At 44.0% G+C, this 72,089-nt stretch overlaps 2 protein-coding genes across 2 annotated transcripts in view; one reads left to right on the top strand and one right to left on the bottom strand.

Moving 5' to 3' along the window:
• The window catches only part of si:ch211-186j3.6 (neural-cadherin), a 272,276-nt gene extending 268,116 nt beyond the window's left edge, over positions 1–4,160 (top strand). The window contains exons 36-37 of the mRNA XM_034527653.1: positions 1,427–1,581; positions 3,546–4,160. Coding sequence (XP_034383544.1) covers positions 1,427–1,581; positions 3,546–4,160 — 770 coding nt within the window. The remainder of the gene's footprint in view (positions 1–1,426; positions 1,582–3,545) is intronic.
• Positions 4,161–21,344: 17,184 nt separating this feature from the next.
• On the bottom strand, positions 21,345–63,399 carry dpy19l3 (dpy-19 like C-mannosyltransferase 3). The gene is made up of 19 exons (XM_034562798.1): positions 63,224–63,399; positions 62,423–62,549; positions 61,865–61,992; positions 52,638–52,728; positions 49,961–50,082; positions 49,231–49,376; positions 48,496–48,619; positions 47,519–47,653; positions 47,087–47,218; positions 46,247–46,348; positions 45,998–46,071; positions 41,843–42,001; positions 41,011–41,139; positions 38,375–38,486; positions 37,254–37,310; positions 37,013–37,095; positions 27,339–27,471; positions 23,294–23,452; positions 21,345–22,487 (listed from the first exon to the last, which is right to left on the bottom strand). Exons 2-19 carry the CDS (start codon positions 62,538–62,540, stop codon positions 22,269–22,271), a joined length of 2,223 nt encoding a protein of 740 aa, XP_034418689.1. The 5' UTR covers positions 62,541–62,549; positions 63,224–63,399; the 3' UTR covers positions 21,345–22,268.
• Between the last annotated feature and the right edge of the window lie 8,690 nt (positions 63,400–72,089).

The raw sequence follows: 72,089 nt of genomic DNA, 5'->3' as shown, positions 1-72,089 counted from the left end.
ACATGCAGATTGGTCGAACTGTGCGTGTGTGTGCTTTTTACTTAAGTTACATCTCAATTATTTAATTTTTTTCCTGAAGTGTAATTTAAATCAATCCCTTTTTCTCTGAGCTCTGCCACTTCTTTTCTCTCGTATTAACAACCCCTGCAAGTGAAATGTGAATAATTCACATTTTAAAGCTGTCAATTACAGGAACGTAAGTAGCTGTAATAAAACGCCGGGTCTCTGATTGTCTTTGTTTCCATTGGCCAGGGCATCGTTAGCGTTCCATGAATCTATCTTTGTAACGTACGCCATTATCAGCAGTGGCTGTTATCTAAAGGATGTTCCATGCCTGCAAGGCCTGTCATGCCATCTCACAGTTCTAATTAACCTTAACGGCAGAGATATTGGTGAATGGGAAGGAATGAGGATGTCTATTTAATTTGAAATTTAAGTAGCCTCGTGTGAGCATTGGCAATTGTAATGACAAATCTGACACTGGCCAGTTAAGTTGTGTTTAGCTTTGATGAGTTATGTAATATATATATTTAGTGACTGATCAACATGGAAGAGGCCTTTAAACGATGTGATCTGAACTCCACATTGTGACCCAATCCATCTCTCCTGTTATTCTAGGAGACACTGGAGAGTTACACTGTGACCAGAATGATTTCAATGGTGTTTAACAGGAATGTGGTCTGGAAGGAAAAGACAAACTAAGTGTTTACATGAAGAAACAAATAACAAAATCTATATTTTTCCACAATTATATCATTTTGAAAGACTTGAGATGCACTTTTTTTTACTTCACACTAACAAAACAAAATTCTGTTGGTGCTTTCCATCTGTCAGTTCTCGATAAATGCCCAGACAGAATTAAAAAGATGACATCAAACTGTAATAATAATATATTATGCCGCATTTTTACAACAAGATTGTAAGCGAAGCCCTGTGGTGGAAAGCAATTAATCAAATACAACTACACTTTATAACTATAAATGAAAAAATAACTCATAATAAAAAGAAGTGCAGCAGCCAGAAACAAGACTCCAAATGGATACTAATGTTGCTCCGTGTCTGCTGGAGTTGACAGTGCGTGTGTGTGTGTGTGTGTGTGTGTGTGTGTGTGTGTGTGTGTGTGTGTGTGTGTGCGGTACTACTGGCCCCGAACAGATCACCTGAGTAAAAAGAAAACTCCTCGAAGTCCTTGAAATGCATTTCATCAAATGGCAGCCGTGAAATAAGCATCATTATAAGTTGAACCCTACAGCTCATCTAATTTCAGCTCACAGTTTGGGCGAGTGTTGCTCAAGGCCGACTCGATCGCACAGCGCCTCTCTCTCAGCCCGTACCTTAATTTGGCTGAAGGGTCATCATAATCATTGAAATGATGATGCTAATCGCTGCACTGATGAGCCTGCACAACTGTCTGTCTCATCTGCAGTGCTGCTGCTGGGCATTTTCCTCTACACTCGCTGGAGGAGCTACAAAGGGCTGAAGGAGGGCGTTTACCACGTCTCAGCCCACCACGACGGCTGGGAGGACATCCGAGAGAACGTCCTCAACTATGACGAGGAGGGCGGCGGGGAGGAGGACCAGGTACGCTAACACTCTGATACACACACACACACACACACACACACATACATACACATGTGCTCGCATGAAGTTGAAATATTTTAACTGAACAGTTTTGAAGATTATTTTTATTTGGAAATACAGCGGTAGATGCAATGTAGCAGTTTTTTAGGGGATCCAGTGTGTGTGTGTGTGTGTGTGTGTGTGTGTGTGTTCTTGTATTTGCTACATAGTGAGGACCAGTTTGTAATCAACAGAGTGAGGACATTTTGGCCAGTCCTCAATTCTTCAGGCCAGTTTGAGGGTCAAGAGGGTTAGTTTTAAGGTGTAGGTTGGCGTAGAGTTTAGGTTAGGGTACTACTAACATATGCGGACTGTTCACAGAGCCGCTGCTGCAACACAGCGCTTCCATTATAATTGAACTGGCTACACCAGGTGTGTGAGCAGCATGCGCTATGTGGCATGGAGACCAGCTCCACAAACATATAAATAGACCAATTATCTGTTCATATTTTGTTGAATTTTGTTTTATTTAACTGGAGATTTTCCCGGTTGGAAGTCCTGTGTTTGTTTGACCCGTCCACATCCCCTGCCACCCGATCACCATGTGTGGGTTTTCTCAGTTTCTGTAGTACGTTGTCAAAACTCCTGGAGCATTTTCTCTGAGCGGTCTCATGCATTGTACAATCGACACAAACACTGTGAGAAAGCAGAAGTTTCACGGTGCTCTGCTGGGTCCAAAAACTGTCGAAACAACAATCAGACACAATCCCAGAATGAAAAGGTCACTACTGTCTCGTTTTGCCTGTGACTCACACAACCCGACATTGTATGTGAGCTGCAGCTGTAGCTAGTAATAACATATATCTGTTACGTTTTCAATGTAGCCTGGCCTTAAGGGTTAGGGGTTAGGCATTTAGATGTGATGGATAAGGGGGCAAGGTAATGCATTATGTAAACGACGGTCCTCACAAAGTACAGGTGTGTGTGTGTGTGTGTGTGTGTGTGTGTGTGTGTGTGTGTGTGCTAACAATTTTAATTAGGCCCACGCAAAATGCTTATCTTGTCTCTCCAACAGCCACAAGCACCCAACAATACTTAAAAGCTTGCATAATATCACAACTTTGATTGAAACAAATAAATGTGGCACACACCCACACACATGCACACTTGAATGGCTTGAATACACAGATTGTTGACACACACCCAAAAACCCTCAAGGTCTTGTCTTCCGTAATGTAAATCACCTGCAGCCAAACACACACACACACACACACACAGTCCTGTTCCCCTACAGCATAGCAGATGCTGCCGTTGATTCTCAAGAGTCTTGTTTGAAAGCTCTCTGGATGAATAAAATCAACACTTTCGATCCATCACATAATCAGATTTACAAAGCGACCCACATCTCCTCCATGTATCATTTCTTTTCTCCTCTTCCTCTTCCTCCTCCTACATCTCTCACTGTTTTTGTTCCATCTCTGCTGCCGTGGTTACTGTTTTGGTTCAATCCATTAGTACTAAAGTGATTGTCTGTTACGGTATATACAAACACAAAGGCTGCTCCTAAGAGATGGATAGAAATAGAGACTGAATCACCGACACTCACCAATTTATTCTTTCCTCAAATCTTTTTGGTCTCTTACACACACAGAAACTACACTTCTACTACATCTCTGAGACTGTAAATGGAGATAGATTGGAAACTTAAATAGGTGGAACATTCACACTAAATGTAATGGGGGAAGCTGATTGTTTTTCTGCTCTTTTTTTCAATTTTTTCATCTCTCTCTCTCGCTGTCACATTTCATTTTTTTCTGCCTCATCTTTCTCTCTCGAGACGTTCCCCCTTTCACTCGTTCCTGTGTTTGCTCATTCTTCTGTGCTAACTGTGACTCTTCCTGGTCTTTTGCGCGTGCGTGTGTGCGTGTGTGTGTGTGTGTGTGTGTGTGTGTGTGTGTGTGTTTGTGTGTGTGTGTGTCCAGAATGCCTATGACATGGCGGAGCTGCAGAAGTCTCTCCAGCCGAGCCCGGCCCAGTCGGTCCAGTACTGCCGCTCCAGAGCCCTGCACCACCCTCCCCCACACCTCCACCATCACCACCACCACCTCCTCCACCAGGCGCCACCAGCCCCGCCCGCGGCTCAGCCGCTAGACCCCCTTAGCCGGACATCCAGCTCCACCACGCTGCCCCCCTCGGCAGCCTCCACCTCCTCCACCGCCACCACCACCAGCCTCCGCAGGGATGTGCCCCCCACCAGGCTGCCGGCCCAGGGCCAGGCCCGCCCCTCCCAGCTGGCGCGGCGCTCCCTGTCCTTCTCCAGCCAGGACCTTGCGCGCTACCTGTGCGAGATCATCCGCGACGCCGACCAGCACCCGGACACGGGGCCCTTCGACTCCCTGCAGGTGTTTTCCACCGAGGGAGGGGGGTCGCCCGCCGGCTCCCTCAGCTCCTTCAGCTCAGCGGGGCTGGACGGAGGGAGTTGCGGGGATGGGGTAGGTGGGGGGGAGGGGAGCAGGGAGGAGACGCTCGGGGAGTGGGGGCCCCGCTTTGAGAAGCTGCGGGCGCTGTACGAGCAGGCCGAGGCCAGCGACCTCTGAGCTCAGACGCGCGCCGAACTGACCGGACCCTGGTAGCGGGCCGCCCCTGAGACAATCAATTAGCAGACGCTGAGCGACGGCAGAGAACGGCGAGAGAGAGACACAGAGATCGCTCCACACCCGTCACCCGCTGAAAAGCGACACGGAACATTGTGTCCTGGTTGATGAGCGCCGTCAATCAACGCGGCGGCCCAGCAGACGGATGAAAGTGTCCCCCGTGAAAAGAGCGCGTCGCTCTGCGCTCTCTTCCACCCTGGATGATAATTTTGCAGGAGCAGACATTATCAAACCTGCCAGTCAGGTTCAAGGCTTCGGAACGTCACCCCCTAGCCGAGCTACTCCCCATGATTGACCTCAGCTTCACTGTCACAAAAAATGTGTTCTAGTGGCAGCGACTAAAACCCACCTATCCCGCCTCCACTTGCTAGTGTCAGCCGAAGGCCTCAAACAGTGCAATGAAAATGTTTTGGCCAGGTTGCTCTTATGTTCTTTTTATACCTGAGCAGATCGACGCCACAGCAAATGTTTTTGAGCACCTTGCTGCCGGATTAAATCGTAAATAAAAGGACTCTCGCACATCTTCCACTCTGCGCTGTCCCATGGTTACGACAGTGAAGATGAGTGGGATCATACTGAGTAGCCCGTATAACACGGAGGTTAGATGTTCAGTATATAGTGGACACGTTGTGTTCTCGCTGCCTGGCTGTACACAGCTTCTGTCAATGTTTGTATGGGGGGTTGGGGGGGGTGGGGTGCTACGACCAGTACTGGGTTGCAGGGTGAGATGATAATGTGTTTTTTTCTTCCGGTAACGTGTCCTTCACTGGGTTGAGTAATTCTGTATTGGTTGGGTGTTTCAAGTTTCAATGCTCCGTGGGTTGTAAGACATCCAGCTTCTTTTCTACTTGCTACTGCGCCCTCGTCTCCATGTGATTTCCTATTCTCATTTGCGCTCCTCCGCCGAGCGTTCCTCCTCACCCCGAGGGCGCACCGAAAAAAAAAGAGGGGAAAAAAAAGAAAAATTCAAACGGCTTTGCAACAAAGAAATGGGAGCGGACGTGCTCTGTAGCTCTGTTGCTTTGCGTATGGCTCCTCCTCAGGCATACCAAATGCTGCGAGAGACTATTTTAACAGACGGCAGCACAGTAGAATACAAACTATGTCAACTGGCGTTCCAAGGTGACAGCTCAATCAATACAAATGGAAGGAGGAGGTTGGGTGATGGTTATTCATATATATTACTCCGAGCTGTGACTCCTGTGCTGTTCGCAATCCACGCGCACATTTATCCATCGTCTCTCGCTTAATTACCACGCACTCTTTGATTGTAAAAAAACAACAACAAAAAAAACACAAACCGAAAAACTGCAGGGAAATAAGAAGTCCGCAAGTTCTTATCCAAGCTGTGATTTGTCAGCGCATTGGCGAGTGCTCCTCTTGTTTGGCTTCTTTTTCACATCAGGTTGATGGATCTGCCCCTCCTCCCCGCCCCAACCTAACCCACACCCCCCGCACTTTTGACTCAAGAACAACAGAAAGAAAAAAAAAAGACTTCCTGTTGAACAATTTGTGTGAAAAGAAACGAAAAGGCAAAAAAAACCAATAATAAAGCATCGGAGTGGAGCGGCGAGTCCCCCGCTCTTTTCACCTCTGATAAGAGAGATGATTACAGGGTGGAGGGTTGAATCGGAGAGGGACCATCCATACCAATGCCTGGCTCTGTGATGACATGTGACGCCAGTGCACTGTGGAGCTCAGTGGCTCCAACGGCAGCTGCACAGATATGGGGGAGATGCTGGGAGCAATGTGTTTGTTTTTTTCTCCCCCAGAAAACGGTTTGTCGCATAGATAACAAGTCATGTGTCCAACCTCATCCCTGCAATCCTCCAGAAAAGCCAACCCCGGCTTCTTCAGGCGCCGTATTCAGCAGGAAGTAGCAACGGCGCTCTCAACATCGCGCTCTTTTTCTTCTTTCTTTTTTTTCTTCTTCTCCGCGCTGGCAGAGAGTAGCTAAAGGGTAGGAGTGTGTGAACACATGTCAGGCCACTAATCCTAATAGGAGCTGATGGCTCGCTGTCATACTGGGAGAAATAAAATAAAAACACAAAGGATTGCGGGGTACTTAGAAAAAACTAAAAATAGTCGACAGGGGGACTCAATTCCCAGATTGCGGCTTTCCAGAAAACACACTATTTTCTTAAACAGCCGAAGCAACAATGCAGCTTTTACAAATCAGAGACTTTGCGATGGGGTGAGGGTGCAGCACGCTGTGGGACGGCCGGGGATGCTTGGTTTTGTTCCCCTCCCCCCCCTTTCTTATTCCCCTGTAGAAAAGGGTCAGAGTCTGAGCCACGCAGAGTGGTGAAGGATGAAGGGCCTTCATCCACACTTCTCCTCTCTGCAGTGGGGGGAGCAGCGACCTCGCCTCCCACCACCATTCATTTGTACCATAAAACAGCTTCTTCAATGTTGTGTTCTGGGTGCAGACATATTGTGAACACAGTTAATGTTTTTACATCATTTGTAAATACAAAGATAGATTAATATCAATGATTGCTTCTTTTTTTTTTTTTTTTGGTCAAGAAAGCACCACATAGATTTAACAATGTGCAGCTACTGAGAAAAAAAAGTATATATATAGAATATATATATAACGGAACATATTTTATCATCATGAAGGTGATGAGCTGTTGGACAGTTATGTACGTGTTTTGTATTTGCTTTGATTTCTTTTTTTTTCTCAATAAATTAATTTGTTTGCACCAGTGACTGCGCACATCTGCATTGTTTAGGTTTTTAGATCAATTTCCATTAAAGGTTATTGTTGGAAAAAGAAAACCGTGTATTTTGAACAAACACTGCCATTGATCATTGACATGGCACTGGGATTGGAGAAGATTTCCATCCAAACAAGTACGCGTTCAGTGATAGTGTGTTTGGCGTGAGAACAATTTGAGACTAAACATCTCCTGGCTTGTATCATTTATACTTCATCAAATATTTCTGTAGAAAATACAGCTGTACAACAAGTGAGTCCTAGAAAAAGAAATAGTAGAGCAAAACGCAGCAAATGATGAAAGGCACTGAAATACACAATGAAATATTCCTCTTTCAAATAAACACAGATGTAGCCAAATAATAATAATAATAATACATTTATTTATATAGCACCTTTAAAAACAGGGTTTACAAAGTGCTCTACATAGAAGCAGGGTAAAAACATAACATCAATACAAGTAAACATTTCAGAAAATACATGAGGCAAAGGAGACAATGCCATAATGAACACAATAGAGGAATAGAAAATTACAAATACAAAATAAAGCAGAACAGACAAACTAAAATAGGGGAACCAAAGAACTGCATAAAAGGACAACATCTTGGAGGTAATAAAAGGTGTACCAGTCCGGTTTTGGGGAGTGGAGTCAGCAGGAAGAGTAGAGGGTGCTGGGGGAGCTGTTCCTAATTTCGTGCCACCATCTCGCTCTTGGAGACTGTTGTTGTGATGACGAGCTGCAGCGATGCGCTCGGCCGACCAGAGGGAAGGGATGGAAAGCGTGGAGCGATCAGGCCAGGAGCAAACGAACCCTCCGCGGGAGGCTCCGTGGAGGGCGCCCCCGATGGCCGAGACGAACGGAAATGAAAATGAAACTGCACTCGTAATCGTACTTGAGCTGGAGATGCTGTTCAGGGTCACAGCCATTGTGTAGCCTTTAAGGTGCATTATCCCTTCTTACATATACAGTCTGGTTTATCTCCGCATGCACTCAACAGTGACCTACGATGTCGTAACATCCTCTATTGAAAGGTCAATTCAATCACTTCTGAAGTACCAGTGCGTACCAAAGTGTTATTTATCCAGAACTAGTTCAAATATACTTAAATTGCACTGGCTCAGAGGGATCTGTCTGATGAGAAGCTTCCAGAGACTGTCAGATGGTTATCATATTGATAAGCACCAATAGACTCCTAAAGGAAACCACGTGACTCACCGGAAACCTTTCCTTTCCTTCTCTGGCTTTAGCTAATGGCCAACAAGAACAACAAATGGAGCTCTAGCGCAAGTTCAGACAGGAAGACCATACCCCTCAGCCCGCCATCTATTCCTCACATTCCTGCCAATCATTCTTCACGCATGCTCACTCATTGTTTACTTGCTGTCATTGTTCTGCGCCGTCAATCATGACGCCAGCTGCGCAGATCAGCTGATCCCCTCTATCCAATAAGCACACGGAAACAATGCCACGGTTAGCCAATCATCTTGGTGCTGTCTCGTTTAAATATGACTGTCTTTCTACCTTCAGTTCTTTCATGCTGCTGTTACGCACGATACACGCCGCTGCTATCCGTGTTCTCCATCAGCCAGCGTCTGCGCGTTCATAACGAACCGGCAAACGTCCATTTCCTTTTTCCAGCCTCGTTCCGGAGCCAGCGACGTCCAGTCACCAGCAGAGGAGAAAGCACCTCCTCCCAATCGTTCCCCGCGGGGATTCTCACCGGGTACTCCGGGTCACTCCGCGCCGGTAACAAACCAAACGGCACCATGCAGCATCCGGCTAAACTCCAGCAACCATCCATGCACGCACTAGGGCGGATATCCTCAAACTCCTGCCGCAACAGTGTTTCCCGCGGCCGGATTCGTGCCAGCGGCCCCGCGCGCTCCGCATGCCTTTCAATTCAAGCGTTCATCACCGAAGGCAAATGCATTAATCAGAACGTCGCACCCGGATCTTCTCCTCGATCATATAAATATGGTCAGACCGCGGTCAGTAGTCTTAGTTCGACGAGTGAAATATTACCGTAAATCCCATAATTGTGGCGAGCCCCAAATCTCTCTACTATAAAGGCATCTACAAGGCTGGTCCCGGATCAGGATTACTAGTCACACAGCTGGATCACTTTAATCCCTCTGGTCGCCAAGTAAAAAAAAAAAAAAAAGGCACTCATTTACCCGGCTGGCTTTCTCGAGAAACGTTAATTCCTGCTCGTGTCGTTCTGAGTTCATACTCACGGTCGGACGCACTCACGGTATGTCGCTTGGATAAAAGTGTCACCTTGATGATATGTAACCTAAGTATTCAACATCCAGAGTTTTGCACTGTAAAATTATTATTTTTTAAATAAAGCACTGGCAAGGAACCTCTAATGCTGCATCCTCTTCCTATCGTTTTGTTAACAAACGTTCAATGACGGAGATCGGGATGACGGAGATCGGGATGACGAAGGTACGGTGTAGAGGAGAGAAGAAGAAAGAGGAGAAACAAGAAAGATGGGAAGCAGGAAAGAGAAGAAGGAAAAAATAAACTAAAAAGCGAGAAGACTAAAAGAAAAAGGCGCCTCCTACTCTCGCCTCGGCCATCATCGGCGCTAAAGATCCCTAGAAATCCTAAACTGCCACTAAGCAATGACATAACTGGTGGTTGAGGGCCTACACTCCCCTCCCAGCTGCACCTAATGCACATCATGTCCAGGCCATCGTGGACCTAACGAGTCCGTAGGATCATTACAGCCTCGATCTCCAATGCATGGACGCGTGAGCAGGTTGTTTCCACGTATGGTTTTCATTCACGTTATACACCGGCATCCAAGTGAACTCAGAAGCAATTCAGAGGACAGCGTCAGCCAAATTGGTCATCCCAAGAAGGACACACAGCCCATTAGCCATTGCTAGCCGCATCATGATTCCAGCAGGGCACGCAGCCTATTAGCCACGGCTCGCCATATCATTCATCCAAGTAGGGCATGCAGCCTATTAGCCACGGCTCGCCATATCGTTGATCCAAGTAGGCATGCAGCCTATTAGCCACGGCTCGCCATATCACGCAGCCCATTAGACATGGCTGGCTACATCGCGCATCCACACAGGGCACACAGCCTATTAGCCATTGCTGGCTACATCACGCAGGGCACGCAGCCCATTAGCCATTGCTGGCTACATCTAGCCATTGCTGGCTGCATCCAAGCAGGGCACGCAGCCCTTTAGCCATTGCTGGCTACATCTAGCCATTGCTGGCTACATCACTCATCCAAAGCAGGGCACGCAGCCCATTAGCCATTGCTGGCTACATCACGCAGCTCATTAACTCCCACGTTAAGCAAATCTCAAGGACTGCAAATCTCAAGGACTGCATTTTTTCATCTACGTAACATTTCAAAAATCAGGCACATCTTGTCCCAAAAAGATGCAGAAAAGCTGGTTCACGCGTTGTTAGTTAAACTAGATTACTGCAACTCCTTATTATTAGGCTGCTCTAATAAGTCTCTTAAATCCCTCCAGTTGATCCAGAATACTGCAGCTCGTGTACTCACAAAAACTAAGAAAAGAGATCACATGACTCCTGTATTAGCTGCTCTGCACTGGCTCCCTGTAAAATCAAAAATCACATTTAAAATTCTTCTCCTCACCTACAAAGCCTTGATTGGTGATGCACCATCATATCTTAAGGAGCTGGTAGTACCATATTGCCCCACTAGAGAGCTGCGCTCACTAAATGCAGGGCTACTTGTGGTTCCTAGAGTCCTAAAAAGTAGGATGGGAGCAAGAACTTTCATTTATCAAGCTCCTCTTTTATGGAACCAGCTTCCACTTTCAGTCCGGGAGGCAGACACAGTCACCTCATTTAAGAATAGACTTAAGACTTTCCTCTTTAATAGTGCTTATAGTTAGGGCTGAATCAGGTTTGCCCTGGTCGAGCCCCTTGATATGCTGCTATAGGCTTATAGGCTGCTGGGGGATGATTTAGGATACAATGAGCACCTATCTCCTCTTCTCTCTCTCCTTATGGATGAATTTACATCTCTCCATTGCACCTTATTAACTCTGCTTCCTCCCCGGAGTCGTTGTGACTTCACGTCTCATAGGGTCCATTGGACCTGGAGGTGTCTGATGCCTGGTGAGCCGGCCTCCCGTGTTGGCCCTGCTGATGCCCCGCCCCCCCTCCTCTCTACCTCCTTCTGTTTCATGGATTGGAGTTCCATTCATACATTGTCATATTCATGTAATGTGTTTATGTAACTTTGTAATGCTGTTCATTCTTACACATCTATTGCTTCTGTCCATCCGGGGAGAGGGATCCTCCTCTGTTGCTCTCCTGAAGGTTTCTTCCCTTTTTTCCCTGTCAAAGGTTATTTTTGGGGAGTTTTTCCTGATCCGATGTGAGGTCCTGGGACAGGGATATCGTATGTGTACAGATTGTAAAGCCCTCTGAGGCAAATTTGTAATTTGTGATATTGGGCTATACAAAATAAACTGAATTGAATTGAATTGAATTGAATATACAGCCGGGAGGAAGTGACTCATGCGAGCAAGGGAGCCGAACGAGCGAAGAGGATCGAGCGCAGGGAGATGTCGACGCAGGAGATACGAATGCCAATCTGAATGGCAGCTCATGCTACACCGCGTACTGGGGACTCTACGAGAGCTATACCGAGAGCACGACTCTCAGTATAACCCCCACACCCAAATGCCTGCAACTACCAGGATGCCTGCCGTAAACTTGTAATCCAAGTTTCCGGTCTAGTATCGAGTATCTCTTTCAAGCGCTATACAAATCTATCATCGGGTACCTTCTAGCAATTGCATACATCGCAGCATTGGGCATTCGTCACAGCACCACTGAGTGATTCGTTAAGGGTAATCGCAGTTAACGCAGCAGCAGCATCCCGGGGGAATATTTCATCGTTCCATACAGAATTCCCTCTTGACCTTCCTCATACATAGCATGGATTGATTCTTCAGGCTCGACCCATTCCCTCTAGCATGCCTTAAATCCCTCGTCAGTCATGTTTTAACTAGAGTTTTGCTACTACTACTGCATGTTACCATATCTGCTGTTATCGCATCTAAAGTCTCAATATCACGTTTGCCCACATCTCAATGCATGCATATACTGGTGGTGGTGCGCCGGCCAATTGGCCAACCGGCGCTCTCTGGCTGCTCTTATCCGTCATTTCCAGTCAGATGACTCATAAGATTCAATCATTTAATTCAACTAATCACGTATTCAGCTAATCATTCACATCCAGGTATTCTACTACCATATGGGAATCTCTAAAATGTCTTGCGGTCATTCCAGGACACTAGCCACGAAGTCCCACCTCAACTTACTGCTATTTAGCCAATCAGCCTATCAGCCAATGCCGGCCAAGCCACACATTGCAAGCAGGACATTTGTCTCCAAGCCATTGCTGGCCAAGAAAAATAAATAAATAAAATCATGCTCTGGCCAGTGCGGCCTAGTCATCGTAGTGCTTCATTCATGTTTAACTCATTCATGGTATATCACAGATTCTAATCGCCTAACCTCAAAGTTCTGTCATGCTCATTGTTATGCCTCATCTCTTAGCAGCTCATGCCATCATCGATCATTCGCTACCAGCTCATTGCCGATCGGTAAGTAAACATTCTTTTGGGGGAGATTTTAAGCTGTGGTCTACTTCCTTTTGGGGATCTATCTCGTTGCTGATCGGGGCAGTCGGCCCTCAATTGCAAATCTCCCCGCAGAGTCCAAGCGCCAAAGACTCCGAGACTTCATCATTTCATATCATCTGTTAACAATAAACATGCATCATTTCTTTATCTAACTGGTCTCTCCCTGATTGAACTCCTTTCGACACTGATAAATAATCACAGGATGTATTGGTTTTACGAAGTCTCTAAAAGACGGCGAAACTTTCCACGCTGAATTGCAAAGCGTTTTCCGAAAGGGACGCCATCTTGGAGAGCGATGAGGTGACGGAGTGGACTCGGGTTAAGGTGAGTTTCTAGACGCAGGTATAAAATGTGTCGCCCAGCTGTATGAGGGCCTGTAGTACATGATGCATTGTTTGGTTCACACTTTGGTTCCCACAGAGCAGCTTACACCACTGTAAGGAACTGTCAGAGTTATTAGTAATGAATGTCTTCCGAGGGAAAAAATATATATTATTGCTATTTAAGGGAAACTTTTAGCATTTTGTAATTAAAGTGTGATATTTGAATTGGGACACAATACAAGCAGTACATCTTGTCAATTCTACTTTATCTATTGAAACTGTAGCGGGTGAAGTGCAGGCTTTTGACTGGGGTACCAGAAATGTTATTTCATATCCTTATTTAAACGGTAAACATTGATCCAAAGTCATTAGCGACAAATGGATTGGCAAAGTCGTAAAAACATTGGACTTGCAGAATGAAGCACCGGTGAGATATGATGTAAAAGTACATTCACTTTGGAATCCAGTGATACACTTTAGAGCACCTTGCAGTTAAATGGATCATTTGTACGATGCTACTGGTTGTTGCTTGTTTTCCTTGCTGTGTGATATAATCTCTCCTGAATATGATTTGGGAAGGTAATTAAACTGCTTGTGTAACATGTTCAGCAGCAGCGGTTTTATTATTCATGGTGCAATTTTCAGCTCACGATATACTTCTGTCATATCTGTCACAGCCTCACATTACCAACTGCTTAAATTTACTGTAACTGCGCGCTAACTACGTGTGCTTGAGCAGAATCATCTCATTTTAGGAGTAGTAAATATGCTGGTAAGGGCATGTTGGTTCACTCAGCGATTTTAAGATTTGTGGATATTGATTGTTTCTACAGTGCCTAATTAACCCCTGTTTGGTCTGTAACCCATTTCATTATGGCATTGTGATAACTGTAATAATAAAAAAACATATTACATGGCAACATGGCATGTTAATAGACCTAAAGTAAATTAAGTGAAGCTATGCATATTGAAGAGTGAACCAATGCCAAATACCAAAATACAATCTAATAAAAACTTTCGGAACAAAGTCACATAGCCCCTGGTGGATCAACTTATTTTTTATTAATTGAACAGATTAATGGCTAATCGGTTGAATTATCGTGCGTGCGTGTGTGTGTGTGTGTGTGTGTGGCCACCAACCATTATGGTAAAATAGAACCGACTTCACGAACAACTGAATACATTCACACAGAAGGAGACGTGGGTGAAGAAAGAAACTCTGCATATTAATGCTGTGAATATTTAATATTACTTCTTTAATATGACCTATTACTTTTTTATATACCTAATGGCTTTTATAAATGTTTGCAACACAGTATAGTATGAGTTATGCATTTCTTCAACATTAAGCCTGTTAATTACTTTATTAACTTTGAACTTTGCAACATACTGTACTATGTACTACAAAAGTCATTAAAAGATACCCCCCACACTGGTATTGTACGATGACAGGGTGCTTAACTTCTTCCGAGTCGAGAATAGATTGTTTCAAGAGTTTTCTGACTTTTTTTCTGGACGTACTATACTTTGCTTTTTTTTTTTTGAAAATATTTTTGCTGTACTGAGGTTTTACTCTGTGAGTTCGTCCAGCATCGGCCATCCAGCTTCAAGAAAGCTTCAAGTAGAAGCGTTTCAAGTAACACTGTTTCAATAGCGGCGTTTCAAGAAGCTCAAGCTCAGTGGGCCACTAAGGACCAGTCAGTGACGCCACAACCGTACAAGGTTGTGTAAGACAAATGAGCTCCTTAAATGGGCTCATCAGCAGGGCCATGGCAGGAGGCAGGAGGCAGGGCCACAGAGGCAGGAGGCCGGCCCACCAGGCATGAGGCATCGCGAAAGAGGCCAGACCAATGAGGTCAGCCTTTGAGGCAGGAGGCACAAAGGAGGCAGGGCCATTGGGAAGGAGGCCAGGTCTAGGCCAGAGGCTGGATGCAGGAAGCAGGGGCAAGGACCCAGGACCAGCTTCAGACACAGCCAGGTCCAATGGACCCTATTAGACGTAAAGTCACTAAACAACTGACAGCATCTCGAATCACAACTCAATAACACATTTCGCAATGGAGTTTCACGATCAATCGCTACCATCTGTGACGTAAGACGGCGAAAGAGAAGATTGTTGTTCACCACATATAAACAAAGGGTTATGATAAGACAACTGCTTATTTTGCTCCGCTCTTTGCTCTTGTTGAGGCTCAGTGGATTGCTTGATTTGATTGATTACTACATCCTGCTCTATGATATTTGTACGATTGCCTCCGTGGAAGTGCGTCCCAGTAACCCAATAACATGTACTTACAATCAAAGAGAGCACTGTTTTTATAGTTCATGTGAAAGAAATGAACGCATTTGGTACACACGTCAGTCCATCTTCCATCTTCACACTCAATGTAGCCTGCGACAGTTGTAGAGGAAAAGCAATAATATATATATAGATATATATTTTATGATATATATATAATATATATTATATATACAGTATATATATTATATATGTACAGTATATGCATGTTTCTGTATGAATGTCTTCACATGTAATCTTGCGCAGTCATCACACAGTGATATAATGTGAATTAACTTTCACACATGATATCCAGGGAAATAACATCAAATTGCACATATAACGGGCAGTTTCTCACCTAGAGATTAGTATATTTTACAGAAATACAGACCTTGCATTCTGAATTGCTGTAAGGTAACACTTGGAAGTTTAAGGTTGCATCCCAAGAAACGTAAGAAAAATACCTTCACCTCTTTGTCATTCTTTTTGCACATAAGTGCACATTAGTGGCTTTCTAATCTTTAGAAAATATGTTTCATAGGGTTTTGTTAACATTAGAAAACTGCCTACTGGCATTTATAACAAGTCCACATTCTCGGGCCGACCAGTTTCGAGATGAAAAAGGCACAAAGTGTGCAACGCTGCTCTGAGTGACAGAATCACCGCTGACAGATGATACACAGGGCGTTACCGCGGGGAGGAGAATTCAGCCATGGTGGGCCAACATGACCGGCTGATAAGAGGCACGTCGACCTGCAGACGTCCTTCACAGGTCACGTCTACCTGGGAGGTCGTATTCAAAGCGCGTCCAGACTCGCTCCACACAGGTTTACGAGCTCAGGGATCCATCGTCGCCATCATCGTCGAAGAAGAAGACTCCGATTGTTCGTTTTCTGTCTCTTTAGGCACATGTAATAGGGACAGGAAGTCCAAGGAGAGATGCGGTGGGGTGACTGTGGGTCAGTGGTTAGCAGGTCTGTCTTTCAATCAGGGGGTTGGTGGTTCAATCCCTGCCCTAGTCGATGTGTCCATTGAGCAAGACACTTAACCCTGCGTTGTTCCCTGTAGCTGTGTATGAATGTAACATGATTGTAAGTCGCTTTGGATAAAAGCGTCAACTAAATGACATGTAATGTAATGAGATCATGAGCCATGTGATACAGTCTCAAAGTAAAACAGGGTCAGAATAGACCGTGTTGTTTGGAGATACAGGGCGGTCATGAAGTAGATAGGTCATGAAGTGCAGCCTGCGAGGAAGGCAGTGCATGTTTTTACATTTACCATGTGGTGATTTAATGTGACAGCGATTCAATTCAATTCAATTCAATTCAGTTTATTTTGTATAGCCCAATATCACAAATTACAAATTTGCCTCAGAGGGCTTTACAATCTGTACACATACGACATCCCTGACCTTTGACCTCACATCGGATCAGGAAAAACTCCCCAAAAATAACTTTTGACAGGGAAAAAAGGGAAGAAACCTTCAGGAGAGCAACGGATCCCTCTCCCCGGATGGACAGAAGCAATAGATGTGTAAGAATGAACAGCATTACAAAGTTACATAAACACATTACATGAATATGACAATGTATGAATGGAACTCCAATCCATGAAACAGAAGGAGGTAGAGAGGAGGGGGGGCGGGGCGCATCAGCAGGGCCAACGCGGGAGGCCGGCTCACCAGGCATCAGACACCTCCAGGTCCAATGGACCCTATGAGACGTGAAGTCACAACGACTCCGGGGAGGAAGCAGAGTTAATAAGGTGCAATGGAGAGATGTAAATTCATCCATAAGGAGAGAGAGAAGAGGAGATAGGTGCTCAGTGTATCCTAGCACATCCCCCAGCAGCCTATAAGCCTATAGCAGCATATCAAGGGGCTCGACCAGGGCAAACCTGATTCAGCCCTAACTATAAGCACTATCAAACAGGAAAGTCTTAAGTCTATTCTTGAATGAGGTGACTGTGTCTGCCTCCCGGACTGAAAGTGGAAGCTGGTTCCATAAAAGAGGAGCTTGATAACTGAAGGCTCTTGCTCCCATCCTACTTTTTAGGACTCTAGGAACCACAAGTAGCCCCGCATTTAGTGAGCGCAGCTCTCTAGTGGGGCAATATGGTACTACAAGCTCCTTAAGATATGATGGTGCATCACCAATCAAGGCTTTGTGGGTGAGGAGAAGAATTGTAAATGTGATTCTTGATTTTACAGGGAGCCAGTGCAGAGCAGCTCATACAGGAGTCATGTGATCTCTTTTCTTAGTTTTTGTGAGTACACGAGCTGCAGCATTCTGGATCAACTGGAGGGATTTAAAAGACTTATTAGAGCAGCCTGATAATAATCTGTGCTGACAGGAGATGAGGATGCTTGTAGCCTGAGCAGCCAGATGGTTTGTTTACGGAACCATCACCAGCCGTCACTGGAATCCGTTTGGAGAAAAGAGCAGGTACTAGGCAGCTGATTTGAGGGAAGAGTTGGGAGGAGAACAAACACATCTTTTCCCATCGAGGAAAGGCCTTCCGTGTTGTTCTGTTCGTCTCCAGTTCTGATAGAACTGGAGCTGCTGCAGCATCTTCACCAACCTCTTTAGGAGCCGCCATTGTTGTTCAGAGCGAACACATCAGGATCCTACATGATGATCCTCTGTATAGAATAGAGTGTGAGAACATTTAAAGAACATCAATTATTTTTAGATTTCTTTAGGGAATCAAAACATATGTTTTATGTAAAAGGAATGTTATGTTTTATTTTGAAGGACACACGTGTGAATCTGACCCTTAGTAAGATTTAAGGTCAATGAAGTATCTCTATTCCTTTCCTTCTCTCTTTACTGAACTATTCCTTTCCTTCTCTCTTTACTGAACTATTCCTTTCTTTCCCTCTTTACTGAACTGTTCCTTTCCTTCTCTCTTTACTGAACTGTTCCTTTCCTTCTCTCTTTACTGAACTGTTCCTTTCCTTCTCTCTTTACTGAACTGTTCCTTTCCTTCTCTCTTTACTGAACTGTTCCTTTCATTCTCTCTTTACTGAACTGTTCCTTTCCTTCTCCCTTTACTGAACTGTTCCTTTCATTCTCTCTTTACTGAACTGTTCCTTTCCTTCTCTCTTTACTGAACTATTCCTTTCCTTCTCTCTTTACTGAACTGTTCCTTTCCTTCCCTCTTTACTGAACTGTTCCTTTCATTCTCTCTTTACTGAACTGTTCCTTTCCTTCTCTCTTTACTGAACTATTCCTTTCCTTCTCTCTTTACTGAACTGTTCCTTTCCTTCTCTCTTTACTGAACTATTCCTTTCCTTCTCTCTTTACTGAACTGTTCCTTTCCTTCTCCCTTTACTGAACTGTTCCTTTCTTTCCCTCTTTACTGAACTGTTCCTTTCCTTCTCTCTTTACTGAACTGTTCCTTTCCTTCTCTCTTTACTGAACTGTTCCTTTCCTTCTCCCTTTACTGAACTGTTCCTTTCCTTCTCTCTTTACTGAACTGTTCCTTTCCTTCTCCCTTTACTGAACTGTTCCTTTCCTTCTCCCTTTACTGAACTGTTCCTTTCTTTCTCTCTTTACTGAACTGTTCATTTCATTCTCTCTTTACTGAACTGTTCCTTTCATTCTCTCTTTACTGAACTATTCCTTTCATTCTCTCTTTATTGAACTATTCCCTTCATTCTCTCTTTACTGAACTGTTCTTTTCCCTGAGCAGAAACATGACTTCAAGTGGCAGCATCTGTCTTAGCAACACGTTATAGTTCAAATGAAGCAACAAGCTGAATTCTGCATGCGCACAAAAGTTAATTTCTTTCTTCATCCCCCTTTTTTCATTAAGAAAACTATGGGCAGACAGCGTCGCCCCCAATGAACTACTAATCCCAATATGTATGGAAATTAACAATGCCGCCACAAAAGATATTACATTAGTACACCCTTATTAGGCAACCATAATGGAATTACTTCACTCTCAAATAAAGCAATCAGACATCTCCTTAAATTAAACATCTGATATGAAGGCAGGAGGGGAAGGGGTGTGCGGGGGGGCACCGGTGCTGCTCCGCACTGATCCGATTGGTATGCATTACAATGAGGCCACCGCCTTTCATGAACAAGCCACACAACAACAACAACAACAACTGTCGTTGTGCAGAGGTGTTCGTGCATCTGCGAGGTGTGCAGATTATCAAAGACAGAGGTCCTCATTAACAAGTCTACAAATATAGGCAGATGGGGATGCGGGAAAGAGTGTGGGTGTGTCGCAACCCACATCAGGGCTAATTGTCGCAGGCAACACCGATGGGCCGCCCCGTAATTACCTTCTCCGATGGCCTCCTCTCCTCCGCTTCCTCCTTCGGTTGCAAAGGAGGAGGAAGAACAAGGAGGAAGAGGCTCGGATCATTGTGAATCTGTGCTTTGATAGGCTGCCGTTTAAACATGAGCCCCTCTCTCTTTTTGTTGTTGTATTCTTACCACAAAGCCTCGGTTTGATATGCAAGTGTTGTTGCCCCCCCCCATCCGCCGGCTCCTCTCTCTCACAAACTATTTTGGATTGCGGCGGAGAATCGGCGTCGTCGTCAGCCTGCTGCAATTTCCTCGACGCTTAGATTATTCATGTGTGTGTGTGTGTGAGAAAGAGAACAGGAGAGAGAGGGAGTGAAAAAGTTGAGGCTGCATCTGATGAGAATCATAGAGCGGGACGCACCCAAAACAACAACAACAACAACAATAGCACAAATATCACTCGGTACCAGCGTTGACCTCAGTTTTACAGCTAAAACACATTTAGGTTTCTGTTCGGGGTAATTGATGACATCTATCACTGAGGAGACAACATGCTGACAGAGTCCATGACGACTCAAACTCAGCTGTGCCCCCCCCCCCCCCATGTCTTTATAAACTTAGCTGGAAATATACCTCTACCACACAGTAAAAACTAATAAATAATCAGAAATACTTAAAGAAGACGTTTATTTGAGACAACAGAAAGCCATTTAACAACACCATTTTTGACTTTTTTTTTTTGGAGCTTTCAACCAAATAACCCACAGAGTTTGCTCAATTCTCATGGAGTCTGCTTCTTACATGGCACTTTTAGAGGACTGAGTACAAAGGCTCGGCTCAGAGAGAGTGAGTGGATCTTGAGTCGGTCGAGAGTGAGCATGACAAAGTCTGAAATTGCCACACATTTTGGGGTAAACATTACAATTTCAATGGAATCGTGACGATCTCTGGAAATCCACTTTGACTCCGGTGAACTTCGAGCAGCATATTTGCGCCTCCGACGCCAATAAACAGCAAGCCGTCTTGACGCTGCTGACTTTTTTGGGGGGAAAGAAGAGGCAGAAAGGTCCAAAATGGAGGAAACTAGAGATGCTTATCAGCTGATTGGCACAATGCACATCTATCATAACTCTTCCGTCGAAGTATAAATCTCCACACAAGAGGAACGGTTCGCAGACAAACATGAGACGATGGTACAAATGCTTCCTAAAAACTCATTGAAATGATCCCGTTAGCAACCAAGGCTTAGTGGGCCGTTAGCAAGCTTTTCCCCCGCCTCTCTATCTACAATAAACCCTATTGAATGAACGTATGTACAACACACAGAGCAGTACAGAAAACAGAACAAAAGAGAAGCTCTCACTAGTCGGTGCAGCTCTCCAGCTACAGTAGTTCACCAGTTAGCCCTTCACAGAGACATTTGGTTCGGCTTCAAACGGCAGACTTTCATTTCAATGAATATTGTCGGTGATGTCACCATCTATTGCCGAAGGAGGTCACGCAATGGGGATTGAGCCTATGGCTAACTGCTGAAAGTAGTGCAACATTTATACTCTGTATTAATACTGCAGTACGACAAATATAAACTGTCTGTCATTCACGGCTAAAATAAAACAAAAATCTTCCCTTATTTACACAAAACGATTAAGTTATGCACACAATTCGGCACAATTCCATTGTTTTCACTGCAATATAAACTCTAAATCGACCACTTTAACAGCTCCTGAGACTGCATGCAGACACCCACTTCCACGACGAATGAGCCACTAATGCAGTTGAGAGCCAACGGGGGAAAATAAATAGTTCACTGCACCTTGACTTGGAACCGTTTTGTTTTTAAGCCGATTTAGATCATTTCTAAAAATAAAAACACATGTCTACGAAGTCTTAAAGAACGAGTGTGTATGATTTATTGAATTATTATTATTTTTTAATCCCTAGAGCTCCTCCTATTTCCCACTTTTGGAGTGTTCACAAAGAGCCCACGGCGTCCCGGTTCAAATGCAGCTGGGCGTGCGCCTGTGTTTATCTCATTGTGAGAGCCCACTTCATCCCTAATGTTTATACACTTGACTGACCAAGTCATAACTGCAGTGGCTTCTTGCACTTTCTCAAACAATAATTTATGTTCATGAGGGGAAAAACTCAACAAATCTTGTGATTTTCTCACCTTCATTGAACTTCATTGGCAAAGAAGAGCTCAATAGCAAATATGTAAAAAAACATTATGTATTACAATATGTTGAGTTACAATTGACTCGGCAATGTCTTACTTTTTAGTTATTTATGACGTATTGCTGAAATGTGTGAAAAGCAAAACAAAAATACGAGAATTCATCTCAAATTTCATAATTAGATTTGATCTTGGATCCAGATTTGATCAATGCTACCTTGTGTGAAATAAAACAATATTAACAAGCAGCAATGGATTTAGTTCATTTCACAGACTTCTTTCTAAAGGAACTAAATGAGTGGCGTTCCAGACGCTGCTTACAGGCCCCGTTGTGGTTTTTCCGTTGATGTGCCCCAGTGAGAGGTGGGAGACGGGGCTGGAGATGGAGCCGCCCTCCACCCTGCACCAACTAAAACAATGCGGGCCCCGAGCTTCAGCCAGCACACTGCTCCACCACCACAGTTCACAGAGCCATGTGTTAAAAAAGAAAAGAAAAGAAGAAATAATGGGCATAATCACAGCTGTGCAGAGAGGAGATAGAGGAACAGCGAGGATTGCAGTGCTTTTATGTCTACTCCCCCCCACAACGTTTTTCTTCTTCTTCTTCTTCTCGTCCTTGTAAAAACCCCGCTCCCGTTCTACTGAGTCACACTGGGCTCCGTCGAGCTCTTGGTGCTCTTCTTGCGCTTCTTCTTGATCCGGTACACATGGAAGGTTTTGTTCTGGAACGTTCGGGTGAACAGAGCGCCGTACGCTGCCGGAATCGTCTCCGTCTCCTCCGTCTTGATGGCCTCGCAAAATCGAGGGTGGGAGGCGGGGACAAGGTCTGGGTGGTTCTCTCCCGGTCCGTCCATGATCTGATGGGACACAGAACGGGCGTGTCGTCATCAACAGCAAGTGACAGCAGGTTAGCACCAAGGGGCTTATAAAGGGGACATGTGTTCACAATACATCATCATCAATACAATTAGCTGCTGACTTACTTCTCTGGGTTATCGTTAGCTAAAGATGTTTTTGGTAACACTATATACTATAATACCACTACTTGCTGTTCTCTATTTAAATACCATAGGGTTCATCCTTTTTATAAAATAGTAAATAATCTATACTCAAGGTTTTCTGAATGAAGGATTTGGTTAACGGGGAAAACACAGACGGACAGATATTGAAATTGAAAGAGAGAAAAACACATGAAGAAGGTAAAGAAATACAGAAAAGACAAATAAAACAAGAGGGAAAGAACACAAAGGAACGTGAGAGCGAGAGAAAAGGAGAGGCGGATGTAAACCCGGCGTTCCCTCAATAAAGCTGTCTGCGTGTCAGATGTGGTGTGTGCTGTCTGACATTTAACACACACACACACGCACGCACACACACACAAAGCGGCTCTGTGTTTCACGTGTCAAAAACACCACCTGAGCCAGCCAGACTGAAGCTCGTCTCGCCTCTCTGGTAATCCAAATAAACCAGGGCGCCGCGTCCAACATCAAAATGAGGAGGGGGAGGTGGCGGTGAATGAAAAGAGGGGGCAACGGCAACAGAAGTGAGAGACAGGTGAGAAGTGAGACTATTGATCTCCGCTGAGGCTGAGCGCTTTCACCCAGTCACAGAAAGCTGGCACATGCGGTCTCCCGATGAGTCACGCTAAATAAATGCCACCCACATGTCCGTTGGCCAGGTCAAGCAGGTCCCTCAGCCGGCAGCCTCGGCTGTGTCTCCGCTCGTAACAGATGCTGTTCTCCAGCACCACGTAGTCGGCCCCGATGGCCCTCAGGATGCCGTGGACTTCCTCCGGCGACTGGCGGGCGTACACCTGATACACCTGCACACACAAAGAGAATAGAAGTGGATTTATCTTAGTCCGTGTGGATTTTTTTATTGCTTTCCCCCCCCTAAAGATCGGCTTGTGTTAGAATTTAACTGCGATATTGTTGGAAGGAGAACAACTTCTCTCCTGGAACTCAATTACCAGACACGTCTATTTTCTGAATTACAGATTTGATGAAAGTTGGTTCAATTATAACATGTTTACTGATGGAAAAAAAAGGGGGGAGAAAAGAATCAAGAGGGAGAACAACAACCAAAGTGATTAAAAAAAAACAGATCTCTACATTTGTGAAATCTTGTTATGGTTCATCTGTTATTTGTAGCAGAAGAAATAAAGCGTTTGACCATTTTCACACAACAACAGATTTAAATAGAAGATGAAGAACTGGATTGTTTATCCGGAAGAAAACTCAAAGTTTCAAAGTAGAGTTTCAATGGGGTTTTAGCGTAAATAAGGGCTGGAAGATCAAAGTGACAAAAACAAGTTGCAACTTTACTGCATTCATGATAGCGCCATCAAAAAACTCAAAGACGCAAAACAAAAACTGCCACTTTCCTGCTAACAATTGTAAAGGTTAGAACCACGGCACCTGTCAGCGAGGAAGATTCAGTGTTCACCAGTGTAAACTAGGGAATTAACGAAGCGATGGCCAAAACTTTCGCTGTACCCGCTCCGATACGACAAAAAGACACCATTTGCACGTATTTTAATGAGATAATACGCAGATATTTAATTCTGAGCAAACAAGATCATTTCACAAAGATCAGCGCTACTGAACACGTTGGCGTTGAGAGTTTGGTGGGAACTGAAGGGCTTTCAGAAGGAAAGTCACAAACAGACTGAATTATAATGAAAAAACTTTACTTTAGATTCCGTTATGTTTTTTTTCATTTTTCAGTAGCAGATTTAATGTTTTCAACTTTCAATCTTTTTCTTTTTACAGTTTCGAATCTTATTTTTTCGGGTTCAAATCCTTTTTTCAGGTCCAGTTCTTTTTTTCACTTTAAGATCGCTTTTTTTTTCAGGTTCAGACTTTTGGCCGGGATCTGGCGTGGGGGCGTGGTTTCAACTACAGGGGCGTGGTATTATGAGCATAAAAGAGAAGGCTGAGGACCTTCCTCAACTGCGTTGCCTTCAGGAACGTAGGTACCGCGAGAATTATGACTCAATACTTTCGATACGCCAGATTCACGGGATTGGCAGTAAACAAAACGCTAGTGACTAAGTTATGTTTAGCAAGCTGTTTCAGACCATACTTGTTATGAATCGCAGTATGCGATTCCACACCGAGTGTCCATCGTACTGTGCTGAACGAGGAGGGAGGGGGATGCTCAAAAGGGGCGGAGATTCATACCGCATGAGGAGCGACAGTCTGTGGGTGGATTCAGACTGCAGTCAAGGAGAGGACCCAATCCAGTGACTATGACTATTTATTGTTTCATCAAAATACTACAATGACTAACTGTGGCAGTGGGGTGTGGTTAGACTCAGCTGTAGAGTGGGTGTGGCTCAGGGAACAGTGCCGGAATGATGTCTAATCAGTCTCAGCTGGGGCTGAGGTTTAATCAGCCTCAGCTGGGGTTAATCGGTTTGTCTCTTCTCAATAAAGAGCAGGAGGGACTGAGAGGCGAGAGAAAAAGAGCGAGGAGCGTCACCGAGCCTGTATGTGTGTTTGTTGATAATAAAAGCATTTTGGAACTACCTCAAGCTGTGTGCTGCCTCTGTGCAAGTCCGAGACTCACCGGGTAACAGGGAAACCTGTTACACTAACGTACTGATGTTTTAGCATCCATGCCGAGCTAAACCTAATACGTTCTTTCTCACGATAATGTAAAACCCCACAAAACTAATTAAAAACTAATTTGGTTGAAAACAAATGGATGAACGCTTTTGCAATCCCGCACAGCTCTCTGAGATGGATACATTTCATGCTCTCTAAAAGAAGTCTGGTGATATTCTTGTTTTTTTTAACCTAATCTCAACAATAAATTGATCAAAGTATCGTCTGTGTACCCAAATCCTGGTACGCCTTGTTCTGCTGTTCCCAAGGCTCCACTACTGTCAAAAGAAATATTAGAACCATTGCTGTACTGGCTGACATGTTCCTTTAATACCATGAACACACACAGACACATACACACAGACACACACAGACAGACACACACATACTGCATTTTCAGATGTTCTGAACAAAACACGCCCCCTCCTTTCTGTTTAGGAAACCCTGAACATCAGGGGTGTCAAACTCATTTTCACTGTGGGCCACATCAGCATCATGGCTCCCCTCAAAGGGCCGGTTGTAACACTGTATGGATATATATATATATATATATATATATATATATATATATATATATATAATTACTATTACTACTCCCGAACATATTGTTAAATAAGTGTCTTTGCATTTGATTAGTTTATTCGATTCTAAAAATATTGTACATGCATTTAAATACATTTATAAATATATTTAAGCAAATTTCTCTAATATTATAACATAAATCCATCTAATTTAATTATATTTATTATAACCCACATTACTCTATCAAAGATCAAACGTACGTTATTACATTCACTTTGTTCAAAGCTCTTTTGTCACAGTTTAGAAGGACATAACTCTGGTCCAACAAATAGTGAGCTGCTAAGAACATGTGTGACAGATGTGGTCTGGGGGAGTGGTTCTCCACTGGTCTGGGGCAGTGGTTCTCCACTGGTCTGGGGCAGTGGTTTTCAACTGGACGGAGGCAGTGCTTCTCAACTGGTCTGGGGCAGTGGTTCTCCACTGGTCTGGGGCAGTGGTTTTCAACTGGATGGAGGCAGTGGTTCTCCACTGGTCTGGGGCAGTGCTTCTCTACTGAGTCTAGTGAGAAGTAGTTTAAAAAAAGCCTCAAAAGATGTAAATTATGGCTCACTTACTATGACAACCAACGCAGCACCATGGAAACAAGTCAGTGTCTTGAGGAGCGGCTTTTATCCACAAACTCTAAATAAATTAAACAAATACTGTAATTAAAAAAGATATATAGTATACAACATTAACTTTTCTTCTAATTACCTTATTAGTAGGTAAATAGTGAAAAACATTAAGTAGCACTCACTTCAACCTTAGTGAACCACTGACACAGACCTCAGTCTGGAGGAATTCATAATGGGAGAACTGGGGATGTTTTTTAATACAAAGTCAATGCACAGACGCGTATGGATGTGATTAACGTGTCATTTCCGCCGGGCGCGGGAATGACGCAATGTGAAAAATGCACATTTTCTCCGAGGCTGAATTTTTTAACTCGGGCGAAAAATGTGTGTGTCGTTAAAGCCAATCAGCGTTGAGATGCTCCGCCTGTCATCACTGACGTCATCCCGTTGTTGAATCAGAAACTATCATTTCAGTCCGCATTCATCTGTTAATGAATACGAGCGCTTCGTACGGCATCTGCTGTCGTCGGTGTGTGAAGAGCTCGTCGTTTAGTAAGTTTGGTTCATTCTTCGAATACGACGGCAGAAAACCTCAATCAAAAGCTTTGAGTGTCAGATATATACAGTATATATTTTTTAATTAACAAAAAGACGATACAGCTCATGTTTTCATGTCGACGTGCTAATGTTTCACTGTGAGCTTCAGTCACTCCTCTCCGACACAACCACCGGAAAAACAACCAATCAGGTTTCTTTTCCTGGAACAAACATGGCATCACACGACCACAGAATGTAAAGCTAAACCCTTGCACCAAATGGCATTCAGATCAAAATGGCCCACTCGTGTAGCTGACACTGTATTTACCTCAAAGTTGAAATTTTTATTTGATTGTTTGCGCTCTTGCTGCCCACCCCCCCACCGTGGGTGCGTGTGTGTTTGACAGTATAATGCAGCCTACCGTACCTGCTTGGTCCTCTCCCGCAGGTCTTTATCTTCGTAATGGGGGTGGTTGGTGAGAACCCTGCCTGTGCACAGTTTGATGCCGGCCAGCAGCTGCATGCTGCCTGCAAACACCGCCGTCTTCGAGGTCTTTGTGCTGTGGACCAACAGGAGAGGGAGAGAGAGAGAGAAGGGCACCGCTGTAAATATGCACATAATACATACCAAGACACATCTTTTGATGTGACTGTTTTAGGGCTTTGTGAGTGAGGTTAAAACAAGAGAAGAAAGGAAAGACGTCCTGCGGTTTGAAGGAGTTGGAAAACGTAGGAAAGATACATCCAGTCATCAAAAAAACCTTTGATTGAGTTTTGCTTATTATTATTTAGCTGCCTGTATTCGTGGCTATAATTAATCCGACCCGCTTACCCTGTTTTAGTAATGACGCAATTAAAGTAGATACAAATAAGGCTAAGAATCTACAGCCAGGCCGATGTTTAGCACGTATGAAGTTTGATGTGTTCGCCGTCTCAGTTGAGCGTGCTGACTGATGGAAGGCTGAGGCTGGCGGGAATGTACTCAGGATTCAGGTATTTGGTGTATTTGGTGTTGAACCAAAAGTATTGGACAATTAAACATTTTGACCCGCCAATGGTGCAGGAGGATAAGTCAGAGGATCACCAGAGTCATGACAAATCCAAGTGGACAAGGATGTCTGTGCATTCCACAGGTTGTGTAGACGGTCCACCTCATGGTGGGACTACAGGACACGTCAGGGGATGACACCAATGACATTAGAACACATTGTCTGATGTCTAATTGTCTGGGAGCCGCAGAAGGCCCTAAACAATGTTGTGCCAAATCCATCGAGCAGATATCAAGATACTTCACAGGGTACGAAGACCTCGATGTGCTGGTGGAAGACGTTCACAGGATTCGTTCTCTGGGTACTCTTGAGATATCGGTATCAAATGCCGTGGCATTCCATCCAATCGTTTTTGAGATATGTCACCTTCGCAGTGGCGCTGGAACAACAGTTAGGGGATCACTAAAATCTCTAGGATTGATCCCCGGGGGGACCATGCATGTCTCCATTTGGTGGACCACCAACTGACATTGTCATCTACAGAGCTTTGCTGCTTGCACGGCTAACAATACAAATCAATAAAAAAATGTTGTGTCCAAAATCACTTAGTGATACCACCACCAGTGATAAAACGTCAGATTGCGAAGACAAAAAACCAAACATAATTACTCTTTACCAAAGCCATTCCGTTCATCAACATTTATGACCCACGGAGCGGCTTCCTGAATGAACTCCCCCAGGCGGACTGTGATGACAAATTGCTCTGTCTTTTTTTATTATGCGTCATGTGGGAAAGCTGGTGGGGGGCCAAAGGAAAAGGGTGAAAAAGCGGAGCATCGACAACATGGCATCATATCTGTCAAATGTGAGTTTAGTTACAATGTGGCTGGCTTGAGACCACGTTTGTTTGCATTTTAGGAACTTCTGCTTTTGACTTCTTGCAGTTGAGAGTTTCCCAGTCATAATTACGATACGAATGCGCATTAACAACTGGAAACTGGTACATATTGTGTGAACTATGATATAACAGTTATGTGGCGCAAGCCTTAATATACCTTCCAACTATGATTCTAAGAACTGCCAACAAGACACGTTTAAAGTGGATCTGACTGCAACACTTCACATCCAGCAAACCGTCGTTCAGAATAATTTTTTTCCCCCACATACTTCCAGATAATGAGGGAGAGCGGGCGTCAAACCCTGATTAGAAGTGGCAGAACAACACACATGCACGTCATTATAGACAGAAATGCCCTGGTTATAATAGTCCAGCTGTCCATGTTGTAGGTTCTCTGTGTGTGTGTGTGTGTGTGTGTGTGCGTGCGTGCGGCACAATAATGACTCGCCACAAGCCTTGTGTGCACATATGTGTGTGTGTGTGTGCGTATTCATATGGTGCGTGCTCTCGGGGCAAATGTGTGGGTTGACGTCTTGCCCTGCTGACCTGTCTTTGAAGTGGGTCATTGCCATTCCCGTCTTCTCTCCGCCAGGCCGTGAATGTAAGTGTGTGAAATTGAATCGCCCACTTCATCCCAGAGAGCAGCTTCTGTTCCCCTACCAATGTTGATTTACATTTAATTCCATGTTTATATTCTCACATGTCAATGCCAAAAGGCACTGACATGCGCCCCACTGACGTTGTGAAAAAAAAAAGCGATAATAACGTTAATCGATTATGGGGGCGGGGGGCTGGGACTCACTGGGGCGCCCTCGTGCAGATACTGGCTTTGTTTGTATTTCACACTTTGCGTTCACAGGTTCGTGCACTTGGGTTTTTAAAGTGTTCATGAGCACCCGCTGCTCACCTTCAGAAAGCACTGGGAGGAATGAAACACATGAAATGGAGAGAGACAAAAGAGAAACAGGCAGCAAAACCCCAAATACCTAAGAATACCTTCAACAACACAACACTGGCAGCCATATTGGACGTTTTTGGCTGTGTTCAATATTTTCCTGGTACTAAAGAGACAGGAGCTAAAACGGACCATTTTCCGACAGAGGAAGAAAAGAGGTTCTGCAGCAAAGACGATGAAAGAAAAACAATGTCATGAACATTAGAGCATCTTAACATTTTCTAGTAGACCAACTACATAATGAACAAAAATAAAAACAACACCGAGGAAAATATCTCAACCCGTCTATGAAAAGACAATGTGAACAAATCCTCCTGTTGTATTTTAAACATACTATTAATACATAAAGAGTGCAACACCTCGGCTACACACAAAGCTGTGGAGTCTCTTTGGGGACTCATGCCGGCGTTCGCCTTCAGAGCAGATGAACTTATCACCAGTCATTAAAAGGACTAAAAGGACTCCACGTCCTCCTCGCCACTCTGGAGGTTGTCTGACGAGGTGTTGACAAGGTTTTCAGAGTGAAACTTTGACTATTCCAGCCACAGAAATAACTCCAGACAGTGTGTGTGTGTGTGTGTGCAGGGTCTGCGGAACACTCCAAACACACACACACATATACACACACACACACACACATATACACATATATACACGCACACACACACACACACACACACACACACAAACACTTTCACTGTTCAAGAATGAGGCCAAATGCTGCTAATTTAGACAATTTAAAACGCGGCAAAGAGCAGCATGACAGGAAGACAATTAAGGCAAAGAGCAAGAAGAGGATGTAAAAAATAAATAAATAAAACGGCGAGGCGGTTGGAGGGAACCGAAAAACCAAATTGGATCTGGACACGAGGATTGATGTGGAGATGAATAGTGGCACGTGTTTCCCAAGAATGGATGGAGTAATTAGTTTTAATTACACAGACAAATGTAAACGACAGAATGGGCCTCAGAGAGAGAAAGAGAGAGTGAGAGTGAGAGTGAGAGAGAGAGAGAGAGAGAGAGAGTAATGAGCTCTATTTGCACTGGACTTGAATTATCTAGGGACATCGTGTGAGTTAGGAGCTTAACCTTTATTCAGACAGGGTGCAGAATCGAAGGCTGCCCTTCACCAGAACAATGACAGCATCGGTCATCTGCACAAACTATTAAAGTGAGCAATTGTTTATGGCTTTTTAATAAAGGCCGTCCTCTCCCAGTGAGGGTGGAGAGTAGAACTGGAGTGGTGATTATATACAAAAAGAGTTGGGACACCTGCTAGAATGCTAAGGCTACTGTCACAGGAGCTTACACGACTCAGTGGGCTTAGCTGCCAGTGTTTATGAGTTGAGCTAGCTAGCCACACGGTTCTCTCTATTACTCCACTGGAGTCACATGCACACCAACCTCTGGACCAGGGTTGCAAAATTCCGGGAATATTCAAAGTTGGAAACTTTCAACGGGAATTAACGGGAATAAACTGGAAATGTTGGGGTAATTTGACTGTATTTACCTTGTCATAAGCAGACATGCATGCAAACATTTACAATACACCTTTTAAAAATGAAATTTTTGACTTTTTTGACATTTTGTGAGTAGAAATTTATTCTTTCATCGAACAACAAAAACATGAACGTTGAATAAAAAATGTGTATTCCCTATGATCACCACCCCCCAACCCAATTTTTTTGTGTGTTTTTCCCTGAATCCTTTCAGGTCTAAATGATTTCTTCCTGGACCTCATCAAGGTCCTCCTCACTGCTGTCAAAAGTTAGTCTACTGTATACAAATAAACTTGGTATTAAAATGAACATGGCTTCAGTTTACCAAGTAATCAATATGCTAGGTAATGACAAACAGTGTTGGGAAAGTTCACTTTCTACATGAACTAGTTCAGTTCATAGTTCATAATTCAAAATTTTGAGTTCAGTTATTTTTTTCAATATGTTGCGAGCTATAATTGAAATCTCTATCTGTCTGCAATACCGCTCTTGGCCTCTACGCAACTCGGCGCTCTCACACTTGCCAGGCATAGGGCTGAAACGTTCAGACGCAACACTGATGACAAAGACGTTCAAAAACGTTTATGTTTCTGGCAGACAATGTTCCCAACCAGCTGCATTCAGGGTCCAGCTGAGCTAGGCGTGCATAGTCTTGTTCTCAACTCCATTTAAGTTCCCTGTTATATAAAAAAACTTTTTTTTTTCAAAATTCCCGAGACAAAATTCCCGTGGAAATTTTCCGGAAATTTACCGGAAACTGTCTGCCCCTTTGCAACCCTACTCTGGACCAATCATTGCTCAGGACTAGGCTCCAATCTCTGGTTCAGAAACGTAGAGCCAATGCAGAAGTGCATTAAACCGGCAGTCTTAAAAATAGCCTCCAGGGGGCGACTACTCTGGTTGTATAGAAGACTAAAGAAAATGACTTTACTTCTCTCTTGATTTATTCCCTCAGTAAACATTGTAAACATAAGTTTATGGTCTCTAGTTTCAAGTCTTCTTCAATACAGAATGACGTTAATATAGTAAATGATGGTCCCATTTAGAGCCAAATAGAACATAAAGCTGTGTTAGGGAGGGGCTACAAGTTGATTGACAGGTCTCTAACTCGGCATTGTCCGTTCTGAGAGTTTGGTCTCCTAAAAATGTCAGTGTTCGGTTGTATTTAGCTCCACCCTCTTCACTGTCACTTCTGGTGGCAAAAAGCAAAGATGGCGACGGCCAAAATGTCAAACTCGAGGCTTCAAAGTGGTAGTGGGTGACGTCACGGTGACTATGTCTACTTCCTGTGTTAATACTAAAGACATGCATGGACACAAGAAAAAGTTATGAATCAGATGCCACTAGCAAAAGATTAAAGATAAATAAAAGAATACAATTAATTCCGTTTTAATTAAAAAACTGATTGGTGGTAAAGGAAAAAAAGGTCAAATTGGTGGTTAAAGGAAAATGGTGTCACCCTTTAACGGACTGGGTAACCCTTGGCGTTACTTGGGTTTAGGCAACAAAACTACTTTTTTAGGTTTAGTAAAAGATGGAAGTTAAAATACATAACCAACATTAAACAAGTCAATGTTGACATTGGCTTTCAAGCGGGACACAAACAGCTGTCTCCTAGGTGATGGTCCTGTATCTTTTGTACCCATCCGCCCTTCTCCCCAGCTGGACTTTGCTCTCTATTCCTCATCCCTTGAATTGCGCAGCAGTCACTCTGAGCATCTAATATCTCCTCTGCGGATGGGTTCACAGCGGAGTTACTTGGCCACCCGGTGCGTCCCATACTGACACTAGAGGGGGCTTTGTATCAGGTGCTCAGGGCCGTTACAAAACAGCTGTATTTGATGCCCTGGGGATTGAGACCAGGCTGATGAATTTGTATTTGGGAAGTTTTTACTACATTTTGTCAAAGTTAGAACTCCATTGCTGTCAGAAACTGTCTGCCGAGTCAGTTCTGGAAGGGTCATAATGGTCTTCCACAAGGCACTGACAGACGCCCTATTTACCCGTTTGACTCGTGGGATACAGAGCCAGTGTTTCCTTCAGAGATGCTGACGTTTTCATTTGAGCCTGTTCTGAACGGGTCTCCACGCTGAGAGGCAAGAAGAGCCTCCTGAATGTGCAGCAAAACTGCTGTCAAAGCTCTCATTAATAATTTCCACCGTAGCCTTCATAGGGCTCGACCACAGACTATATATCTCCAGCCGGATGAGATGAGATTTTTTTTTGGGGGGGGGGGGGGGCTCTCATCTGTGCTGTGAAATGAGACATGTGAGCTTTGTTGGCCTGCTCCAGCTCCAGCCCCGCGGTGCTCTGCAGTGAAATGACTGTGGTTATCAGTGAGCCCTGATAGTCTGAGAAGCGGCGGTTTATATTTAACACGCGCTTGAGCTTAAGCTGCTCCTCGACAACTCAGACCGCCTTGAACTCCTCGGGCGCGGCCAGAGGGGAGGGGGGGGATCTTGATTGTCGGCGATAAAGAGGCCGCACCACTTTTGCAACACAAGTGTGCAAGTCTGAAAAAAAAAAAGAAGAAAAGGCAGGGAAGTAGCTCGAGGATGGAGCGCGTGGGTTCGGCGGCGGCGGCACGCTCGCGACAACAATTTAGGCGTCGGAGGCAGTCGAGCGGCCAGGCACCGCTGTTTATGTATCGACCGCCCGTTTCAAAAGGGAATATAAGGCCGGCGCCTCGGCACAAAGGAGCCTCCGCCGGTTCGACAAAACCTGTGAAGTCCGAGGGGGTCAAGATTGATTGCCCTGATAATCCCCATCAACCCACAAGTCTTAACGCACGTATCTCAATGCCCGCGAGAGCCGAGGACATGTATCGTTAGCTCTCGTGAGGGACATCTTGGCTCTAACCTAATCAAAATCTCATCGCGAAATCCATCTCTTAAACAAAAATCCTTTATCCTTTTCCTAATCCTGAGCTTTCGATATACTCTTTTTTTGTACTATCCTAGTTTAGTCTAACAATACAGATAAAGATCCCCCTTTGCATCTGTGTGTTTCCTTCTGCTTTCACATGGAATCCTTCTCCGCCACCTTTATTAGCCATAAGTGATTCATATGTGCAGCAACATTCCCCTGCAGCTAGAATTACTGGCAGCTTTACATAAATGTGCAGGCCGGCCCGGATATATGTGTGTGTGTGTGTGTGTGTGTGTGTGTGTCCTCTTCTGTCTGCGTGCATCTACCCCTCCGTTACGTTTGAGAATCTCCCGCTAAGCGCCGTCAGCTGGAGAACACTGCGTAACGTTGAACCCCTTCTCCATCTTAACACTTTCATCTGAAATGTAATTAGCGCAGCGGCAAGAAGCTTAGCGCACAGCCCAAAGCAAGGTAACTGTAGGCAGCCCCTAATCCCTCGGAGCCTAATGGGATTAGCTCCGGAGGGGAAGGGAACCCATGTCACACGCACAAATACACACACACACCTCTTCTCCTCCTCTACCTCGCTATCCATCTCTCTCTCTGAGCCATTACACTATCTAACAGGATTAGACCAAAAATGTGCCATTTCTTTAAAAGAAAATGAATAGAACTCACATCTGGTCCACTCAGCGTCATCTTTCCTGATGATGATCGGATGGAAATAATGAGCTCGGAGTGACGACAGCGAAGAAGTGAACCACAGTCGATGGGAAGACCGGAAGCTAAACTGGTCCGAAAATGTTTTTAAATGAGCATTTCGTTTCGATGGAGAGCTTTTGGCCAATTGAGAAGATTTGGTCTAAAAGCATTAAATCGAAGCCCAAAAAAAACTCTTTGAAGATCCCCCCCCCCCCCTCCAAATTCACTTTTTGGTTAGAAAATAATAACACTTGGCAACGTGACAAACCGTTTGTGCTCAAGCACAACACAAACACAGTGAAGCGGGTTCAACTCATTCATGAACACAACACAAAGGAAAAACATTCAAGAAGAAAAAGAAGCCTCCTTTTTCACAGTTTCCAGGTATTGCTGCCTTCATGTTTGGGAGGCCTTTTCATTCACACCCACGCCGTCTGCGCTGCACTTCAGTTCAACCGACATTGATCGCTGAGAGGCAGCTACTGCCGTCTCTGCTTCACTGAGGAGCCACACTGAGTTACACAGACATACTGTACAGTGTGTACATTATATATATGTATATATACACACTTTTACACTGAAACCATGTTCTTTTCCTCATTCATATTTGTTGACTTTTATAAGCAAGTAACTAAGAAATGTATTTTTATATTATCAATTGTGTAAAACTATCAGCTCAAATATCCACTGATAAGCCATTAACCAGCTGCCAAGAGTCACACAGTATTGTTTGACATAAGAGGGTCCGCACACACATAATGAGGTCCACTTCAGCTAAAATATACCTGTGATATCAGTTTTTATCGGCTTATTAATTGTCTGTCAGCTTTTTTTTTTTCTTCTTCCAAATAAAGATGCACCGATAATAACAATATGATCGGTCCAATACTGACTCACATGGTTCGATCGGGGTGTATATATATATTCATACATATATGTCTATATATTTTGAGTGCCAGTGTCATTTTTCAGTTGTTCTAGATGAGCCTCATTCAAAAAGACGGTGCACCCAGTGTCCTATTTCTATTCCTATTTCCTTTTGTTGAGGACCTGCAGCTAGCTGAAAATCTATTCAGAAAAGCTCGGGTGATACCCCCGAGGAAAATGGAGGAGACGCTTGTTTTTACCCCTTCGGCCTGTTTCAAACTCTATATTTCGGACCAATGCTATCACGACAGAGACCAAAGTGCCCATTTTAGGAGCAGATTGGCCGTGTGAACTCTGAATGTCTCCGTTAAGTATCGTACTCGTATCCCCGTACGCCTGGTCTCTCCTCTCCTGGTCTCTCCTCTCCTGGTCTCTCCTCTCCTCGGCTGCCGGACTGAGCAGTGACGAGCTCATCAACACGGAGCAGAAGTCCTCCGTTAGTCTTTTTTTTCACATGAGCACCTATGTAAAATAAATAGATAGTCGCCCCAAAGGAGGCCCAGAGGAGCAATGAGATTCTAACACAGTTAGAGTGGCGATGTGTTGTCAAGATATTGTTGCCATAGAAACGTAAAAACTAAAACGCTTGGAGCCCCTTTTTGATGAAACGCTGGGGTGAAGATCTAGCCAGCGTCCCGCGGCCGCTTTTCTGCCAGAAAACAAACAGCGAGACACACAGTTTATTACACCAGCCTTTAAAATCCCTACTGGGCGACTTCTAGTCCGACCCCTGTTCACCTCATGCCTGGGGGAGGGTTATAATAAAAATAAAAACCATCCCCTGACCCGAACAATCACGATTAAACCCGCTTCACCGTGCTTGTCTGAACGGACTTTAACAGACGTGTGACGCACAGATGACAGCAGCCAGAGTACAGAGCCATTCCAGATCACAGCTTCATCTGTGATCCCATCGCGGTGACGCTGTTGATCGAGAAGCCTGCCCCCCTCCCCCCCAAGGTGGGTACAGCTCTGCCAACAGCTGTTTCCTTTCCAGCACCCCTGAGTCTTAGCCATGGAGACCCGTCGGCTCTCATCACTCATCGGCCACACTCCCCCGCAAACAAGCGCCGATGCACATGTATCACACACACACACACACACACACACACACACACACACACACACACACACACACACACACACACACACACACACACACACACACACTAATCAAGGGCATCAGGCAAAGTGAAACTTGATCGGTGTAGACGAGCTAATCGGATTTGCTTCAAATTGATGTGTGTGTGTGCGTGTGTGTACCTAATCCAGGTCATGAGCTCCACAGTATCTGGATCAAAAAACTCCCTCAGTTCTGACAGCTCCTCCATCAGCTTCGGCCAGAACTAGAAGGAAACAGACGTATAAACAGGGACGCAATCAGTCCAGGCGTCCCGTTACGATCCAATTGCTTGTAACCATTTTCTTCCATATCATTTATTTTTTTACAACAAAACTCTACAAAACGGTGAACACGGGCCACGGAGAAAGAAAATTAGCATACCCTGTAATACAGGCAACCGATCACCAGCAGCGGGACCGCGTGTCTGACGAGCCTCAACTGCAAAATTTGAGAAAAGAACAACATCGGTGAGGAAATGAGAGCAAAATTACCTCAAAATTAAGACGAGTACAGAATGAGATAACAAGGGGGGGGGGGGGTGTATGCACAAGTATCACTTCTGATCTGAGTCAAATGCTGCTGCTGCTGCCATGTTATGTTATGACCACACTGACACCTAGTGGCCTCACCAGAGCAGAGGCTGTGGAGTCGATGCAACTAACTGGGCAGTTTTAATGACAGAAAAGTGTGTGTGTGTGTGTGTGTGTGTGTGTGTGTGTGTGTGTGTGTGTGTGTGTGTGTGTGTGTGTGTGTGTGTGTGGGTGGGTGTGTGTGTGGGTGGGTGGGTGGGTGGGTGGGTGGGGGGGGAATGAGACACATTTTTAAGTGTCTCACTCACTGGCGATGGACTTAATGTGTCACTAGAACCTTGTATATTGAACCTCAATGCTTTCTGAGCAAGCAACCAAATTGCATGTTAACTTGACGTCCATCTGCTCAGATAAATAATTTATTTGAGGCAGGATGTTGTTGTTGTGCTGCTTTTCTACGTTTGGTGTATTCTTTTACATAAGAGCACTGTTTTATAGCTAACGCTTTTATAACTCCTGAAAATAAGATGAAGAAGTACTGATGGTATTGAAACAAATGAACTGGACATTTCCAAAGTGGACAACACTGTCAACCTGCGCACACGTGTTCAAATGTGTCCTGTACTTAGTCTATACTATATATTCATTTTTACATAAAATATGTTAAATATGATGAAACTGTACACTTTAAAGCTGCAAAAACTTTTTTTGGGGTGGCGGGAATAACATTAGTATTAGTTAGGAGTCCTGATGGAGTTTACAGGGGCTAAACACTTTGTAGAGCAGAAGAAGACTGGAGGCAGGGGATGTTCTTCACTACCAGCTACATCTTCCACATCACACCACAACCATCTCATCTGTTGTTGTACAATACAAAATAAGTAGTGTTAAATGCAGCATTAACAGCTAAATGTGTGAAACAGGGTGTAATAACTGTGGTTCTCAGAATTAGCTTCCGAAAACAAAACTTACCAGAACTTTACTGTTGCAGCGTAGAGTGTTGAGGAGCAGAGTCCACAGCTCCTTCCCACACACCCCGTAGGCCGCGACTGCACACATGTGACCCGTCCATATATACTTCATCCTGAGAGGGAGACACAGGCAATAGCTGGCTGTTGGAAAGTTGTTGTTTTCTCTGTCTCACCTGGTTAAGTTTTCCCTTACTGTTTAATGCTGGCGTGTACGTGAAGAGGTGTGTGTGTGTGTGTGTGTGTGTGTGTGTGTGTGTGTGTGTTTCTCTTTCGTTTTGATGCTCGGACTTCAAGACGTTTCCCTCGAGCCAATAGGGAACATTACATTCATACAAGACGACCACAGCTTTCTTCAGTTGACCTGTTGACTTGGCGAAACGGTTCCAGGGTGGTCAGACTTCATTTAGTGTCTGGAACGCAGCCCTTTTTTTTTTTTCTTAAGAAAAAAAACAAAAACAAAAAACTGTGTTCAGATTCAAAGCACATGGATTTTGAGTTCTCAAACAAATGAGAGAAGGATTTAGTGAGCGCCAGGGAGAAGACTGAGAGGAGGAAATGAAACCTTGTTGACAGGTACAGAGATGGAGCCGACAGGGAGAAAGAGAGAGAAAGAGAGAGGGAGAGAGAGAGAGAGAGAGAGAGGCATAAGGAAGTGCCACCTCACAGAAATAAATCTCTGTACCTTTTTGAATGCAAAGGAGCTGTCTGACAGGAACGAATGGCTCTCTGCTCTTTTGGCCTTTCGCTCTTCATCAGCATTTGAGGGAAAGTGCTAAAAATCGAATGTGTCAGTTTCTGCACTACATGGCGGCTGTTACCACCGCATAAAAAGCTCTCGGATTGGTTCTCCCTTTGCATGAATTCATTTAATTCCTGACTGTAACAGGGATGCATTGTGTGTGTGTGTGTGTGTATATATATATATATATATATATATATATATATATATCCTGCCCGCCACACGGTACCACGAGGACACAATGTGCATCACTGACGGAGTAGCCCAGCTACCAGCGACGCGGGACTCACAACCGTATTTAAATGAAACTGCTGAGGTGAATGTTTGAAAACCTGTAGACAAATATTCCCCTTTGACAGAGTAATTGCAGGTTTCTTTCAACACGGGGGAAAGAATTACAAAAAAAAATCAAATAGTAATCTCTGCAATTTTCCTTGACAGACCTCGCCAAAGAGCCAAAAGTTAAAGGCAATTATGCTTTCACAATAATGAATGACGCCTGTCGAGCGGAGCGGCCTGTGTTCCCAGCTTGGGAATGCGCTCAACTCGAGAGATGGACCGACGATGCCAGCAATGCGAAATAATCTTATGCTGCGTTCACACCAAAAGCGCTGTGAATATTCGCAACGCTTTACTCGCGTGAGTTTACTTGCCCGACAAAGTTGGGGTTTATTCGCGTCATTCGCGCCTTAGAGGGGCGTGGCTTATCTCTGTGGCTTTACTCCGTGGAAACAGTTATCATTTCCGCCATCCACAACGGAAGAAATAATCACTAGTTCGGCTTTACACTTGTTGTGGAAATCCCACAAACGTCGGAACATCTAACGCCCTCGTGTTTGGGTTCATAACATCACCCGTGGGCTCACACAGCTCGGTGACTTTCACCGACTACGTCTGAATGACTGTCGCTTCCAGCACTACTAGAGTAGCAGCAGCCAGGCGGGCGGAGCGTCTCAAAGCTGATTGGCTTTTGCAACTCAGCGTTGGGCGAATTTTTTGCCATTCGCGCCACCCGTTTCTGAAGTCTGGCATCTATGACCAGGTGGCCTCGGTGGCGGTGCCATCCATAGACGGAACCGGCCAATGGTCGATGCGGTGACGTGAACCAGAGGAATGGGCCTCAGGCTTTGTGTGTGCCACGAAGAGAGGGGAGCCACCAAAAAAAACGGGAGAAGATTACGGTTCTTCGTAAAATAAACGGAATTTTCGTTTTGACTCCCCAAATTTAATGTGGGAAATGGCCTCGGCATGTTTTGAGTCCCATTTTGTGTGTGGGTTTACAAAATGATCTTGTGAGGGTGCACAGCATCAACACTAGTAACGTCCCCTACACCCAACCCGAGCATGTATGTTTCACAGTCAAACAGTGTTCCGCTGGAACAAAAAAATTCTGATCCTACATTGATTCTGATACTTTAATTACCAGGACTACGAAGCCTTACATTGCAATACAAGGCAAATGCTGTTTCTTTATTTCCTGGCAACTTTTTGTCTGAGAAGCCGGCTTCAGCCTCAGTCTAGCCATCATTAAAACCCTTTCACGACGGACGGGGCTCAGCCGGCGGTCGGTGGCATTCTCGTGTCGTCCCGTGAGGTGCAAATTAACTGTGAGACACGTACGGCAGTTCAGCATTGACTCGCTGCTCAGACAGGCAGTGTGTGCCGTCCTGCAAGCCCTTGCGGGCTAATGCTCGGAGCGGAGGGCTGATCAAGGCTAAAGTGGACCACTCAGACACTTGGTGAAAAGCATTGGAGAGGCCCTTTCCGGGATTCCCAGCATCTGCTCGACGAGCATGCACAATCAAGAACCGAGCCAGCCGAGAGGACAAAGTGCATTTTGAAGAGTCCCCCGCTACCGCTGAGGAATGCGTGCGCATCCTACAATTACGTGAGCTCACCTCATCGTGCTGCAGGCCAGGAGGCCGTAGAACAGTGTATGCAGCAGATTGTAGGCCACGTCCGGACGGAAGGTCGCCGCTCGGCCCTCTCCGCCTCCTTTCCTCTCCTCAGCTGAACCTCCTTTAGGTCTGCAAACAAAAAAATCAAAAAAAGTCAGCGAGACAAAAAGACAGCGGTGATACATAAAACATTAAAGCCAGACGCTTGAGAAGAGAGGCAGCAGGGTAGGTGGGTGGAATTTATATTATTCAGATTTCAGGAGCTTCTCTTCAGATTTCATTAGCCGCTCAAGCACGAGCGGACACGCAACCATGCACACCACGCGAGCGCTGGTGTCTGCGGGAGTCAGCACGTGGACAAACAGAGGGGAAAAGGGCCCGAGGGCAACGGTGTCACTCCGACAACTTGGCCTCCCGCACCAAATCAGACGGACACCGGCTCCCATTTGAATGCAAATCCAATCGGAAGCTCTCCCTTCTACGTGAAGCGGGGTAAACTGGATTAAATGAATTCTCCGAATTGGCTCTACGAGGTTAGTATTCCAGTCCTCCAACTGGCAGAGGGCGAGTAGATATGCTAATGTGATTAGCTCGAAGCGAGCCCTCGCCCGCACCGCAGGCAAATTAAGCTTTGAAGCGGCAGCTGGTGGAAATATTGTGTTTTTTTCCGGCACGAAGCGGTAACGCCATGTCTGAATCTGCAGCGGTGTCCGGCGGAGACGTGGGGACGGTGGATACCACTAAGACTGGGATTCTGCCTCCGATGTCCTCCTCTGAACTGGAATTCCATCTGTGCACACTTTCTTGTTCCTAACTGCCAAGTAGAACCCACCTGAGGTTCTGCAGTGCGGCCGCCGCCAACATGGAGCTGAGCAGCAGCAGTGTGAGGACGTAGGGGTACAGCAGCAGGGTGCCAGCCAGGCGCTCCAGTGTGTCGAGGGGCAGCAAGCCGAAGGCCTCCTCGCACAGATACAGACTGGCATCAAAGTCCCTGCAGGTGGGGGGGAGGGGAAGGAGAGAGAGAGAGAGAGAGAGAGAGAGAGAGAGAGAGAGAGAGAGAGAGAGAGAGAGAGAGAGAGAGAGAGAGAGAGAGAGGAAGATGGATACAAAAGTGAGGCGGAAACAACGGGACAACATCATGTCGGACGGACAGACTGATGGAGACACATTTGACTGCCGAGCCGAGGCAGTAAAATGTCAGCAGCGGTGGGAGAGGTCAGAAAGTTCCTGTCTCTGAAGTAGAAGGCTTTTATTTACGCCTGAATATTTTTTTGCAAATAAATGCCTGCAGATAAGTATAGCTGGGACTTAAGAGCTGTAAAGCCCAATGGGAGCACAGCATGAAGCCTCACCTAGTCCAAGTAAAAAGTAGATGACAATACCACAGAAAATGTTTTTCTAAGGGTAGGTCTAGGCCAGGGGTCGGCAACCCGCGGCTCCGGAGCCGCATGCGGCTCTTTCATCCCTGTGGCTTTTGAAAATAATTAATGAGTATTTAATTAAAATGTATTTTATTTTAGTTTGTTTGTTTTTTAAAATGTAATTCTAAATTTGAAGATTAAGGTGATCTTGTAACATCTAAATAAAACGTGTTAAAAAATGTTATGTCGCTGTTACGCTGTTACTATGCGTCACAACCGCCAATGTGCGACACCTGCCAGCGCGCGATTTCTTGAACTTTTCGAATCCCAGGTAGGACAACTATGGAGAATTCTAAGAAGAGAAAAGTGTCTGAAGAAAACAGAACGTTCAATGGTACGTGGACAGATTCATTTGCTTTCACTGCTGACGAGACTGGTTTACCAGCATGCTTAATATGTAATGAGAAACTAGGAAACAACAAAAAGTCAAATGTCGCAAGAGATTTCCAGAATAAACACGCAGCCTTTGCTCAAAAATATCCGGATGGAGATGAGAGAAAAAAAGACGTTTCGGAACTGATGCGGAAGGTTGATCTGAGTAAAAATCACTTCAAGAAGTGGATGAAGTCTGCAAATTCAAGTACATATGCGAGTTTTGTAGCCGTTCAGGAAATAGTCAGGCACGGGAAGCCGTTCACAGATGGAGAATATATAAAAGAATCTTTCATTAAGATTTCAGAACATCTATTCACGGACTTTAAAAACAAGAGTGAAATTGTGCAGAAAATCAAGGATATGCCCCTCTCTGCAAAGACTGTCAAAGACAGAACCATAAAAATGGCAGAAGACATCACCAGACAGCAAATTAAAGACATCAATTCAGCTGTGGCCTACTCAATTGCCTGTGATAAATCTAAAGACAAAGGTGATATTGAACAAATAGCGCTGTTCTGCCGGTATGTAAACTCTGCTGGGCCACAGGAAGAAATTATTGAGTTGATACCACTAAAAGGCCAAACACGGGGTGAGGACATCTGTGAGGCTGTCTTGAATTGTTTAAGAGCCAAAGGAATAAACACCACCCACCTGGTGTCAGTGGCTACTGATGGAGCACCAAGTATGACAGGAGCGCAGAAGGGCTTTGTGGCTTTACTGCAGAAGTCGCTGGACAGAAAGCTGCTGACTTTTCACTGCATCCTGCACCAAGAGGCACTGTGTGCTCAAACATTTCCTCCGGAATGCACAGAAGAAATGAATGTTGTCATTCAGATTGTCAATAAAATAATGGCAAAAGGTTTAAATCACCGTCAGTTCCGTTTGTTACTGGACGAACTGGAAAGCACATATTCTGATCTCCAGCTGCACAACAAAGTCCGGTGGCTGTCCAGAGGGGAGGTGCTGAAACGCTTTGCCGCGTGTCTGGAAGAAGTGAAAACTTTCCTGGGCAGCAAAGGGCTCACATTTCCTGAGCTGGAACAGCCAGAGTGGCTGGAAAAGCTACACTTCATGGTAGACATGACAGCGCACCTGAACACGCTGAACACAGCTCTTCAGGGGAAAGGACGCACAGCCCTGCACATGCTGGAGGAGGTTTTGGCATTCGAGCGCAAGTTGACGGTGCTTGGCAGAGATTTACAGAAAGGTACACTGTCACACTTCCCCAATTTGCGAGAGAGTTCAAAGAAGCTCACATGATAAATTCGGAGTATTTACATTCTGCAATCATCGCAATGCAAACATCGTTTGGGAAACGATTCTGTGAGTTCAGAGAGGAAAAAAACACTATCACTCCCCTAAGCCTCGATCCATCCCTGCTGAATACGACTGCATTGGCAGGTGTGAGTCAACCTGATCTTGAGATGGAACTGGCCGACATAGCCGACAAAGACGTATGGGTGTCGATGTTGCCCGTCAGAAGGCCGTTCTTGCTCAGAATCACAAATGGCGTGATATTGAAAACCTCCCCAAAACGGACCAACTTGTGTTCGAAACTTGGAATGCTATCCCCGACGTTTATGTGAACATGAAAAAGTATGCACTTGGAGTCCTGTCGATCTTTGGATCCACATATGTATGTGAGCAGGTGTTCTCCAACATGAACTTTATTAAAAGCAAACATCGCGCACGCCTCACAGATGACAGCTTACGATCCTGTGTGAAGATGAAGGTGACGGCATACAGCCCTGATGTGCAGACGCTGTGCGCTGAGGTTCAGGAGCAGAAATCACATTAACCAAGTATGATAAATATTTTAATTGCCTATTATTTTGCACATATTCATATTTTTTCATTGTTCAGTAAAATAGTCCTTTTATTTTTCAGGTTGACAGCTGACTGCACGCGCCAGTAAAAGGATGACGGCACACAGAGAGAGGACGGCATTTTTGGTTTGCTGACGGTGGATAATTTAAGTTCAGTGTTTTTTTTTCATAAATACAAGAAGGACTCAAATAGACATTGAGTATTTTACTTGAAAGTAACCTTCAACCCAACGTCAACGTCTTTTTTTCGGAGCTCAAAATGTTTTGTTGCATGCAGAAATGTAATTTTGTTTTCTCTGCAGTCGTTCATTGATTTCATAAATGCAACACATTATAGTTTGTTTATACATAGCATAAAGGCAAAAAAAACGTTATATGCAGTGTTATTTCATTTTAAATGTCAAAAGGGTTTCGTGGCTCCCAGTGTTTTCTTTACTGTGGGAAACGGGTCCAAATGGCTCTTTGAGTGGTAAAGGTTGCCGACCCCTGCACTAGGTCATATACATGACTTTCACAAGAAGTCTTGGTGATGATCTGGCTAACTCATTTGTTGCTCTAACAACAACACCAGATCGTTTTTAAGGCCGGCTTTGTCCAATCATCCCCAATCAAATTAAGATACGTTGTTCAAGCAAACTGGCAACGGTAATGAAAACAAATAAAAAACAACCTTCATGAGCTGAAGACAAGTGTATTATTAGCGATTATCTCAATAAGGCACGAGCGCATGGCATTGTTGTTGAATTTTTTACAGCGTGCATCTTCCGCATTACTTCGGCAACGCCGCTCCTGCTCAAACAAGCCGTGCTGATGCGTAATTGATCTGAGGATTGAGAGTACACACACACAAAAAAAGGTCTGAGGTAAGAAATCGTTCTTGGCGAGTGAGATTGACGAGAGACCAGAAAAGGAGACGGAGAGAGCGCTGTATTTTCCCAGCCTCCTGAATAATTGAAGGGGGAGAGGGGGGCGGGGGATTGTGAGGCATTGGCTTGTGAGCTGTGTTATCTGCCACCCCGGAGCAGCTATCCAGTAGCTGAGCTGTTCCACCCACACACACACACGGTATCTGATAGATGGGAGGCCTGGTGGCGTCACCCCCGACGTCTATTATTCGCACACACTCAACACTCCGGGTACTACGACGCCGGCGCTCAGTGAGTGATACAGTGGAGCTGCATCGAGTCAAGAGGTGCATGAGCTCAGGATGTGCTGTGTGTGCGCATCTCTTAGTGGCAAAATGTGGATTGGTGAGAGTAAAGCATGGCCGAGAAGAAGGAAAAGTGCGCCAGTTTTTGTTGTTTGATTGTGTGCGTGTGTGTGTGTACTAAGTTCATGCATCCATAAACGCGTGTGTGTTCATACCTCGTCGGCCCCAAGGCGAGCTTCGACTTGATGAATTTAAAGATGTGTTCGTCCGATCTGAGCTGAAGAGCTTTCTGTAAACACACACACACACACACACAGATATAAGGTCATCTTGTCAAGGCTAAAAGATCAGCATGCTGAGATGTATAAATAAGTAAATATGGGGAGGAGGGCTGCAGGGAGGGGGGAGGTAACGCAGTAGTAACGGAGAAAGGGGAGGAGAGGGAGATATAAGAGGAGGAGCACCTTGGTCAGGTAGTTGATGGTGAAGGTGAGGAGGAGAACCATGGCGCTGTGGAGAAGCAGTTTGGCCAGACGAGCCAGCGTGCTTCCCGTCTTCAGACCGGACTGCAACGAGAGATTAGTCAATACAAGGCTGTCATTCTGCAAAAAACACTATTAAAATATATGTCTTTTGATTGAAATATTGTTCTCACAGTACTGAAAGCTATGCCAGTGTTAGACCATGGAGTCTTGATTTGTGAAGATCAACAGTCAACCGTCGTTACATTTTAGATTTGTCTTCAAAAAGATGGTGAATGGTGTTAAACGTAATATTTGTTTGGGGGGGGGGGGGGGGAGAGCAGGCTGGTGGAAGTGAAAACAAAGACAAGGGCCAGTCGATTGCAGGAGGGCACAAGATGGTTATTGGCCAAGCGCAAAGCGCCAGCTTGCACATTAACCAGGCGGCAGCCAAAAGTGTCATTTTGGCCGTTAATATTAAATAGCTACAGCTGATATAATTTGCCGTTGAAGGATTTCTTTTATTTAAACCCGTGAAAGCTTGAAAAAAAAAGTTAAATCTGTTGATACGCTGCAGACTTTTTCTTATAACATGAATTTTTTATGTTTGGACCGTTCTCAACCTCTGTCTGTCTTTCTTCCCCCCTTTCAGCCCGTCACATGAAATGTTTCTGTAATTGTTACTGTGATACGATCTGATTGAACTCAGATTGCATTCACAGCTGTGTTTCGAGAACGAGCTACAACAACTGTCTGGACGTTGGCACTCTTGCGATGTTGTGTTTGTTCTCTGTGTTCCCAGTTCCTGCTCTTTACTTTTATTCCACACACACCATCACTAACCTGGCAGTGCCTGATGACGAGTGCGGCTACGATGAAGCTCAGGACCAGCGATCCCAGTATCATGGAGTTACAGAACTGGAGGAGCCACACACTCAGCAGACTGCACACTTGGACAAGGTACATAGTGGTCACCTAGATGGAACACCACACACACACACACACACACACACACACACACACACACACACACACACACACACACACACACACACGCACACACACACAGTGAAGTGAGAATTAAGCCATGTCACACGTGTACTTCAATGAATACCTGCAAAACGGAAATACTACTTTCCAAGTGGGAGGTAGTCACGACTGTGCCCTAAAAGAGCTATTAAAACCGAGGGACTTTCCGTCGGCCGAACGGCGCCACTTGAAGAGATGTCTTACATACTATATCTCCAAATTGTCCGGTCCTTCTCTGAGCCGTACCTGTGTGGTCGTCAGGAAATCGGCACAGTCCATTGTGTATATGATGAGAGCCTGAACGAGCAGGATGAACTGGTTGAACTGCCACGTCAGACAGAAGCAGAACGTCGTCACGTACATCAACCACACCACCACCTTCTGAGGAGGGGAACACACACACACACACACACACACACACACACACAGACACACGGAAACACACACACAGGGGTTAGTCATATAAACTGGTGATGGTTGATCATAGTGGATGGGTTGTTATCGGATAGCATTGGCAATTGGGATAAATACCCTTTAGTCCGTTATTGTAATAATGTTGAATATTGTCACGGGCCGCCTTGCTCACTATGGTAATATAGTGAAAAAATAGAGCCTGATTATTATTTTTTTAATTTATAGAATTTATAATGTAAGACAAAATAGACTCATACAATGTTGCTATTTATTTTATTTTATTTATATTTTTGTATGCAGTGGTGGGGGGGACCTTGTGATTTAATCCCCTGAACCCCAAAAATGGAAAAGCATGTTTTCTTTAAACTGATGGCAAAACTACACCGTTCATCACCGCCAGAAACAGTAAAAACTGTAATAATAATAATCGTTGGATTTTCACATTTCCGACATCATGTGTTTTCTATTGTTAACACTTGGAAAAAGGGTATAAATAGATTCCATTGTAATTTTTTGGAACTTATATATATTTTTATGATTTATGGCATTTTAACTGTGTTATACAGCACACCCTACATGTTTGAGTTTTCTCTACCTCAAGCAATGTTAAGAAAATGTTTGTTTCCCAACTAAATGTAAGGTTTTTCGTGTCAGTGGAGTTTTAAGCACATTTTAATGATTATCGGGGAAACATTGTGAACCGCAACAGTTTTTTGGTCAGGATAATCGCTACGTAAAATGTTCCCATGTTTAGTTGAGTGTGCCGAGATGAAGCCCGTTGCGTGTCTTTTGGTTTTACGTGTGTGTACCTGCTGCAAGGCGGTGAGCTGAGGCCTGAGGTAACAGGTGATGGTGGTGACCTGCAGCGCTAGGAAGGGCAGAGACCAGTTCTCTCTGAGGGAGATGGTGAACTCCACACGAGTGGTATCGACCCTGATAGTAGGGAAAAAGAGGGAGGAGAGGGATGGAAATCTATTTTAAAAAGTGAGGTAATATCAAAAACTCACAATTAAAACGAGGTGAGACACACTGCCTTTGCTTTGTGTGCGGATGGAGCTAAACAACCACGAGGAGTAGTTCTCTTAAGGTGGACTGGCTGGTTTTCAAGTGAACGACAAGTATGTTTCAAACTCTGCTGTTTCCTCCTTGACCAGCAATTGATTTTTATTTTCCACTCAACCCTGAAAAAAAATAAAACGTACAGTTCAGTGTCGCCCCCCACTGCTGAGGAGCTCTGTTCAGCTCCGCTCGGAGCAAATGAGCAGAGCTTCAAGGTCTGCCTCCAGGGTAGTTCGTAACATCCCTAAACGTGGTTCTAACTTCGCACGATCTGCTTTATCTTTTAAAGAACGGAACAAGTTCCCCGTCGTGTCGTTTCCACTGAGGTTACATTTTTTCGACGGTTTTCACGACCTGATTTTATAACTTGGTGAGACTTATAGATGTATTATTTTGACACTTGTATTCTGTTTTGTATTTATTATTATTGAAGCGTGTGTGTGTGTGTGTGTTTACACATGAATGCACAGTTGCTTATTACCCACCTGTTTAGGATGTACCAGACACCCGTGAGCGTGCCCGCCAGCCAGGAACCCGACAGCAGCCATGCCGTGAGGTACAGAGCGATCACGTACACCGCTTGGAGCGAGAACACTGTATAAATGTAGAAATACACTGGCTCCAGGTAGGACTGGGCCACACGCGCGCGCACACAAACACACACACACACACACACACACACACAGAGACACACAGAGAGAGAAAGCATTAGTTAATTAGGCGCAGTAAATAGACAGAGTTGACTGCAGTGACTGCGATCCGACTCGGGCACCCAGGAACATTGTGTGGCCTTTTCAAAGTTTGGTCTGATATTTCCCTCGCCGGCATTCGTGTCGCGGTCAAGATCTCCGGGGGAGCTAAGTAACCGGTCCTCGGTTAATTGATATGCCAATATGGAAACCTTTTCCTCCGAGACCACAATGTAAAATGCCACAGCACTTCGACAGCCTCGACAGCCTCCCGACGCGGCTATTATTCATAACGGTGCCAGGCACTCGGTTAATGATGACGACAGAAGAAAGAATTGGCAGCGTGCGCGGTTGTTTTTACATTCCTCACACGTTGAGAAGGCTGTTTTTTTATATTCAAAACGGCAGGGAAAGTCACAGAGGCAGTCAATCTTTTTTTTTTTTCATGTTTTTAAATCGTGGCCGTCATTACTCTAATCTTTTTGTGTTTTACAAGCCAATTGTAAACAGCTGAGCGATGGGGTACCTGTATGGGCAACAGTCTGTAGAGAACACTGAGAAAGACCTCTTGGTAGATATTCATTCGCTGCAGGAGATTGATGGTCCTCTTGGATTCTGTCAAGTTGTCATGAATCAAATCCGAGAGCCCTAGGAACGAACACACACACACACATATAAATATATATATATATATAAAATGACACTATTTCTTCACAGTGACAGAGAGTGATAATGCTTATTGGGAGGAACAGTTTTGATTCCTCCCTTAGCTCATTTACAGAGTACGCTGCTGTTAAAGAACAGTGTGTGAAATATCCATCAACGGCTAAAGGCACAGAGCGTTCAGCTTCAATCCAATCCCGGAGTAGCTGAGGGCACCACGGGATAGCCGACAGCGCCGGATTGTATTCGACCTTGGGAGCCCTAAGCGTCACTTCATTTGCTCAATTAAAAATAACTAAATACTTTCGCTCTTCTTTTCTAACATTTCAAATGTTTGGGGTTTTCACGCTGGGTTTTATATCATCTGAAGGTAGCCTTTAAAGCCGATAAACCTCCACCAACGCCATAAAGTTTTAAATCAAATAAAACATTAACCTTTGAGGGGTGGTCAAACACAGCAAATGTCATCTATCAAATTGATTATGAGAAGAGATGAGTCAGGACCTGGGCGGCACAGAAGTGGCCAAAGAAGCTTTATATTTTAAACGAGAAGGAAAAAAAGCTTGCACCATGCTTTTGCCAAGTTGCCACAAACACAAATGAATTATAATGTTGCTCCATATCTGCTGGATGTGTCAATGAGCAACTGATTTTGTGTTTCTGCTACCAGTGGCCAGAAAGAAAAGAAAAGTCTTATTGCAGGTCTAAAAGCTAATTAGCATTTATTGAATCTGTGGTTTTGTTTTCTGTAGGTTTGATCATAATTTCAGCTGTGCTAACATTTTACTCAAATCTGGGAACGGGGCAACACGGGTGCAACACAGTCAAAAGGGCCAGACGATAACACAAGTTACCACTTATATATAAAATAAGTATAGCGCTCAAATCGCAGGACGTGCGACATTACATATTTTTTGCTGCTTGTTACAAAAGTAAAACTTGCACAGTTCTCATTTTCTATAACTAATCCAATGTTTTCCCATTAATAACCACTTTATTTGTTGCCGTGTCATCATCATTCATATTAGCACAACCAATGTGTTTATGATGATTACTTTTACTTATTTGTGAACCAAATTGCTGTAATTTCCAGATTGTAATATCGATCAAGACCGTCTGACGTCGCTATATTCCTTGCACAGTCGCGCTCGAACCATGCAGACTGGTACCGGCGTTCTATCGGCGCGTCCGCACGCGGGCATCATCGTTCCGAAATGGGGCACTGGGTGCAGCATCATTACTATGCATTGGGTTTGACTGGAACAAAGCGTGACACTAAACCTGCAGCAGAGGGATGAGTTTGTGCTGCAGGCTGGGATGTGTCAGCCCGATCACGGCTGTGTTCTTGATGCACGTAGGACCATAAAAACCAGCACCGTTTTCCATAAACTAAATACATATTACTACCCACACACACACACACACAGTGCACTCCCCTACAACCATTTATTTTTCATCTTTCTTTCAAACTGTTCTTTTTTTGCTTTCTCCCCTTGTCTTTTCTCTCCTCCTTCTCTTTGCTCCCTTTCTACCCTTAAGTCCTCATACTTCTGTCACTGTTCTTCCTTTTTCTCTTTTCATGCCTACCTCCATCCTTTTTTCCACCACCTCACTTATTTGGCTTTCCTTCATCCCATCTTTTATTTTCACATTTCTTCCATGACGCCCTCCCTGTATTTTCCTCCTCCCTTCTTAGCACCGTAACTCTCAGTAACTTATGTAGTTTGTGCATCATCAAGCCTTTCTGCGTGACGAGAAAAGAAACTGAGCACAGAGTGGGAGGTCAGCCAGTTCCTCAAACTGATTGCAGCTCAATTATTTGCATTAGTGGAAAATTAGGCCCGCTTCCAACAAGGTATTTTAAATGATAATGGGAACAAATAATTAGACTAATTTCCCTCAGACCAGACTGTGCGTCACAAGAAACTGTTTTTTGGTATGGTTGGAAAATGGAGGTTGGAAGAAACCGCACTCTCTATGTAAGAGTGGGTAGAGACAGCCATCTGGTGTCTGTCCATGTAAAAAAAAAGTAAATTGTGTCAAGATCTTGAAGACATGGTTGCAATAATTACATCATTTAATTATATATAATTATATCATTTTATAATGAACTCAGCTGTAGCTAGCTACCGACTTGATAGGGGTGGGATGGTTCTGAAACCGTGACACCAACGTCCATGTCAGACCCCTGATTAAGCTTGTTAACATTAAGCTAACGTTAGCTACATTAACTGGTTAAAAAAAAAAGTAATCACTGGCTGACCCTTTTGTTATATTGGCTGAACAAAAAGACTCCTGCAAAAGGGTCATAAATATATGTTTAATAGCTAGACAAATGATATGAAGCTAAAACACTGAGGCTAAAGCTATACAGTGAATTGCTGTTTAGGTTAGCGGTTTAGCAAACAGTCAATTACACTCACAAAATTAAGGATGACATAGGTAGGCTGGCTGATATTTGATAGGATCAATAAAAGGGCCATTATCGGTGCGGTATGTATACGGAAAAATGATGTCACCACCATAAACGCAGTTTATACCTTCCTGTATGGACGGAGCCTGCAACATCTGCTTGTAGTAGGAGTAGTACAGTCCACACTCGGTCCGAAACGAGATCTCCCGCTCCACCTCCTGAAAGCAAAAGAATATGTATATATTATATCATTATTTGTCGCCAGAAACCAAAGACTTCTGTTTCTCTGAAATATGGAAAACAGATATCCTGGCAAAGCATGACAGAAACACGGAGGATAGAGGCAAAGCTGCTAATACACCCATAATCCTTGGCAGTAACAATGAGACAGGTAGTGTGTGTGTGTGTGTGTGTGTGTGTGTGTGTGTGTGTGTGTGTCTGTGTGTGTGTGTGCTTAGATGATGGCTTCCCAAGAGATTTCCCGCTTGCCATGCATGATTACTGTTCCACAGGGGGGTAAAAAAACAGTAAGCAACCAGCTGCAGAATATTAACTCCATCAATCTATCGCGTTCCGTTTTCTAAATAGTTTAACAGCTGTGCTCTGTTCAAAAATAAATTATTTGACCACAGCGATACCTTTAATTTGACATATTGGCTGTGATTTGACTGTTGGGCGTTTGTCAGGCCGAGGGACACCGACATCTGCTCATTAAAAAACAACAAATATTTCAGAGTATTACTATGATGCCATTTATGTCATTTTTTCCCCAGTATTGATCTATGATTCAAAGCTCATCCCACATGAAATTAATTTAAAAAACTGAAACAACTGGATTGTTTCAGCTCAACGCTGATTTCCAGTCACATACAACAGAGCTATCGTTCAAATATAAAGAGCTTTTCTAGTCTTCCGACCACTCAAAGCGCTGTAACACTACATGACATCATTCACCCATTCACATTCATTCATACACTGATGGGAGGAGCCACCTGCCCATCAGGAGTAACTAACATTCACACACAGTAGTCACAGCTACGGGAGCATTTTTGGGGTTAAGTGTCTTGCCCAAGGACACATCGACATGGGCTAGTGATAATATAAATGCTTATATATTGTTATAATGTTATGCTTTTGTCAGGTTACTCAAGTTCAGAACAAAACGTAGCAGCTGAAATATGTGTCAGAGAAAAGTCCCTGGAAAATATTCTGATGTCTGCTCTCATGAGGGAGGGGGACTGAGACCGTTGCACGGCTCAGTCCTGTGAGAAGGGCTCAGGAGATGGAATTCTTGGAATTCTTCTCCTCCTAGACAGTTCAGTGCCAATCCGAGGTTAGGATGACGCAATGCGAACCTGTGACGAAATCTGTGTATTAAAAGGCCGAACTTTGCTTGGGGAAGAGAGTTCTTCTCCTCTCAACCTGTGTGTTGTCAGAAAAACTCCCCTGTGATTGCAATTGAAATTGCAGCGAGCGCTTGCACTTTGCATGTGATCAGAGAATAAATCTACCAGAACGAGAGAAGTTGTTGGCTCAATTCTTCCGAAGGCTCTACCAGGCATACCATTTTGACACACGCTTACACTAGCGGAGCCGGGTATCGAACCGCCGATCCTCTGATTGAAGGACGACCCTGCCAAAGTTGCCCACAAATAAAGTTGTGTCCAAATACACTTTGTATATAAAACTTCCCGTATTGTGTGGTGACTCGTCAAAATGGCTGCTGTGACAAGGGCCTGTTCTCAGGTCATCAGTGAAGTGTAGGAGCCACTGTGCAGACTGGAGCCTCCGTTTACGGGGACAGCTGTTCTCGTATGAACCTCTGCGGGCTGATCGTGCCTCGTTAGATCCAGCTCGTCTCACATTTCATTCATCATGAGCCATAATGACCTGGTTATGGGGTAGAATGGCCTCACAGATTATTGTGGGAGATTGCAAACGAAATGGGTCATGAGACTCCAAAAGAACCCCTGGTAACAATGGTCCCATGGTGGGACAAAAACACCATTTCGAAACACAGAAATATAATATAAGGCTTGTTTTGCTTCATGTACAATTGTCCCCCTAAAATTCACCATGCTGTGCCTCAGGTAAGTTAAATTGTGTATATTGAACATAATTCCACAGGATATTCGCTCGTTTGCAATGTGCTCGGCTAATCAAAGTTTCCAAATGAGCGTGGCGTCAGAACTCCTACCGTGAGCTGAGAGAACCAAAGCAGATTCTCGTGTATGGCGTTGACGCACCAGGCCTGAGTCAGCGCCAGCAGCCCGGCTAACGTCAGCCCGGCCGCCGCGGAGACGCACCGTCGCCAGGGCAGGATGCCCGGACCGGAATGAGCACCGGGTCGTCTGAGCAGAAACGCCTCCCCCGGGCCGCTCCACTCCATCCCCAACATCGCGTTACTGCTGCATCGCCCTTCGGTTGCAACATCTCGCGGAGGGCCCGGATGACGTTGCAGCTTGCTGAGCTTAACTCTCTTGCGCAGCTCCATTGCCCGAGACGACGGAGATCATCAATACACTCTTGGATCCTTTGATGCGCTGGATTCAGGTAGATAAACAGCACGCTCCCGGGCTGAGCTATAGAAGTGATCCAAATCCATTACGGCAGGAAGTGTAAATGCAGTGCGCTTCTCTCTTCTTGAAGTCGGTCCAAATAAATTAACTTTTTAATCGCTTCAAGTTCCTCGCCAAAAGGAAATGTGCAAAAAAAGCTTTCTCCGAGGGAATGAGCAGCTATTTTCCTTCTCAATCCTCCGCAAAACAAGCGTTGGCTTTCCACCAAGAACTCTGATGAGATAGCTAATCCTCAGTTTAAATTAAGGTCAAAGAGAACAGGCCCAGTTAACAAGTTCACGCGTTGCTCATTACCCCGTAAGCTACTTCCTTCCTCGGCAGGCACCGAGCCTCCTCTTTTGCGTTTCCCTCTGTTGACATTTCCTCTTCATGGCTCTTGTTTCCGAATAACTCCCATCCCTGGGAGTAGCGTCGGAAAGAATCCGGCCTCGCTTCCGTCCGGCGCCGGCCTCACGTTGCGCTCCTTCAAACGAGAACCAACATACGCCTCGCTCGAACTGCAGCAGACACAACAAAAAGCAGTCGTCTTCGACCTTAGCTGCACAGTAGGGCTACGAACAACGGGCTGGGCTGGAGATAAGTGGTGCAGTCAGAGGGAGGGGAAGAAGAAGGAAGGGGAAAAAGAGAGAGAGAGAGATGCACTGCTGGTGACCTCTTGTCTATAAAACACACACATGCACACAGGAAAAGAATTTGATGGGGTCGAGGTGAGGGGGCGGGAACGTCACTCGGAAATATACGGGGGAAACATTTGTGAGAGGGCTTTGTGGATCTGGGACCAGTGTCAGGTTGTGAGCACATGTCTGAAAGAGACTCGGCGCTGTGCCGGGACCGTCCCTCACGCCACACGTCAGAGGAGGACCGCCAATAATAAGTGTGTGTGTGTGTGTGTGTGAGAACAAACCCTTCCAGACCCTTTGACCCGAGGCGGAACACCACGACTGCATTCTGCTCTCCAACATCGCGGCCGAGGAGGCCACATGTGAGATTATTAAAACCAGTCGTCGTACCCCCCCAACCCCGGTTCTTTATTACATTTCATTTAGCTGTTCTGTTCGGCAACAGTTTCTCCGCAGACTGCCAGCATTCTGATACCATCAGTCACGTAGGGTCGGACGGCAACAACAGCCAAGAGTACAAAACAGCAAGCGGGCAGGACTCCCAGACTCACAAATGACTTTCCAGCATGTTTCACGGTCCTTTCCATCCAACTTGACCTGGACACACTTAACAGAGTGTGTGTGTGTGTTGGAGAGTGAATGTGAGAAAGAAAGGCAGTGGATCTCTAAGGGCAGGAAACTAAATACATAATATCAGCTATAGGGAGGAACAGCAAGCAGTTTGAGGTGAAGTCAGACTGCAGCATCAGCTGTGTTCAAACAGTGTATCTGTGTATATATATATATATATATATATATATATATATATATATATATATATATATATATATATGTGTGTGTGTGTGTGTGTGTGTGCATTAGTGATGGGTATGGTTAGAATTTTATTGAAACTAGTACTACAATGCTGAACATGAGGGTTTTATTGCGTTTGTGCTGCCGCTAATGGGGTGAAATGTAGTCTCACCTTCCATCTTTTTGTTCTCACTGCTTCTTTGAAGAAAGCAATATGGCACCTTCAGTTCCCTGTGCATATATGTATATTATATTTCTGTATAGAGATATATATATACCCACACACAAATGGAACTGAAGTATATCACATATAAGAAATATAACATTTTTAAATAAAGTGAAAATATTCTAAATTTAAGTAACGTTGAAGTGTACATTACAGCAGTACATTTCTTTACACACGTTGTTTTCACATATAAAAACACAATTTTCAGATTGAATTACAGTCTAAGACACAGACTGTGATAGCATTACCAGAAGAAAACACTGCACACACACACACACACACACACACATGGGTGCAATGTGCGATGATGTCAGCCAGGAGCCCACTTATGTGGGAACATTTCAGGGAGATGTTCGCCAGGCATGTAAAGTGACTTGCATTTCTTATGAATGAAAGCATCTGTCTGCCTCACACACACATACAGATAGAAAAAAGAAGAGAAAACTACAACAACTTAGGACCACAAAACCGTGTCCGTACGGAATCCGTCGCTCCGTGACAAAAGCTCACGAATGATCCCGTGCAGATTGCCTCCATGTTGCCCGAGACACAGAAGAAACACCTGTCTGTCACTGAGAGTTATTGCCGACGAATAGGACGGAATTCTGAGTGGCAGATTTCAGATTTCCTGTCTTCCCTCTTCTGTTCTGCACAAAAAAGGGAAAGTTCATTCCCCTGTTTAGTATAATTGCTTCTGCAAAATCTGGACCAATAACTCTGCTAAGCTCACTAGTTTGTCTATTAATTTAGCTTTTGGTAATTCTGCAGAGTTGCAGATACAGAACAGGCTGCTCTAACCGGTGTTTCCCCCATTCTTCATTCATTCAGCGGCGAGAGTGCCTCTCTCGGAGCAGAGACCGGTGAAAGGTCTAAAACCTGTGTGTGTGTGTGTGTGTGTGTGTGTGTGTGTGTGTGTGTGTGTGTGTGTGTGTGTGTGTATGTCGTTGGAGGAGCTCGGCCCCCACACAGAAGGCAGAGGAGGTATGTGCTGCAGCGTTCTAACTATTTCCACCAAATTTTGTTCACTTTTGGGTTTTTTAGGGTGCCATAAAATATAACAACAGACATTTGAAACTTCATTCATAAACCTTGATAGAACCTTCGGTTGTTAAAAAAATACTAAATGAATGACATTCAGTACGGCCCTGCTAACCACACTCCATGAAACTAAACCAGGCCAACCATGTGACCTGCATTCCTTTTTCGAACCACTCTTTCAACTACCCAAACAAATGACAACTGCTGCACCGCGAAATTAGGCTAAATAAATTAATTATTTTAATTAATTTGCACGTTGCCCCAGTTAGGACTCTGACAGGGCGATCTCTTCTGCCACGTCAAACGAGATAGCGTGCTATGTATATCTTAGTCTGAACCACAGCAACGGTTGAGCTTTGGAAAGGGGATGACACGTTTAAAAAAAGACACCGCATCTTGCAGGCACGGTGTTCTGTTGCTGAACACTGAGAGAAAATAAAGGTCTGTGTAAGCAGCAGTCGCCTTGGTGTTTCAAATTCATTTAACGGGCTCAGAAATAATCTACTGCAGTGCATGGAAAAATAATTGGGCCAGGCATGAAGTTTAGAAGGCGTGTTTTGGACGCCGATGTCGGAGCTACGTTTCCTCTTGAGATGAGTGGAAGTGTGTGGAATGTTTTTTTGCTTTTAAACCGGGAGATGTTTCCACCTTTAAATACCCACATCTGGGATGTGCTCGATGAATCTTCCACATGGACGTCAAATCCTCGGATGACCTCTGCGTGAAAGTGTCAAAACCCTGTGGGCGCCCATCAATCCGGCCATCTCTGCTACTTCTTAACTGCCGTGTGAGAGACTTTAAAAAGGGGGCCATGCGCTTTCGACATTCACAGATCATCTTTCTCGGATGGCGCAAACTCAAATGGTTGGTGTCACACTGTCGGTGACACGTACAGTTATTATCCAGGTAGCAACACGCGGTTCTGAAGCCAGGGGGCGAATACTCTGATTGCAAAAAGAAGTATGGTTGTTTCGAAGAGCAGTGGTTATGCCCCACTTCAGGAGGAAGAAAAGTGTTCATGCCCCACCGCCCCAACAAAATTGTAACAAAATAGCCCATGCTGAATTTGTATTGAAATAACCTTTTGTGACTCCTCCATCTGTGCTTTTTCAAATAATAGAATACCAAAAATTGCAATCACAGAAAAGCCGATCTCACGGTAGGATGTGGCGAGTCGGCAAGAATCTTGCATGCGGAACCTGTTAACGCCGTGACATAAACATTTACACAAATGTACAGGCGTTTTGCCATGTATTTATTAATGACTTGTGTTTTATTTCTGTGTACTTTGTATTTTTGTAATATGTGAAGTTCTTAATAAAGGTATTTTTGCATTTCCTCCTGCAATTTCCTCCTGCACCTGTAATACCACTGCGCCCCACTAGAGCGTGCGCCACACAGTTTGAGAACCACTGATTTAGAGTCAAATAGACCATAAAGCAAGGCGGGACTACAAGGTGATTGACAGGTTGCTACCAGAGTCGTGTACAGCATCTCTACGCTACTCCTCCATAGTTCAAATATGGTCACTTCCGTTCACTGGTTGCACAGAGAAAAACAAGATGGGGACGGCGAAAAAGTCCAAGATACCGAACTCAAGTCTTCAAATCCGTCACGATGACAACGTACACTTCTTATATACAGTTTATGGTCCTTACTAAACCCCTGAGACATCTATACACGTGTTATGGTACATCATTGGACAGAAGGATTGGCAACAAGTCAGCACATCATATTTCACATCATACGATTTTGTTTTGACATCAATATACACATAAACTGCTACGCTTATTTTGCTCCATTCTGGTATGAAGAGAAAGTCACAAAATGTACCTCAGAAAGATCTGGCAGTTTAAATTTAGCCATTTTAGGAGCAAATATTACACCGAGTCTCAGTTATTTCAAGAAACATCCGTCTTCAGAGTGTGATCCCTGCAGCCTCCCTCAACTGTATGCTCTCGGCTTCCTTTTGGTCCTCTAACTGTTGACTAGACCCCCTTTTCCCTGAAAACTGTCTGTTGTAAAATGCATCCAAAAATAACAGCTGTATACCTAGTCAATATGCATATAAAAAGAACATCAGTGGCATAAAGCTATAGTGGATTATAGCCCCTGAATGCAACAGGACTTGACACTAATCTAGGATTTTACAAGACACGGGATCTTTTCTGTACTTAAATCCACCATAGACCACCTTAACTGTCATGTCAGCTAAATTTCATCTTTCGGCTGTGTCTATTCACTGCATTTGGGGAAAAAACACTCACCGTGGTGAACTCTGTTGCTGGGTCATTTGGCTCGACTGTCTTGCCGCGTGGTCAGATTGCGTGCAGGTCTAGAAAAGGATAACGTTTCGACACCGACTTAACCGTTCAGCCACCGCCACACCGTCCTTTGATGGCTCAGATCCAGAGGATGCTAAAGCAGAACTAGTTGCATTTGGTTACTAATAACTAGTAACGTTGGGAAAGAGGCACGGCAACCATCATCAAGATGATGAACCATTTATTTAGAGGAAGGGGAGGAAGACGCGTCCAATAGGGTCCCTGACCCCCTCTGGTTTCTCATGAGGGTTTGGGTCAGGCTTTGTTTTCCATGAGCTGTGTGCTTGTAAAGCCCTTTGAGACTGTAACAGTGAACAAGGGCTCTAAATAAACTAGGAATGTCGCTTTAATTTGTCATCCACCCGTGCATCGACACGGCTGACACGGGGGGCCCTTTATTAAAAATGTATCGTCTGGTGATGCGACGTGCCCACCAATATTTCTTTTTGACAGTTTTGCTCTATAACACGGATTAAAAATTCATGTTGCAGGACATCGCTGACAACTTGGAGGAACTCGAGCAGCCAATAATGGCAATTACTGCGATCACAAAAGGCCGGAGGTGGAACACAAATGACAGCTCAAAAGGACATCGGAGCTGTTGCCGAGGACGTGGAAGTCGTCACAGGGCTTGGGGGTATCGCCAGAGCCGGCTCCGTCCTCGAGGGATTGAGAGACACACAGAATCTCTATCATCCCGGGCAGCGAGGAGCGCACATTTGAGGCATTAAAAAAAAAGAAAACTGTCAAACAAAGTCAAGCAACCTCAAGAGCAAACTTCTGGTTTGAAATGAGAGGAAGTGTACATTTAAGGAGGCAGTACGACACAACGTTCAGCTACTTCAGGGGTCGAGGAGTGCCAAGTCCGTCAGTTAGCGCTGGTCTTGAAACGTCTGTTCAAAAAGTGAACGGTTGTTTTTAAATTTGAATTAAGTAGTTGAAAAAGAAACATATATTGCTTGATATCGATTGATTTCAACCGACAGAACTTTAAACGGTTCGTCAACCATGCCTGATTTGTCATCCCTGAGGGACCGCTTAAGTGTAAGTGTTGAAGTTTGAGGTCCAGTTGCTAGGGAGCTGCTTGGCGTAAGACAATAGTAGTGATGCGCAGGTCCCGTTAATACTTCAAAAAACTTCAGCTTTCCCTCTTGATTGATTATTTACTCCATGCACACGTTTATGCACAAAGTGTGTATTTGTACCTGTCTGTGATATATATACAGTGTATATATATATATATTAACCTCTTTTTGAGTCCATTCTGTATAGCGTCCTTTGGCTTTAATAGAGCGGTATTATGTATTAACATCTTGAATAGTTTTTTAGAGAGAACATGAAAGCTTTTGTCAGAATATATGTGTATATGTATTCAGATATAGTTTATTTGTCAGAACTCTGGCCCCTATATGTTAAAACTGTACTGTTGACCATTTCATGGATTGGTTTATTATTTGTTATTCCTGAGAAAGAAGAATATTTAGACTTAATTGCATGCATTGAAGTGTCAGTTTTTCATATCAAGTCAGTATTTTTGTTTTGGTGTTGATTAATTCTGTTTTTGTTTTACTATTTGAATCTACACATATGACATTGATAAAAGGTTCTCATTTAATATATATTAACTCAATACTGAACATAAGTTACATTTATTTAATAATATTTCTTGTAATTTGTTGCATCTTTTCTTCCAGTGTATAGGTGCACCTCCTCCAACAACAAAGTGGGGATGGACGGGCTTGACCTAAACATTGTGACAGTGAAGGGGCCTTTACCTTAATGTTGGAGAACCACAGGTCATTCTCATGCAGCGTGGCCATGTAGATGCAGCACAGAAGGCCGAGACCAACAGACACAGACCAACCGAGCGACGTCCAGATTATTGCCCCCCATGACCAATCACCTGCAGGGACATTAGTGTGTCAGTGTGGACCATAGTTCACTAAATGAACATCACGCTGTAGTGAAGAAGGCTCAACACTAGAGATTGAGACCATAAACTCTACACACTATGTTTACTGAGGGTCGTTTTATCATAGAGTTCTATACAATCAGATTTATTTTCGGAACAAGCCACCCCCTGTAGGTCAGAAAAGAGAATGAAAAAGTTGAAAAGAAAGTTGTACGATTTATGATGATAACAACAGGTGTGTAGGGGGGTTGTTTCAGTGGATACTAGAGAAATACAGGTAACTCATTCTAACTCATTCTATAAATGTCATTGTGTAAAACTTGAAACGCAGAAAGCAAACACGTGACTGCCATATGCGTTGGTGTGGAAGTTGGGAGGATGCATTCTCACCGACAACTTCCCCTTCCTTCTCCTCACTCACCGTGCAGGACCGTCTCGGGATGATGGTCGGTGCAACAGTTGGCCTGCTGGGACTGGGACTCTGCACCGAGCGGGGGCTCCTTCCCCCTGCTGCCCTTCCTCTGACGCAGGGCTGTCATGTCGAAGCACTGCACAACCCAGAATGGGGGGAGTGGGGGGTTAGAGGAGAGGTTGTGTCTGTTTACACACACATATATGATTAACGCATCAACAGATACCCAGTGACGACATACGCGCGCGCGCGCGCGCGCGTCCACAAGCACGTGTCCTCAACACACAGACAAGCAGCCAGCGCGTGCACCGCTTCAATGTGAGCCTCAAAGATTCAACCGCCGAGCCGCACCGTCGTCGTGTTTCGCTGTCTCCGCGGCCGTTCATTCGGCCCGACGGACCGGGTGGACAGGCCTGCACTCACGGCGGCATTTCCTGCACACGTCGCGGCCAGAAACAACATGCGAACATTAGTGCCCGTCTATTGACACCGACAGCACCGGCAAAAACTACACTCGTACCGACGTTACCGTGTGTGAGTCGGACGGTAGGCTAGCCATAAGAGCAGCTGCACCAGTCACTTCACAAGGGTCGTTAGCAGTGATGCGAATGAGTAACAATACGTCAGGGTTAAACTCCTATTGTGTAGCATACTTCTGCAGCCTCATTGAAATTAATGTGCTTCTTTTTTTTCTTCTTCTTTTTTTTGCATAAAGGCGCCCTAGTTAGTTATGACGCCAGGTTTTCTTTTTGTCTTGACAGCAACAAAGACGAATACGATTTGCGCCAACGGTACATTGATATGCCTCACCCTCCTCTACAGCAGCGGCTGGAAGGATGGTCCACCGGCTCTCCTCTACCTCCCCCTTCTTTCTCTCGCTCTCTCTCTCTCTTTCTCTGTATCTCTCTATCTTCTTCGCTCTTTCATTTTCCTCTCTTTTTTTTCTCTCCCCTCCCGTTAGAATTCATCGGTCAGCTTCATGCCGCACTGGGACAATACCGGAACACAAGAGCAGCTGCCTTTCAAAATAAAAGACTCCCTGTTGTGAAATGCGTCTTAAGCCGCTGGAGGAGAGACCGACGTAAAGTCTCTGGATGAGTTGACGCCAGCTGATAACCAGGGGTTATACTGTAGAGGAGGTGAGAAAGATGTACTACTACTTCTACGTGTACGTCGATTACATGCTGTACTGCAGGATATCTGGTGTGGCAAAAGACAAAGAGACCAAAACAAAAAACAAATCAAGAATTGTTTCATCTGTCCTTAATTTCATTAGAAAAAGCCCAAAGTATCCCCAAGAATGTAACTGTAAATGTGTCCTCTTAAGTAATGGGAACATAAGCTTCTTCATAAAAATGTGTAATATTTCCATTGAATCAATTGTCACTTTGATGTGTTGAATAAGTGACAGATTACATGACTTTTTGTGTGTTCCAAATGACTTCATATCATTGTTTTCTGGTTAAATTGCTTGTAAGTGCTTTTTAAATAGTAATAGTTTAAAATAAATATCAATATATTGGGGTCCTGGGTCAAAAGCACCCACTTGCAGCCTATGTAGTTTTATTAAATACAACTATAGAATAAAAGAGATACATAAAATGAGTCCTAAATTAAAGTACCAAACACTATCAGCACAATTAGAGGGTTGTAGTGGCAGTCTGTGATTTTGAAGGAGACACGTGTTCCGTCTATCTTTATTTATTTATTATATGAACATTTAATCAAAAAATGTTTTCCTTCAGATTATATTATCATTATTATCATTAGTGAACATTTTCCCATAATCTTCGTCTCATAAGCCATTTATTCATACATTTCTGTCATATTCATTAAATGTGTTGTAACTCTGTAACACTGTTCATCTGTACTGTTCATCTGAACGAGCTCCCCATTGACATCAGGACAGCAGAAAGTCTCTACATCTTCCGTCGCAAACTAAAAACACATCTTTTTCGACTATACCTTGAATAGGTAGCACTTAAATGCCGTAGTAGCACTTAAATGTCCCTTACCGATAGCACTTTAGTAGCACTTAAATGGCACTTACGGATAGTACTTTGTAGTTTGACTTTATTGAAGAAATTGTACTTGCTTGATTCTTGTTGTTCTGAGTTTGGACTCACGGTTTAATGCACTTATTGTAAGTCGCTTTGGATAAAAGCGTCAGCTAAATGACATGTAATGTAATGTAATGTAATGTACACATGACATCTGTTGCTTCTGTCCATCCGGGGAGAGGGATCCTCCTCTGTTGCTCTCCTGAAGGTTTCTTCTGTTTTTTTGGGAGTTTTTCCTGATCCAATGTGAGGTAGGTCCTGGGATCGTATGTGTACAGATTGTAATTTGTGATTTTGGGCTATACACCAACTGTGTTCAAACAAATCATCTAAAACGCTATTTTACTCTATTAGTAACCAAATGTGCTATTGGTCAGACCACGCAAAGGTAATCATGTAATTTTCTCAATCATTTGCAGTGATATGCTTTTAAAAATTATTATTCTGTATCTCCTTCCAGAAAGCATATAGTTCTAGTTTGGTGAAAGAGCTCTTGGAATGAGCTTGATTTTCTGTCTTTTGGTTGTTTGTTGAAGTTGTTTTATTAAATATCATTTATATGGCGCTGCCATATATATCTTGGTCCTCTGTGCAATCCTGTTACACAGGTAATAGAAAGACCAACCCCCTCCATGGATAGCTGCAGGGCCAAATGGAGGCTAACTGCCAGAAGATTAGGTTAGTATAGGCTGAGATCTCTCCAGTTTCTGATTATCGCTGACTGTCTCCTTCCTTCTTTGTGTCTTACCTGTGTAGTTTTAGGTCCACCACCCCCACTCAGAATGGTCAGTCCAACAACAGTGTGGCAGCTCGGGGCACTGGCATAGGACCTGCTGCGTAGGCGTTGCTTTAAAAACACCAGCTCACCTGAAGTAGACACACGCGCACACACACGCACACACACACACACATACACACACAGTATTTAAATCCAATTTCTTTTAAAAGCTCAAGAACATCCGTTTTTCAAAAAGAACAGTCCCCAGATAATCTGGAAAATCCAGAGACAAGAGTTTGCATTGGAACTACTTCCTGCCGAAGACATAGTCCCAATGTAAACTGTTGAAACGGTTAAATATGTGAATATCATACAATACATCAATACATCAATACATCGTAACAGGGAAGAAGGCAGAGCCTCACCTGTCGTCAAGTAAAAAAAATAAAGAAAGCATCATGAAATTAATATGAATATATTCTCCACTGATCTGTGCTATAAATGTAACTTCTGTATGATTCTGATCATGTTACGCATTTTTATAATCAACGTCGTTGAGACACGCGAGGTGAGGCAGCGACGAGCTGTGCGTTATCGCAGATTGTGCAATCCCTCACAAACTGGGTTGAGCAAGTGCCTTTTGGCATTCTCATTGTTGGTCACCACTGTAATATTTGTAGACACTTTTATTATACGTCCTTTCTTTCCATAGAATAGGTTGTGTGGGGGAGGCAAACAGTACCTCTGCCTCAAGGAAGGGGGCGTGCGAGAGCTCCCGGGTTCTTCTATACTTTTAAAACTAAGAGAAGATCAGGTGGACTTTAATAAATTCACAGATGTTTTTGTCCAGAAGGAGAGACGAATGGACTTCATTTACAAGTAAAGGTAGGACCATGCATACACTGCACTAGGCTATATAGACTAGATTTTTTTTAAGTATGAGTTGTGGAATTGCGATGGCACATTAAAAGCACTCGGAGGGTCCAGAGGAAATGAGCGCTTTAATATGAGCCGCGATACATTGGTAAAATCAAATGTGTACCGTTTGTGTAAAGAATGCTGACATGAAATATTAATTTGAAAAAAAGTAATCAATGTGCATGTGTGAGGAATCTCACACAGTGATTAGATACTCCTAGAGGTTGGAGAGAAAATAGCTAGTTTCAAATGAACAGGTATTAAACTAAACCACCAATTCCAAAAATAAGACCAAAGACACAAATCTCTTTTCCCAAAGGATCACTGAGCTACCACTTAAATCTCTCGCTTTCCAGACTGCCATAACTTCCTGCAGACGTGCCTGGTCCTAGACCCGGAGAGATGTGCCTCCTGAGAGCAGCTACAGTCTCGTCCCTGGCTCAGATAATCCATGAAAGCGTGCGACTGCAGCTCAGTGGTGAGCTGGGTCGTCCTTCAATCAGAGGATCGGCGGTTCGATCTGGCTCTGCTGGCTCATTTCGATGTGTCCTTGGACACTTCACCCCAAATCGCACCCGTAGCTGTGCCTACGTTGTATGAATGTGTGAATGATTGTTAGACAGTGCTGATGGGCAGGTGGCCTCTTGCATGGTAGCTCCTCCCATCAGGGTGTGAATGTGTGAATGATGAAGTAGTGTTGATTGACAAGAAAACATATACAGGTCCATTTACCATGACACCACCTACTCATTTCTAAATAAACATTTTGATCATACAAATAACATAATAAAGATAAGTTTAGGATATTAATAATTATATAATAATAAATAATGTTTTTAGGATATATCTCAAATTAGCATGTTGACGCTAAAATATACATCTGAAATGTGAATAGCACACCACTAGTAAGCTACAGAATTACTATACTGACCTGCCCTTTATGTAGCTACATTAATGGTTGCCAAACCTATTTTTTTAAATTATTTCACAAAAGTAAAATGTTTCTATAATGTAAAATAAACAGATGTTCTGTTGTCCAGATAGTATTTACACAGTTGCTTTGCCGTAGTGCCGTTGCCTAAAAGAGTAGGCAGTCAGTCAGATTTACATGAAAGAAAATATAACAACATTGACTGCAAAAAAATAAAAAATAAAAACACGGAATCAATTGCCAATAGCTCATGTTCATGGGTTAATTAGTAAGAGCTATCATGACTGACCTGGAACGCCGCGTGGAAACATTCTGCTACGATAGGAGACAGAATGATTATCTCAATGGCTCAGTTCCCCAATTATATCCTATTATGTATCCCCTTACATCTAGGAGGTATCTATCATGCATATAGTTTTGCTAGTGTGTGCCCAGGTTGACATATCTGTCAGGGAGATTTCTGGCTTCACCCCAATACAATGGAGGTGAATAGCGTTATCAGTGCAAAATATTACGTTTGAAAAGTTCAAGAGTAATGGGCCTTTGAGGAAAGTGTGACTCGGAGTGGACCGTTTCCATTGGAGAGACTTTCTCTTCAATAAGTAGTCCTCAGGGGTGTTGCAGACATTTTGGTCCGCGAATGATCCCATCAGTGCCCCCAACTTCTACACATCCATGGAAAACGCAAGCCTCCCCAATTTAGACGCCCGGTCCTAACGAGCGCCCCTCGAGACAGCAATCGGGTCGAGTGGGAGATGCTCAGGCCATTCAGACGGAAAGGAGAGCATGTATTCGGGAGGGCGTGACATGAAACACTTGGAGATTATCAAAAGACATTTAGGAAAATAAACTGGCATGACTCGCTGGAAAGAAGGATTACTGGAGAAGACAACTGATTGTTTAATGGCCATACTCTCTGACTCTGTCTCCTTCAGGTCTTGGATCATTTCATCGTGGAGCACACTTACTGCCTGTCCGAAATTGGCCTTAATTCCCATCCTCCCTTCTTCCATTTCTTTAAGTCTGGCCGTCCCAAGCGAGGCAGTGCGACTGCAGAAGATGGCCTATTAAAGAGAACGTTCGGCTCTTCCCAGTGTGCCCAATTGGCGTCCCTTTAGCCGGCATAGGATCAAAACTCCTCTCCCCCCCACTCACTGTAACACAAAACAAGGTTCAGAGCGAGGGAATCTTGGAATTAACCATTAAGTCGAAAAGCAGACCTTTGTCCCTTGAACTGATTTTCGAGTATCTCCAGCTACTCTTCATCCTCTCTTCTTTCTTTTCGCCTTGATCTCCACTTTCATGGTGGGCCCTTTAAAAGGTTTAAGTGGAAAACCTCGATCCTGTAAAGAAATTAATGGACTGGGAAGATTTTTCTTTTTTTTCTGCTCGTGCAGTCACGGTTTTCACGTCGAAACCAAAGGGATTACATTTGTTGTGTACGTGCGGGTGTGTATGCTTGTGCGCGTTTGTGAATTAATGGGAGGTAGTATCTCAGGGTTGAGTTATAGTATTTGAAATTAAATTATGTGGGGAAAAAAGCAAGAATATAAGATGTGCGTTTGCTTTAAATACAGTCAGGGATGTATAGCTCTATTGATTTAGAAATTTCTATTGAAGGCTAAAAGCTCTCCAGATGTTCCACGTCTGGGTTTACGTTATATGATTTTCTAGTTTGTGTTTTTATCATATGAAGTTCTGTGTCTCCCTCTCTGGTCATCTTGTATTATCTGCCATTATCCCATTTTGGTTTGGACTTTGCTTTAATTGGTGTAATATACTGAGTTTCAGAGCATTATTAAAGCAGCAAACAACTGTTTATCTATGTAAAGACCTAGTGGAGTAACGGCTACTAGCGCAGAGCATGAAGTCACTCTCGTTAGTGCATGTGAGTTGGCTTTACAGCATTTTTCAGCAACAGCAATGTAACGTTTGGAGTTTGCCAGCAGGTTTAACAGATTATTGAAAGTATTTCCAAGTTATAGCAACAATTATTTACATGGTCTTCGTTTGTCGGTCATAATCATTTGTTCTTGTGAACGGCCGAATAGTGCGTCACTTTAAATGTTGCCGCTGCAGGGGCAGAATTATCTCCTTTCCTTTCGTAAACGAAGGTCCAGTGTTTCCAATGCTAAAGGAGCGAGTAAAGGAAGCATTGAAGCTCCTTTCCTTTTCATTTAGAGAATTGGAACAGCTCTTATCATGGGGGGCACTTAGATACTTCCGGGGCATTTCACTGTTAGGAACCTCCCTGAGCAAAAAAGACTATTGGATCGCAGCCCAAAGCTCCTTCCCCTTTTTTTTACCTGAGCCACACCCCCTTACACCTGATCAACGTTGACTTGAGGCAGCAAGTTAAAGCAGATGGTAAGAGGGACACAGTGTGCCTTACGTTTAACCTCGCAAGGCTATAGTTCTAGAGTTAATGCGCACATCTTTTAGCTTCACATTTTCTTTTTCTTTTTTTGGCCTTTCAAATTTACATTAATTATTAACTAACTTCAGATATCATGTCAATCAGTCTAAATCAACTGTCCAATTTAAAATGATCAAATATATGAAATCAGATAAGGCATGAAAACATAACATTGCTTTCTTTTAATAAAGCCACCTATAATAAACAATAGCGAGTCATATATATCATCTCATATTGTGATATTGTGCCCGAATTAAGTCCATAGGAGTTCATAAAATTATAGAGGGGATCGAATGAGAAGGCAATCTGTACAAACACTCAACATCATTGATCCTCTGCTGCTTATTAAGTGCTACATACTTCTTCATTTTACATATAATTGTTAACTATGTCACAAAGTAATCAACACTCTCTTGTTTACTATCAGATTACTCTCCAGCTCTCACTTCCCCTGTGTGATACCCGTGTGCTCTAACAAGCCAACCACACTGCTGGTACAGAACCAAGACTTCATTCGTGAACGTATTTGTGCTTCAGTCTTCATATGTGAATATGAAAATGTAACCAACGGCTCGGTTGAAGAAGAAATAGCCAAACTTAAAACTTGTAAAAAGAGTTCCCTCGTACCAGGAAGATGGAGCTCAACAAGAAAATCAGAAGTGCTATTGGTCGGGTCAGGCTTCACTTCAACCGGAACAAGTTGGTTTTATTGAAGGAAATAGTTGAGCGCTTCCCACACAGAGTTGACTCTACTTCATCTCAGAACCAACCTCGTGCAGTCTTGTCCTTGGATGCAGAGAAAGTCTTTGAATGCTTGGAGTGGCATTGCTTATGGGCAGAATGAATGAAATATGCTGGAATAGATATTGAATGATTAATGTAAGCGGTTGCTTTATAAACATGGCATACAGTAGGTGGATGTGCACAGTATAGCCAGATGTATATTTGCTAGCAAGTAATATGTACATATTAACAAGTTCAAACTGTTAAATATAAAATATGTAGCGTCAATTAAATTGTGTTTTTAATACCAATCCAGTTATTATCATAAGCCGCGACTGCGATGCAGGTTTATGATAATAATCTCTTACCTTGTGGGTCCGTGTGGGTCACGATGGCGGAATGTGATCAAGATGACTCGGGCGACGTCTGTCCACGGCTAATCACGCCTTCTGCTGCAGCAAGCGGATTAATATTTATTGTTGGTCGATCATGGATGAACGCTCAAGGACCTCGTGTGGTTGCGGCAATTCGCACTTTCTTAAAACACCTTTTCATTGCCAGTTGTACACTGCCATTGAGGGCCCGCCGACGCCTCACTCAATACTCTCAACCTTCGGCTAACGGCTAGCAGCTAGCGGAACTACCAGTAAACACACACACACAGCTCGGGGAGTTTAAATGTAGTTTCGGTACTCTGTGTCTTGGAGGATGAATTCCAGCCGATTGCCTGCAAACATCGCTGCTTGTTTTTGAGTGGAGTCAGTTGCACGGCGCCTTTACAGCCCGCCGGGGTCTGGACGGGACCCCGGTGTGGATTGTATTCATTCATTCACACAATGCTGACAATTTGCATCATCTCATCATCTAAAATGTGTTATTGCCATATTCTTTGTCTCAATAAATCAATGTTTTCCAATGAAACTTTGCAAACAGCCTCGCATTAACAGCGTAATTAGACGCTCTCTGATTACTTTACCAAGCAACAAGGCCTCATCCAAAGATCAAATCTAACCTCCCTTCTGTGGGAAGGGTGTGTCAAGCAATAGCAAACAGGAGAGGATTGTTTTAATTTATCATACTGTAAATATACAAGAACGCTTGATCACAGTGTTGTGTACAAGTTGTGCGGAACATTATATATCTTGTGGCTTTTATCCGTTTCAACTACTTTCAGTGTATCATTTGTCATTCTTTAATTTATAGTTTACCTGCATTCCGTGCTGCACAAGACACTTTTTTTCAACGCCTCAACGTCCAACCGACACTTCAGATCAATTCACATCTTACACTTGGATTGACATTTGAACGCCTTCCTGGGCTTGAACTTCAACCAAATATTTTGACTCCACTAACCACTTCCCAAAAATTGCACTTTGTCACGATTTCTTGGAAGAAAACGTTTTCGTGGGAAACGGAGGATCTGAAAACGGAGCAAGTCCGTGACATTATAATAGATGCTGTTTGATGTCCAGCTTGTAGCCCGTTCCATCACCTCACAAACACGACCAGAGACAAAAAACAGTCATTTACTTCTCAGTCTTTATTACCAAAAATACAATGGCAAAGTGATGTTCTATGATGTTCTAAAAATAAATAAACATAAAGCGGGTGTCACACCGCTGTCTCAAATAATTCCACATTGAACCTTAGTACAAAATTGAATATGAGCCAAAGAAACAAACAATATGCTGATCAGGACAGACGTGTTGTATCTCCTTCTCCTTTGGTTTAGATGCGCGCAGCTCATTTGACTGATTTTAGCTTAAAACCACCAACTCTCTGAAACAGACTGGAAGGAAATAAGAACGGAGCCAAAATTCAAATAGCTTTTGATCATCAAAAAATAGACGTTTTATTATTTTTTTTAAAAAGTCAGCTTCAAGGTTCTGCAGTATTGATCTATAATATGT

The sequence above is a fragment of the Cyclopterus lumpus genome, chromosome 3 (assembly GCF_009769545.1).
Source record: "Cyclopterus lumpus isolate fCycLum1 chromosome 3, fCycLum1.pri, whole genome shotgun sequence".
Classification (NCBI taxonomy): domain Eukaryota; kingdom Metazoa; phylum Chordata; class Actinopteri; order Perciformes; family Cyclopteridae; genus Cyclopterus; species Cyclopterus lumpus.
Note: the sequence above shows the minus strand (reverse complement) of the source record. Positions and strands in the feature narration are given on the sequence as shown.

Excerpts from the sequence above, each read along its gene's own strand:
- dpy19l3 (XM_034562798.1), bottom strand. The coding sequence starts at position 62,540 with ATGACAGCCCTGCGTCAGAGGAAGGGCAGCAGGGGGAAGGAGCCCCCG. Across the intron at positions 42,002-45,997 it reads CTCGCCTTGGGGCCGACGAG|GGACTTTGATGCCAGTCTGT; the intron begins GTATGAACACAC and ends CCCCACCTGCAG. Across the intron at positions 37,096-37,253 it reads TCGGTTGCCTGTATTACAGG|TTCTGGCCGAAGCTGATGGA; the intron begins GTATGCTAATTT and ends GTTTCCTTCTAG.